At 43.0% G+C, this 63,550-nt stretch overlaps 1 protein-coding gene across 1 annotated transcript; it reads left to right on the top strand.

Moving 5' to 3' along the window:
- The first annotated feature begins 4,161 nt into the window (after positions 1–4,161).
- On the top strand, positions 4,162–60,638 carry MFSD2A (major facilitator superfamily domain containing 2A). Its single transcript, XM_033956057.1, has 14 exons — positions 4,162–4,391; positions 8,395–8,517; positions 15,427–15,551; positions 25,299–25,422; positions 28,607–28,685; positions 47,174–47,340; positions 47,424–47,514; positions 47,637–47,758; positions 48,766–48,849; positions 50,073–50,156; positions 50,259–50,371; positions 52,220–52,363; positions 55,213–55,389; positions 60,151–60,638. Exons 1-14 carry the CDS (start codon positions 4,314–4,316, stop codon positions 60,203–60,205), a joined length of 1,566 nt encoding a protein of 521 aa, XP_033811948.1. The 5' UTR covers positions 4,162–4,313; the 3' UTR covers positions 60,206–60,638.
- The last annotated feature ends 2,912 nt before the right edge of the window (positions 60,639–63,550 follow it).

Below are 63,550 nucleotides of genomic sequence, written 5' to 3' on the forward strand. Positions count from 1 at the left end.
GCCCGCTTCAGGCCTTCCTCTCTGTCGGGTCCTGTCTTCATGAAAACTGGAAGTAGGCAGGACCAGGCAGAGAACAAGGCCTGAAGCCGGCAACAGCAGCGAATTGTAAACGCTGCTGCTGCCCGAAGAAGGTAATGGAGCACCGATGCAGTCCGCTTCTCCCCCCTCCCAGCCGAACCCCCGCTGACCCTCCTATCTCGCCCCCCCCCCCGTGAACCTTTCCGACCTTCCCAGCGAGAGCAGCAAACCTCCTTCGCGGCTTTCTCCTCCCTCTGCCGCGTTACTGATGACGTCATCAGTGATGCGGCAGAGGGAGGATAAAGCCGACGCTACTGGAGGGAGGTTTGCTGCTTTCGCTGGGAGGGTCGGAAAGGTTCACTTGGGGGAGGAGAGATAGGATGGTCAGCGGGGTTTCGGCTGGGAGGGGGGAGAAGCGGTCTGCCTTGGTGCTCCAAGGCCTGGCGCCATTACCTTTTTCGATAATGGCGCCGATGCTGCTTTCGCTGGGAGGGTAGGAGCGCGATAGGGACCGGGCCAGCTGTGCACCCCCCCTCCTAAGGCGGCACCCGGGATGGACCTCCCCCTCGCCCCCCTTGGTACGCTACTGCCCTGGGGAAACAGCCTGCAACAAGATCGCGCGATGCCAGAGATCTTTGCCTGCTTCGGCTGTTTCCTCCGCCGCGGTCCCGCCCCTCCTCTGACATCAGAGGAGGGGCAGGACCGTGGCGGAGGAAACAGTCGAAGCAGGCAAAGATCTCTGGCATCGCGATCTTGCTGCAGGCTGTTTCCAGACGCGACACCCGGCGCAGGGGGGGGGGAACTGGACCGGACCGGGAGCACCCCCTCAGGGCTTGGTACCCGGGGCGGACCGCCCCTCCCGCCCCCCCCTTGGTACGCCACTGGTTAAACTTCATCTGCCACTTTTCCGCCCATTCCTCCAGCTGGTTTAGATCCTTCTGGAGATCTTCTCTGTCCTTTTGTGACCCAACTGCCCGACATATTTTTGTGTCATCTGCAAACTTGATTATGTTGCTTGTTGTTTTCTCCTCCAGGTCATTTATGAAGATATTGAATAAGATGGGCCCAAGAACCGAGCCCTGGGGCATGCCGCTAGTCACCTTCTCCCAGTCGAGAATTTCCCATTTATGCTTACCCTCTGCAATCTGTGCTCTAGCCATTTGTCTATCCATCTGAGCACATCCCCTTCTATTCTATGACTTTGTAGTTTCCTCATAAGCCTTGAGTGCGGGACCTTGTCGAACGCTTTCTGAAAATCCAAATAAATTATATCCACCTGGTCTCCTCTGTCGATTAGTTTGTTCACCTTCTCAAAAAATTGAAGTAAATTCGTCAAACATGACTTCCCCTTCCTGAAGCCGTGTTGACTAGCTCCTTTAATTTATCCCCTCCTTCCATTATGTGCCCCTTCCATCTAGTACCTTCTCCTCTCTCTGTCCACTTCCATCCAGCATCTGCTTCCCTTTTTCTCTCCTCCCATTTCCTTCCTGCATTTGCTCCCTTATCTCTCCCATCCGCAACTTCCATCTAGCATAAGCTTTCCCTCTACCCTCCCCACTACCAATCAATGTCTGCCCTTTCTCTCTCCATCCACCCCTCTTCAATTAGCATCTACTCCCTTTCTTTCCCTCCAATCCAATTCCATACAGTATCCGTTCCCCTTATGCCTCTCTCCCCTTTCCCTGTACACCATTTCCATCAGTACCACCCTTCCATACCACCCTACCCCCTTTCTCTCCCTCCACCACTCTTCCATATCAGAAGTCCTGCTCCCTTCATGCAGCAAAGTCCCGCGATGAGTACATCTGCTGGCTCTGCTCTGGAAGAAGTAAGTTACATCGGAGGGGGTAGACTCAGCAGTCTTGCTGCAACTTCCTGCGTCTGCCGAGTCCACCCCCTCCAACGTAACTTACTTCTCCCGGAGCAGAGCCGTCAGACGTACTCATTGCGGGACCTTCCTGCACCTCAGCGCGGCTGCTGACTCTGCTCCAGAGCAAGTACATTGGAGGGGGTGCACTGGCAACTGCGCTGAGGTGCAGGTCTTTCTCAACAGTAGGGCAGGACGTTCTGGACCTGGACCGCTATGCATCCCCCTAGGGCGTGCACCCGGGGCTGATCGTCCCCCCCCCCCGCCTCCCCCTTGGTATGCCACTGATGACGTGGATATGGTTCAATTAGTTATCTGAAACAATGTCAAAACATAGAATTTAATTTCTGCAAATTGGCACTTAATTATATAAAATAAGATCTTTTTGAAATAAACAAAAAGATCACTTAGCAAAATAAAATAAGATCCACTCTTTTCAGTTACAGTGGTAAAAGAACACTCAGCATTTAGGAAGTTGGTTGGTTGGGTTAAGAACTTTTCAGCATAGTATGTGATGATCTTAAGGTGGTCAAATAGGTTATAAAGGTGACTGCAAAAGCTAGAAGGATGTTTGAGTGCATAGGGAGAGGAATGGTCAGTAGGAAAAAGGAGGTATTGATACTCTTGTATAAGACTCTGATGAGACCTCATTTAGAATATTGTGTACAATTCTGAAGACCGTACCTTCAAAAAGATATAAACAGGATGGTGTTGGTCCAGAAAAAGGCTACTAAAATGGTTGGTGGTCTTCATCATAAAGTGATAAAGCATATGGAAACCAACTAAAAGATCTCGAGATGTATACTTTAGGGGAAAGACAGATGTTTAAATATCTACATGGCATAAATGCTCATGAGGCAAGTCTAATTCAATTGAAAGGAAACTCGAATGAGGGGCATAGGTTGAAGGTGAAAGAGAATAGATTTAGAAGTAACCTCAGAAAATACTTTTTCATGAAAAGGGTGGTGAATGTGTGGAACAGTCTTCCGGTGGAGGTGATGGAGACAAAAAGGTTGGATCACTAAGGGAGAGGAGGGAATAGATGGCACAGTTAGGCAGACGGTTGGAAAAAGACCTTCAGTCTGTCCCAGTACTGCAATTCTTATGTTCTCATGAGAGCCAATTAGGACAGTCAAGCTGTTGTGACATCACTGCTGAGTTTGGCTCTTAGGCATTGGTGGAATGAGGCATTATGACATCACAATCTCAGCTCTGGAATGCTGCTACTCTTTGGGTTTCTGCCTGGTACTTGGGACCTGGGTTGGCCACTGTTGAAAACAGGATAATGGGCTTGATGATGGCAACTCTTATGTTCTTATTAACTTCAGTTTCATATCTTAAAATGTATTTGTTTAAGAAATGTTTGGGAATTACATATGTATTTTGTTTTGTATAAATATGTTTATTTTTAGATGATTTGTAATTCACTATATATAAACAGTTTTTCTTGATTTGTTACCTGCTTACAACCGAGAGGTTATAGTGGGACAGAAATAAAGTCTATGTTATGAAGGTAATGATAGTGGGTGCTCTATGCCAGTGTTCTTCAACCACAGAAATTTCCTGCCGATCCACAGGGCCAGCACGTGCATCAGGCCCAAAACAGTGTTCTTCAACCGCCGGTCCACGGTGTGATCGATGCAGCGTTATCTTCGAGCCAGCACCCTCTTCCTAACTGATTCCGTGCACAAAGCCACGGGCAGTGGCTCCTACGGGCATCCTGCGCCTGAACCGGAAGCCTTCTCTCTGATGTTGCAACATCAGAGGGAAGGAAGGCTTCCAGATGAGGCACGGGATGTGCAAGGTGCAATTAGTACTATTATGGGGCAGGGTCTGGGGTGGAGATTGGGTAGAGATGGGTGGGGTCTGGCCCACGACTTAGCCCATGTTCTTCAACCACTGGTCCACAGAATAATTATTTTTATTTCTGCCGGACCATAGGTGTAAAAAGATTGAAAAACACTGCTCTATGCAGTGGGCCAGCATGTCCCTCATCTACTCTTTATCTCCTCTAGAAATTACCAGATTTCTTCCTGTAAAACGTTTTTTGTCATTCTTGTGTAATAGAAATCTCGAATGTAACGACTTAAACCTGCACCATTTTCTTTCTGTCTGCTAAGGTTGAGGGGAACCATAGCAGACTTGGGAGTTGAGCACAGAAGCGCCTAAAGGACTCTTGTTTGCTCCTCCCCCTCCCCAATCCTAGGCAACCACCAAGTTTGCCTAGTGAATAAGCGTGGACAGGCAGCGTCAGCTTGGCTCCAGTCTAGCATGAATCAGAGTTTAGCAAGCGGAACTAGCGGGTGGGGTGGAGAGGGAGGAAAGCAGGACAGGGGTGTGTTCTGCTCGCGGGCAAGGGGGCGCGGCGCGTGCTCAGTGCCGGGTGCCGCTGCCGCGCGCTGTCCTTCTCACTCGCGCCGCCGCGGTCATGGCCAAGGGGACGGAGTCAGAGAGCGCTTCATCGACGGGGCTGCTGCAGGCCGACGACGCCGCCGGCTCGGCCAAGGTAAGGGGACTCCTTCATTCATTCAGCCGGAAGGTCCCCTCGTGGCTTGTTCCGCATTGCTGCCCCGTGACTCACACTTGGGGCTTCGCTTCCTTGACATTTGCAAGCCCGGTTGTTTCCCCCAAGTGAAGCTGAATGAAGTGGCAGGAGGCGATTTGCTCTGCTCTACATCCCACCTGCCACTTAGCAGCAAACGGTCTTGAGAGAGTCCTGGGATTCCCGAATCTTGTTACTCTTGGAGATTCTGGAATGTTGTTTCTCTCTGGGATTTCCGAATCTTGTTACTCTTGGAGATTCTGGAATGATGCTACTCTCTGGGATTCCCGAATCTTGTTACTCTTGGAGATTCTGGAATGATGCTACTCTCTGGGATTCCCGAATCTTGTTACTCTTTGAGATTCTGGAATGATGCTACTCTCTGGGATTCCCGAATCTTGTTACTCTTTGAGATTCTGGAATGATGCTACTCTCTGGGATTCCCGAATCTTGTTACTCTTTGAGATTCTGGAATGATGCTACTCTCTGGGATTTCCTAATCTTGTTACTCTTTGAGATTCTGAAATGTTGCTACTCTCTGCGATTCCCTAATCTTGTTACTCTTGGAGATTCTGGAATGTTGTTTCTCTCTGGGATTCCCGAATCTTGTTACTCTTTGAGATTCTGGAATGATGCTACTCTCTGGGATTTCCTAATCTTGTTACTCTTTGAGATTCTGAAATGTTGCTACTCTCTGTGATTCCCTAATCTTGTTACTCTTGGAGATTCTGGAATGTTGTTTCTCTCTGAGATTCCCGAATCTTGATACTCTTGGAGATTCTGGAATGATGCTACTCTCTGGGATTTCCTAATCTTGTTACTCTTTGAGATTCTGAAATGTTGCTACTCTCTACGATTCCCTAATCTTGTTACTCTTGGAGATTCTGGAATGTTGTTTCTCTCTGGGATTCCCTAATCTTGTTACTCTTGGAGATTCTGGAATGTTGTTGCTCCTCTCTGTGATTCCTGAATCTTGTTACTCTTTGAGATTCTGGAATGTTGCTACTCTCTGCGATTCCCTAATCTTGTTACTCTTGGAGATTCGGGAATGTTGTTTCTCTCTGAGATTCCCGAATCTTGATACTCTTGGAGATTCTGGAATGATGCTACTCTCTGGGATTTCCTAATCTTGTTACTCTTTGAGATTCTGAAATGTTGCTACTCTCTGCGATTCCCTAATCTTGTTACTCTTGGAGATTCTGGAATGTTGTTTCTCTCTGGGATTCCCTAATCTTGTTACTCTTGGAGATTCTGGAATGTTGTTTCTCTCTGGGATTCCCGAATCTTGTTACTCTTTGAGATTCTGGAATGATGCTACTCTCTGGGATTTCCTAATCTTGTTACTCTTTGAGATTCTGAAATGTTGCTACTCTCTGTGATTCCCTAATCTTGTTACTCTTGGAGATTCTGGAATGTTGTTTCTCTCTGAGATTCCCGAATCTTGATACTCTTGGAGATTCTGGAATGATGCTACTCTCTGGGATTTCCTAATCTTGTTACTCTTTGAGATTCTGAAATGTTGCTACTCTCTACGATTCCCTAATCTTGTTACTCTTGGAGATTCTGGAATGTTGTTTCTCTCTGGGATTCCCTAATCTTGTTACTCTTGGAGATTTTGGAATGTTGTTGCTCCTCTCTGTGATTCCTGAATCTTGTTACTCTTTGAGATTCTGGAATGTTGCTACTCTCTGCGATTCCCTAATCTTGTTACTCTTGGAGATTCGGGAATGTTGTTTCTCTCTGAGATTCCCGAATCTTGATACTCTTGGAGATTCTGGAATGATGCTACTCTCTGGGATTTCCTAATCTTGTTACTCTTTGAGATTCTGAAATGTTGCTACTCTCTGTGATTCCCTAATCTTGTTACTCTTGGAGATTCTGGAATGTTGTTTCTCTCTGAGATTCCCGAATCTTGATACTCTTGGAGATTCTGGAATGATGCTACTCTCTGGGATTTCCTAATCTTGTTACTCTTTGAGATTCTGAAATGTTGCTACTCTCTACGATTCCCTAATCTTGTTACTCTTGGAGATTCTGGAATGTTGTTTCTCTCTGGGATTCCCTAATCTTGTTACTCTTGGAGATTCTGGAATGTTGTTGCTCCTCTCTGTGATTCCTGAATCTTGTTACTCTTTGAGATTCTGGAATGTTGCTACTCTCTGCGATTCCCTAATCTTGTTACTCTTGGAGATTCGGGAATGTTGTTTCTCTCTGAGATTCCCGAATCTTGATACTCTTGGAGATTCTGGAATGATGCTACTCTCTGGGATTTCCTAATCTTGTTACTCTTTGAGATTCTGAAATGTTGCTACTCTCTGCGATTCCCTAATCTTGTTACTCTTGGAGATTCTGGAATGTTGTTTCTCTCTGGGATTCCCTAATCTTGTTACTCTTGGAGATTCTGGAATGTTGTTTCTCTCTGGGATTCCCGAATCTTGTTACTCTTTGAGATTCTGGAATGATGCTACTCTCTGGGATTTCCTAATCTTGTTACTCTTTGAGATTCTGAAATGTTGCTACTCTCTGTGATTCCCTAATCTTGTTACTCTTGGAGATTCTGGAATGTTGTTTCTCTCTGAGATTCCCGAATCTTGATACTCTTGGAGATTCTGGAATGATGCTACTCTCTGGGATTTCCTAATCTTGTTACTCTTTGAGATTCTGAAATGTTGCTACTCTCTACGATTCCCTAATCTTGTTACTCTTGGAGATTCTGGAATGTTGTTTCTCTCTGGGATTCCCTAATCTTGTTACTCTTGGAGATTTTGGAATGTTGTTGCTCCTCTCTGTGATTCCTGAATCTTGTTACTCTTTGAGATTCTGGAATGTTGCTACTCTCTGCGATTCCCTAATCTTGTTACTCTTGGAGATTCGGGAATGTTGTTTCTCTCTGAGATTCCCGAATCTTGATACTCTTGGAGATTCTGGAATGATGCTACTCTCTGGGATTTCCTAATCTTGTTACTCTTTGAGATTCTGAAATTTGCTACTCTCTGTGATTCCCTAATCTTGTTACTCTTGGAGATTCTGGAATGTTGTTTCTCTCTGAGATTCCCGAATCTTGATACTCTTGGAGATTCTGGAATGATGCTACTCTCTGGGTTTTCCTAATCTTGTTACTCTTTGAGATTCTGAAATGTTGCTACTCTCTACAATTCCCTAATCTTGTTACTCTTGGAGATTCGGGAATGTTGTTTCTCTCTGGGATTCCCGAATCTTGTTACTCTTGGAGATTCTGGAATGTTGTTGCTACTCTCTGCGATTCCCGAATCTTGTTACTCTTTGAGATTCTGGAATGTTGCTACTCTCTGGGATTCACAAATCTTGCTACTCTTGGAGATTCCGGAATGTTGTTTCTCTCTGGGATTCACAAATCTTGCTACTCTTGGAGATTCTGGAATGTTGTTTCTCTCTGGGATTCCCGAATCTTGCTACTCTTTGAGATTCTGGAATGATGCTACTCTCTGGGATTCCCGAATCTTGTTACTCTTGGAGATTCTGGAATGTTGTTGCTACTCTGTGCGATTCCCGAATCTTGTTACTTTTTGAGATTCTGGAATGTTGCTACTCTCTGGGATTCCCAAATCTTGTTACTCTTTGAGGTTCTGGAATGTTGCTACTCTCTTGGATTCACAAATCTTGTTACTCTTTGAGGTTCTGGAATGATGCTACTCTCTGCGATTCCCGAATCTTGTTACTCTTTGAGATTCTGGAATGTTGCTACTCTCTGCGATTCTCGAATCTTGTTACTCTGAGATTCTGGAATGTTGCTACTCCTTTAGTTTTGGCCAGGGACTGCTAGGGACTTGGACTGGCCACCGTGAGAACGGGCTACTGGGCTCCATGGACCATTGGTCTGACCCAGTAAGTCGAGTCTTAGGTTCCTTTGGGACTGTGCTGGACTGTAGGAGCAGGAACAGGTCAAATCCCAGGAATGATTGATAACTTGATTCTGTTTCTGCTGCAGGTACCGAAAGGGAAGTTATCTGTGCTAAACAAGGCCTGCTATGCCGTTGGAGGCGCACCTTATCAAATCACTGGATGTGCCATTGGTTTCTTTCTGCAAATTTACCTTCTGGATGTAGCACAGGTGGGTTTGCCTTGGCAGAGTGTTTGAATACATATGTTGGGTTGCTTTGGCACATATTAGGGGTATTTTGATACAGCTGGTGTTAAGATCTATGCACTGACCTTGTGTGTAAATATTTAGAACTAGTCTTATAGCCCATTACATTAACGGGTGCTAGAATATATGTGTGTGTGTCTGTCTTTATTTTTTTCTCTCTCTCCTTAGCCACTTTCTGTATTTCTGTCTTTCTTTCTTTTTTTTTCCTTGGCTGTCCACCACCACCCCTTGTCTGATCCCCCTGTCCATTTTCCCTTCCTTTTACCTCCCCTGTGTCCTCCACCACCCCATCACTGCTCACCTTATCCAGCAGCAGCCCTTCTCCCTTTGTTTTACCTCCCCCCCTGTCCATCATCACCTCCTTCCTACTCCCCCTGTCCAGCAGTAGGCCTGCCTTCATTTTTCTGCCCCCCCCTGTCCATCAGCACCTGTTCCCCTGTCCATCAACCCCTTTTTCCTGCTCCCACTGCCCAGCAGTACGCCTCCCTTCCTTTTTCTGCCCCTCCATTTCCCTGTGCTGCAGCATTTCCCTCCCACCCCACTTCCCTGTGCAGCATTTTCCTGCCCCCCCATACCTTCCTCCTTACCTCCATGCCCTACCATTCTCTCCCCCTCTGCTCCCTTTCCTTCTTCAACTTCATCGGGCAGCAGCAGCAGCAGCATTTATAATTAATTGCTGTTGCCAGCTTCAGGTCTTCCTCTCTGGCGGGTCCTGTCTTCATGAAAACATGAAGTAGGCAGGACCCGCCAGAGAGGAAGGCCTGAAGCCGGCAACAGCAGCGAATTTTAAACACTGCTGCTGCCCGAAGAAGCCAGGCCTTAACCACAAAGCTAGGGGGGGGGGGTGGAGCGTTTTAAAAGGTACAGCTGCGGCGGTGGTGGTGGGGGTTTGAAAAGCCATCGGCCGTGAAGTATGCCGCCTGCATACTTCACGGCCGACGGCTTTTCAGGACTTTAAAAACTTGCCTGTTTTATTTTTAAATGCCGTCCGGGCTCGGCCGCCGCGGCCTGCACCCGCTGACAGCTGCGGCGGTCAAAATCTGCCTCGGGCCACCAACAGCCGCCGCGGCCGACATCTGCCTCGGGGGGAGAGAGAGAGAGAGAGAGCTTCGCATGCATGCGCACTCCTACCTGCGGTGCCCTACAGCGCACGGAAAACAGAACATGCAGATGGAGTGCGCATGCGCGGCTAGCGTTTTATTATATTAAGATACAAGCATATATGCACAGGTGCATTTAATTCAAGTCACTGTATTTTAAAAAAAGAAAGAAAGAATAGTGAAATTTAGAAAAGGTTCAAAAAGAGCGACCAAGATGATAAAGGGGATGGAACTTCTCTTGTATGAGGAAAGACTAAAACGGTTAGGGCTCTTCAGCTTGGAAAAGAGATGGCTGAGGGGAGTCTACAAAATCCTGAGTGGAGTAGACGGGTACAAGTGGCTCGATTTTTCACTCTGTCAAAAATTACAAAGACTAGGGAAATAGTTTTAAAACCAATAGGAGGAAATATTTTTTCACTCAGTGAATAGTTAAGCTCTAGAATTCATTGTTAGAGAATGTGGGAGCAGTATTTCTGGGTTGAAAAAAGGCATAGACAAGTTCCGGGAGGAAAAGTCCATAACCTGCTATTGAGATAGACATGGAGGAAGCCACTGCTTTCCCTGGATAGGTAGCATGGCATGTTCCTACTGTTTGGGTTTTTGCCAAGTATTTGTGACCTGGATTGGCACAATTGGTCTGATGTTTAGTTATGATTGAAATTGCTGTGCCTGGGTCATGTTAAGCTCCTCAAAATATGACACAAAAAGGTTTGCTATAGATGGTGCCATTGTCCACTCCAGAAACTTATTAAAACAATCTACTGTTATACTGAAAAAATGCAAAACAAATTCTGTGGGAACTCTAGTCCTATGGGTCGGATCCAGGAATCCTCTTAAAACTTGTAATGATGCATCTTGAGGGATCACTTTATAAAGTGACACTATGTCCAAGGTGACCAACCAACAACCCACAGTGTCACAATTAATGTTTGCTAAAGACTTCATAAAATTTATCAAGTCTTTTATATAAGATCTACTTGCCTCAACTAATGAATGCAAAAATCAATCAGCATACATAGAAAGGGGCTCCAACAACAATTGACTAGAAACAGTTGGACGGCCTGGTGGATTCACATGAGTTTTATGGATTTTTGGTAATGTGTACAATATAATAAATAATAATAACTTTATTTTTGTATACCGCAATACCACAAGCAGTTCAGAGCGGTTTACTGTATATAAACAGTTTTTCTTGATTTGTTACCTGCTTACAACCGAGAGGCTATAGTGGGACAGAAATAAAGTTTATGTTATGTTAGTAATGATAGTGGGTGCTCTATGCAGTGGGCCAGCATGTCCCTCATCTACTCTTTATCTCCTCTAGAAATTACCAGATATCTTCCTGTAAAACGTTTTTTGTCATTCTTTTGTAATAGAAATCTCAAATGTAATGACTTAAACCTGCACCATGTTAAACAGCGAAGTTAAAAAAAAAAAAAGTAGTCAAGATTTATCCGGAAGATACAGGTATCTTTGGACTTGCAATATGCAAAATCTGAAGCTCCTTTTGCATTACATATCCGTGGGCATACCCTGCTGCTATGATTCAATAAACAGGATACTGGGCTAGATGGACCATTGGCCTCACCTGGTATGGCTGTTATCTCCCATAGGCGTACACATGGGGGGGGGGGGGTTGGGCAGAGCACGAGTAGGACTCTCATTTAAATGTCTAATGTATACATTCATATAAGTTATGTGCCTGTCCCCAGTGCTTAGTACTCATGCCTAAGCACACATGCACAGACATAGACAGTTTTGCTAGTAATAATAATAATAGTTTATTTTTATATACCGCCAAACCATAAGTTCATGGCGGTTTACACAATGATATTACACTAGGGAATAAAACTACAAAGTCATAAAACAATAGTTAAAATAGAAGAAAACACAATTCAGAATAAAAGCACTAGGCAAAAGAAGATAATGATTACAGAGTACTATTAATTACAATATAGTAAATAGAAATTACACAATATAGTTGATTGTACAAATAATTATAAATTGATTGGAAGCTTAATACCTTAATACATTTTTAAAAACTAAAATCAGTTTTGTATTTCATATTTTTTGAATAGATATTGTACAATGTCATGTTCCTTTGTAGACTAGCTCCTATCACAAATGAGGCAGGAGATGCTGGAGGGTGTCTCATTCTCTTGCTTCTGCATTTGCTTTGTCCATCCAGAGCCTTATTCTGTAACTCCTAAGGTCTAATATACATAGAAAACATACCAGTGAGGCCAGTGGAAAATAGGACAATTTCTGCATTTAAGAACATAAGAATAGCCTTATTAGGTCAGATCAGTGGTCCATCTAACCTAGTGTCATGTCTTCACAGTGGCCAATCCAGGCCATAAGTACCTGGCAGAAACCCAAAGAGTAGCAACATTCCATGCGGAATCCCCAAAGACTAGCAAGATTCCAGAACCCCCAAAGAGTAGCAACATTCCATGCGGAATCCCCAAAGACTAGCAAGATTCCAGAACCCCCAAAGAGTAGCAACATTCCATGCGGAATCCCCAAAGTCTAGCAAGATTCCAGAACCCCCAAAGAGTAGCAACATTCCATGCGGAATCCCCAAAGTCTAGCAACATTCTATGCAGCAACTTTCCATGCTACCAATCCAGTGCCAGATCTTCTCTTTCTCTGCATGTAGCACAGACACTTGTATTAACAGTGCTGGTTTCCTTTTGCTTCAGGTTTCTTTGCACTTTTCAGGAGAGAGACTTGGTCCTTTGTTCAGTTCCACAGCTGGTAACTTTGTCCCTGCTACTTTTAGGTAAATTGGGTCATGGATGGACAATAGGGACCTTGACATTTCTGGAAAAGCCAGCTGCTACTTTTGGCATGTGTGGGATCCCATAAAACATAACATAACATAAAAATTTATTTATATACTGCAGTACCTTAAGAGTTCTATGCAGTTTACAAAAGAAAATTGAAACAGTGACAATAAAACAAATGACCTAGAAATTACAAACATTTCTTAAATAAGTAGATTTTCAATAATTTCCTGAACTGCTGGTAAGAGACAGAGCTAACTAACCTCCTCCTTTACAGTTCCTATGAGCATCTGAGTTGTTACAGCAGCAGCTGGCGCTAAAAATGCTTTGTAAAGGAGTGGGTAACAGATTTACAAACTCTTTATCACTAGAAGCTGCCTGAAAGCATGTCATTGAAAATAGCTCTTGTACAAATGACCCTTTACTGATGGAAAAGCAAAGAAATTACAATTATGTCTTGGGTGTTGTGAATTAATGATAATCAAGTGCTAAACCATGGAAGACTTTATAGCATATACAACCAAACTTAAATCTGATTCTGGCCTCGACTGGCAACCAATATAGTGTTTGGTAATAAGGTGTGACATGATCTGATTTTTTTCAGATTGAAAATTAATCGGACTACTGTGTTTTGTATGATGTGGAGTCTATGAAGGTTTTAATGACTATACCAACGGTCTCAAAGAAGAAACATCAAAATATGATCTAATATGTAGAAATTTTTCCTTACTAAAGCATCTGTATTTGACTTCATTGTGAGATTTTGATCTAAAATAACCCATAGAATTCTTATAGCAGGATTCATTGAGTACAAAATTCCATTCAAATTTCTTTCTTCTTGGAAGGAGTAGCATAGAAGAATTTTGCTTTTTCTGTATTGAGTTTTAACTTAAATTTGGTCAACCATAATTCTACAGTTGTGATTGTGGTGGAAATTAACTGCATAGATTGAGAGAATGATGAATATATTGGAATTGCAATAGTAAGATCATCAGCATAACTGTCAAATGTCATGCCTAACTTACATAACTTAAGTCTCGGAGATGACAAGTAGCCATTGAAGAGTAAAGGAAGAGAGGAACTCCACAAGAATTAGTCCATTTGTTAGAAAATAAATTCCTAATTTGGACCTGGTAGGTAAGAAAATGGAAAAAGCCCTGAAATCATTTAAGGACATTACTGGAAATGCCCAAAGCATCCAAACATCTAAGTAGTTGGCAGTGATCAACAAGATCAAATTGTAATACCAATGCCCCAACACATTGACTAAACAGATTGTACAAATAGTTTAAAAGGGAGGCTAAAACAGGCGAAAGCCTGATTGAGATGAATTTAGAAGAGAGTATCGAGCAACTGTGAATACACCAATCCCTTCATTATCTTAATGAAAAAAAGGAATACTTGTTATTGGCCTGCAGTTAGAAATAAGCGATGGTGATTCCTTTGAATTTTTAATTATAGGTGTAATAACAATATGCCTACATACCGTTTTTCCTCAAAATTAAGACCTGGCATGATTTTTGGGGTAGGTCCTAATATAAGCCCTACCCCCAAAATAAGTTCTAGTTAAGATACCTCCCTCCCTTCCCTTTGTGCACCGGAACACCACCATTGACCCTCCTACCGTGTTATACCTATAACATAACATAACATTGTGTTTGTTGACCGCGTAACCATCAGTTCAATGCGGTTTACAAAAGGTTACTAGTGAAAATCATAATAAGCGGGATGAAGTTAGTTGATCAAATATTTAGCAAATAGATAAGTTTTCAGTTGAGATCTAAAGTCTTTATGAGAGTGAGCTGCAAGCAGCAAAGCTTGAAACTCCTTATCATGAAGGACCGCCTGGGATGCCAAAGTATGATTGAGAAATTTTATACTTATCACACTTCTTCAAACCATAAATCATTCTGACCGCTGTGTTCTGTACTAATACAAGTCTTGCCAGTTCTTTCTTATTAATTGTAAAATATATGATATTACAATAATCAAGAAGACTTAGTAAAAGAGATTGAACCAATAGTTAAAAGCAGAGAATTCAAAATATGATCTAATAGTTCGTAGTTTCCAAAGAGTAAAATAGCTTTTACGTACTACAGCATCTATCTGGGTTTTTATAGTGAGGTGCTGGTCTAAAATAACTCCTAGTATTTTAATTGTTGAATTTATTGTATACGAGATTGAATTTATGTTAATGGCTGGTTCAAAAGGAACTTTGCTGGAGGACGCCACAAAAAAGTTTTGTGTACCGGAACACCACCACTGACCCTCCCACTGTGTTATACCTATCCCTCCCTCCCATCCCTTTGTGCACCGGAACACCACCACTGACCCTCCCACCGTATTATACCTATCCCTCCCTTCCTTCCCTTTGTGTACCAGAACACCACCACTGACCCTCCCACTGTGTTATACCTATCCCTCCCATCCCTTTGTGCACCAGGACACCACCGACCATCTTAATACCTCCGAAGCCTCAAAACCGGTAGCAGCACTCTAAATGGGCTACTTTGCGGTCTTCCCTCTGCCGCAGCACTGATGATGTCATCCCTGGGAGGGAGGGATACGTATAACACGGTGGGAAGGTCAGTGGTATTCTGGTGCACAAAGAGATGGGAGGCAGGGATAAGTATAACATGGCAAGTGTCAAGGGTAGATACCGTGTTTCCCCGAAAATAAGCCCTAGTGTGTTTTTTTGAGCACAAATTAATATTAAGACCCTCTTTTATTTTCGGGGAAATATGGTAGTTCTCAGACCTGTAAGATGAGGCAGTAAAAGAGAAAACCATAACCAAAACTGATGGGGTTCAAAGCATCAGCTAGCCTAGTCTTTTTTTCCTTTGGAATCTTGCCAGGCACTTGTGACCTGGGATGACCACGGTTTGAAACAGGATACTGGGCTTGATGGATCTTCAGTCTGTCCCAGTATGACAGCTCTTATACTACCATAAGGACACAGAGTTTGACTTTGGTTTTGTTCTCTTTAGCTGGACCCCTTCTATGCCTCCATCATCCTATTTGTGGGCAGAGCCTGGGATGCCATCACGGACCCTCTGGTGGGTTTCTTTATCAGTAAAAGTTCCTGGACCTCCTTTGGACGACTGATGCCTTGGTAAGGATCATATGTGACTTTCCCCACATTCGCTCTTACCCAGCACATTCCTGAGCTGTGACAGTCGCAGCCCTAGCTCTGTGCTAAACCTGTCTGGCATGCTCAGTCTTCTCATGGCAATGAGGGGGAGTGCTTCACTCTTTTTGAACTTGATGTGATTTCTGCTTGTTGAAAGCTTTAAGACTCATAGGAGTACTGTACTATGAAAATATTATTCCCTCCACTTATACACTAGACCTTTCTCTGGAAGCCAAAGAATTAGTTTCTTAGTGAAATGGTTCTAGGATCCTCCATTAAGAAATATTCTCCATTCAGTGAAACAGTTGATAGATAGCTGTTAAATGAGGACCCCATGGATGTTGCACTTCCAGGCTTTTCTTCCCATTGGTCAATATGACTAATCTGGAATCTGGATTGAGTTATAATCGGATGACACTATTCCTACTGATCACAAATTTCCCATTCGTAAAACTTGCAGACAGTACCTAGCCTGCATTCTTGGAATAAAATGAATCATGTAACAGATAACTTGAGCTCATTTTAGTAAAAGACCCCCTAATTTGCATGCAGTTGAAAATCAAAATGTGCAAACTGATCTCTTCCACATTCACTGTGGATATGCTGAAAACCCATTTGACTGTGCGAAGTCCTGCAGCTTGCATTAAAACGTGTGTGATGTTGTCAGCTTTAATGCCAGTGCATGTGATTGTAGGTGTGTGCAAACACACAGATGCCTCAATACTTGTGAACCCATTGGGGCTTTTGCCTGTGTGCATAAGAATAGCACATCTCTTTACCTTTGTGTTAAAGTTTGGATGAGACTTTGTGAGCATTCCTTAGTCAAGTGTTTGGCTTTTGCCTGTAAATCCTCTCACTGTGCTATGCATAAACTGAAATTCATATTAAGGGCTGGGCAGTTTGCATCAGTCATGGTTTGTGTGCAAGTTAGCTTCTTGTGACCTTTGTTGGGTTAGTTTATTTCATCCTGAGGGAGGCTAATAAGGGACTGGGAACATTTGTTTCCTTTTTACCTCTATCCAGAGAATTAACAGGGTTATATGGTTCCATTCCCAAAGAGCTGATGTTATTACATATGAGGAACAGAAATAGTGAGGAGAAAATAATAATAATTAATAATGTGACAAAGGACCAGTCCAATGTAACAAATACCAACACAAGAATAAAATACATAGAAATATTAACTTTAAGAAGAAGGATGGAAATGACTATATGTAATTTATATCTAGTTTTGTTGGCTTTTGCTTGTTTAATGATTTTTTAATATTAATATTAGTGGTAGAGCTGCTGCTCCTTGTGACCCTGGGCAAGTCACTTAATCCTCTATTGCCCTGGATACAAAATAAGTACCTGTATATATGTAAACCACTTTGAATGTATAACTGCAAAAAAGCGGTATACATACTCCTTTCGCTTTGTGTGAAGAGGTTGTCTTTCTTTTCTCTGTGTTCATGAAGAATGAATACAGAGGGGTTAAGTGATTTCATCAGGGTCAGGCGTTACTTTGGAAGGGAGGGAACAGGAAGATGCTCAGCGTTATTTGATTCTATGCAGTTTGAGGTTTTTCAGAGAATGGTTCAAGGGGGTTTTTTTTATTTGTGCTTGCTTGTTTTTGAATAATCAAACACTCAGAAGAACTGGTTGTAATTGAACCTTAGAGAGTGATTTACATTTCTGTGCCCTGAACTGAAGAAACTGACTGTGGTTAGTGGGAGGGGTAGTGAACAAAGCAGGATAGAAGGGTGTGTGTGTTGCAGTCGAACACGCCATATGGAAACAGCCAGTCAGCGAAGGGTGAAGTGAGACTGCTTCAGACGTCAGTTAATCCGGCTACTGACATGTGAGGTTACTAGGAGTCAAAGTGAACTCGAAGAGAAGGAGGGAGTGTTGGAAGCCACCATCTGCAGCTATTAATCTCTCTCTAGAGTAGCCCTGCTACGTCTCTGAGCCCCTGAGGGCCTCCCCCTCTCTTTCTGTGCACTGTGGGAACTTTGAGGCATTTCTGTTAGGAGGTGGAGGTGTTCCTGTTATACTGAAATAGGCTGTGTGATCAGGGTTTCACATCTTAGCTTGACGTGTAGATTTGGCATTTATAAATATTCATAAGAATGGAACAGGACTCCTGCAGATCCTTGTTGAATACCCAATATCAGTCACACTTGCAAAATACAGGCAGATTCCCATCCATTGGTTCCCAAACCTGTCCTAGGGCAACCCCAGCCAGTCAGGTTTTCAGGATATCTGCAATGAATTATCATCACTACTACCACTATTATTGATTATTTCTATAGCGCTTCCAGACGCATGCTGTGCTGTACATTAAACACACAAGAGATTGTCCCTGCTTGAAAGAGCTTACAATCTAATTATGACAGGACAAATGATGAATCTATGTATGGAATTACAGAGTGAATGATGAGGCAGAGAGGGTTGGGGACTACAGAAGGAATGACAAACAGTTGGTAAGGTTAGGACTTAAATGCAGCTTTGAAGAAGTGGACTTTAAGCCTAGCTTTGAATCCCACCACCAGAGACAGAGCCTGATGCATCAAGTTAGGCAGGTTATTCCAGGCATGCGGGACAGCAAGGTAGAAACATAGATACATGATGGCATATAAAGGCCCATCCGCAGCAACCATTATCTCTTTCTCTGAGAGATCCCATGTGCCTATCCCACGCTTTCTTGAATTCAGACACAGGGCTCCTTTTAATAAGCCACACTAGCAGTTTAATGCACGTAATAGTGCGCGCTAAACCGCCGGATGCGCTAGCTGCTACCGCCTCCTCTTGAGCAGGCGGGAGTTTTTGGCCAGCGCCAGGGTTAGCGCATGATGAAAAGACGGCGCGTTAACCCCGCTAGCGCGGCTTAGTAAAAGGAGCCAACAGTCTCTGTCTCCACCAACTCTTCCGGGAGACTGTTCTACACATCTACCACCCTTTCTGTAGAAAAGTATTTCCTTAGATTACTCCAGAGTCTATTGCCTCTTTTCATCCTATGCCCTCTCATTCCATAAGAACATAAGAATCGCCTTACTGGGTCAGACCAATGGTCCATCAAGCCAAGTAGCCCGTTCTCACGGTGGCCAATTGAGGTCACTAGTACCTGGCCAAAACCCAAGGAATAGCAATATTCCATGCTACCGATACAGAGCAAGCAGAGGCTTCCCCAGTGTCTTTCTCAATAACAGACTATGGACTTTTCCTTCAGGAACTATTCCAAGCCTTTTTTAAAACCAGCTACACTATCTGCTCTTACCACATTCTTTGGTAATGCGTTCCAGAATTAACTATTCTCTGAGTGAAAAAAAAATTTCCTCCTATTGGTTTTAAAAGTATTTCCCTATAACTTCATCGAGTGTCGCTTAATCTTTGTAACTTCTGATGGAGTGAAAAATCGATCCACTTGTACCTGTTCTACTTCACTCAGGATTTTGTAGACTTCAATCATATCTCCCCTCAGCCTTCTCTTTTCCAAGCTGAAGAGCCCTAACCTCTTTAGTCTTTTCTCATACGAGAAGAGTTCCATCCCCTTTACCCTCTTGGTCGCTCTTCTTTGAACCTTTTCTAGCACCACTATATCTTTCTTGAGATAAGGAGACTAGATTTGAATGAGACTTGATTCATGCGCTTATACGCCTCATAAGTATTTAAATGTCTCTATCATATCTCCCCTCTCCCACCTTTCCTCCAAAGTATACAGATTGAGATTTTTAAGTCTATCCCCATATGCCTTATTACGAAGGTTAATCTTGTGAACCTTGTTGTGAAAGTACTTGACCATAGTCTGGGGAGCAAGCGAAGGAGGAGTTGGAAGTGAGGGCACTTTGAGTAGAGAGTTGAGCATGGCACAAAGATGGCGAGGTTTGGAGCCAAGAGGATCGGTCAAACAGGTGTAGTAGTTTTGTTTTGCAATGAAATGGGCAGTTTGGAAATAGCAGAAATTTTAAGTGCACAAAGTCAGCGTGAACCCAGGATTTCAGCCAGATCAGGCACAAGAAACTTAAGTGTCAGAGGTCAGCCAGGTTTGGGGTTTGGTGCACCTTATATGGCAGGAGCGAGAAGCAGAGGAGAGAATAGTATTATAGGAATAGACTGCTTCATTGACAGATCTACGGAGTGTAGTGTTTGAGAGGAAGGGGATGACAGTGGCAGAGTGCACACAGGTCAATAGCTTATAAGTTAGATAAGAACATAAAACTAGCCATACTGGGTCAGACCAATGGTCCACCTGTTTGGCCTATCCAGGTCACAAGTACCTGGCAGAAACCCAAAGAGTAGCCACGTTCCATGCTACCGATCCAGGGCAAGCAGTGGCTTCCCCCATGTCCTTCTCAATAACAGACTATGGACTTTTCCTTCAGGAACTTGTCCAAACCTTTCTTAAAACCAGCTACACTATCCTCTGGTAATGCGTTCCAGAGTTAACTATTTTCTGAGTGAAAAAAAAATTTCTTCCTATTGGTTTTCAAAGTACTCTAGCCTTTGTAATTTTTGATGAAGTAAAGATTTGGCGGTATATCAGATTTTAATAAACATATGTCTTGATGTAGATCATCAACCATTTTAGTTACCTTCCTCAGGACTGACTCCATCCCATTTATTATCTTTTTGCAGGTGGTCTCCTGAATTGTACATAATATTCTAAATGAGGTCTCATGAGTGTCTTATAGAGGGGCATGAATACCTCCTTTTTCCTACTGGCCATTCCTTTCCCTAAGCACCCTAGCATCCTTCTAGCTTTCGCCGTCATCTTTTCAACCTGTTTGGCCACCTTAAGATCATCAAGTACTATCGCACCCAAGTCCCACTCCTCTTTTGTGCACAAAAGTTCTTGACTCCCTAAACTGTACCGTTTCCTCAGGTTTTTGCAGCCCAAATGCATGACTTTGCATTTCTTAGCATTAAATCTTAGCTGCCACATTCCAGACCATTCTTCAAGCTTTGCTAGGTCATAAGAACATAAGCAATGCCTCCACTGGGTCAGACCTGAGGTCCATCGTGCCCAGCAGTCCGCTCACGCGGAGGCCCCAACAGGTCCTGGACCTGTGCAGTAGCCCTCTATCTATACCTCTCTATCCCTTTTTCCAGCAGGAAATTGTCCAATCCTTTCTTGAACTCCAGTACCGTACTCTGTCCTATTATGCCCTCTGGAAGCACATTCCAGGTGTCCACCACACACTGGGTAAAGAAGAACTTCCTAGCATTTGTTTTGAATCTTTCCCCTTTCAGCTTTTCCGAATGCCCTCTTGTTCTTTTATGTTCTGAAAGTTTGAAGAATCTGTCCCTCTCTACTCTCTCTATGCCCTTCATGATCTTGTAGGTCTCTATCATGTCTCCTCTGAGTCTCCGCTTTTCCAGGGTGAAGAGCCCCAGTCTCTCCAATCTTTCAGTGTATGACAGGTTTTCCATGCCCTTAATCATTCGTGTTGCTCTCCTCTGGACCCTCTCAAGTATTGCCATATCCTTCTTAAGGTATGGTGACCAATACTGAACACAGTACTCCAGGTGCGGGCGCACCATTGCCTGATACAACGGCAGGATGACTTCTTTCGTTCTGGTCGTAATACCCTTCTTAATAATACCCAACATTCTGTTTGCCTTCTTCGCAGCTGCTGCGCATTGTGCCGTTGACTTCATTGTTGTGTCCACCAGTACCCCAAGTCTCTTTCAAGGTTACTTCCCTCTAATACTAATCTCCCCATTTGGTAGCTGAACATCGGGTTCTTTCTCCCTATATGTATGACCTTGCATTTCCCTACATTGAAGTTCATCTGCCATTTAATCGCCCACTCTTCCAGTTTGTTCAGGTCCCTTTGTAGGTCCTCACACTCTTCCGCAGTTCTAACCCTTCTACAGAGTTTAGTGTCATCCGCAAATTTTATAACTTCACACTTCATCCCTGTTTCCAGGTCATTAATAAATACATTGAACAGCAGCGGTCCGAGTACCGACCCCTGCAGAACTCCGCTTGTGACCCTCCTCCAGCCCGAGTAGTGACCTTTCACTCCAACCCTCTGCCTTCTGCCTGCCGACGCGTGTTTGACCCATCTGTGTACGTCCCCTTCCACCCCGTGGTTCCACAGCTTCCTAAGTAGCCGCTCATGGGGTACCTTGTCAAAGGCCTTTTGGAAGTCGAGGTAAATGATGTCCACGGGTTCCCCTTTGTCCAACTGGCTGTTTACCCCCTCAAAGAAGTGCAGTAAGTTTGTTTGGCATGATCTTCCCTTGCAGAATCCATGTTGGCTTGCTTTCATCAGCCCATTTTTTTCGATGTGCTCACAGATGCTGTCCTTTATCAGTGCTTCTACCATCTTGCCCGGAACCAATGTCAAACTTACCGGCCTGTAGTTTCCCCGGTCTCCTCTTGACCCCTTTTTAAAGGTAGGTGTAACATTTGCTATTTTCCAGTCCTCCGGGATCTCGCCAGTTTTCAAGGATAGGTTGCAAACTCGTTGGAGTATTCCCACTATCTCATTTCTTAGTTCTTTTAGTACCCTAGGGTGGATACCGTCCGGACCTGGTGATTTGTCGCTTTTCAATCTATCTATCTGTTGGAGGTCATCTTCATGGCTCACTTCTATTGTTGACAGTTTTTCTTCCTCATTTTATCCATCTCACTAGGAGATCATCTACAAAAAGATAAATCTTCCCAGACAGCTCTATAGCAATATTGCTTATAAAATTGTTTTAAAAAACAGGCCCAAAAACCAAACTTTGGGGCACATCACTGGTAACACCCTTTCCTCACAGCGACCTCCATTGACCACTGCCGCCTGCCACTTGACCAGTTCCTGACCCAGCCCGTCACTTTGAGGCCCATACCGAGGGCACTCAGTGGAACACTATCAAAGTGTTAACATCTAAATACACCACAACTAGCGCACTTCCTCTATCCAATTCTCTGGTCACCCAGTCAAAGAAATTGATCAGATTTACCAAGTTTATTTAAAATTTGATATATACTTAATAGAGACTTTGGCCCAAAAGCTGCATCAGGAGAAAGAAAAGGTCTATTATACTTCACAGCGCTTCTCTTATTGAGAATTAGAGAAATGAAGTAACTGGATTGTGACTTTGAATAAGACCTGCTTGGATTACCATTAATATTCCAACCGAAGTGAGACGCGCTGAAGAGAAAAGTGCAGCTAAGTACTTTTGCATTTCTCCTTTGAGGATTTCGAGCTCTCTTTGCTGTTTCACACGGATGATGACTTTTTTGCTTTTTGATTGTAAGCTATTTGCATGTGTACTGAGGAGTTTTTTCCCGCTAGGGGGTTTTTCTTCTCTGGACATTTTTTTTCTTCATTGGGCCTAATTTGTACCATTCCTCCTTCCAAAAAACAAAAGGAATTGACTCTGAAATATCCACAAAGAAGAAAATCCAGAGAAAATAAAAAAAAACTCTATGGAGTGACGATGTTCCTAAATGGTCTTTATTTGAAAGTGTCAAGTTTATGTGAAATCATCCACATAAAATAATTCCATCCACATAAAAATAAATCATCCACATAAGAGTCTTAAAGGATCTAGTCCGCTAGGGATACAGGACCCAACACGGTCCGCGTTTCGACAATAAGTCTTCTTCAGGGGTCCCTGGGGGTCCTATAAAGCCGGAAGTGAGACACTGCTTGCATTTGCAAATGCAAGCAGTGTTTCACTTCCAGCTCACCACACAATTGTTTCCCACATACTCACCTTTATAGGACCCCTGAAGAAGACTTTTTGTCGAAACGCGGACTGTGTTGGGTCCAGTATCCCTAGCGGACTAGGTCCTTTAAGGTTCTTATGTGGATGATTTATTTTTATGTGGATGGAATTATTTTATGTGGATGATTTCAGTGTACCTTTGGAACTTTGACACTTTCAAATAAAGTCCATTTAGGAACATCGTCACTCCACAGATTTTTTTTGGTTGCCATTCCTCCTTCCACCAGGTCTCTGAGATGCCTATTCACTTAGTACTATAGACCCTAACTCTGACATCTTACTGTTTAGTCTTCCAGGATTTTCATACAGACAGTTCAAAGTGTGTTTTGGGTTTATATCTGCACCTGTGTAGCATTTAATGAGGAAAATATGCAATCTTTAAGCTGTCTGCTCTTCTCTTAAAGGAGCCACTCTATTCTGATGAACCAATTTTGATTGTATCATTCAAAAGATAGTTTACTCTGAAATATGCACTCATTTTACTCTGAAATAACAACTCATTTTTCTTAGAGCAAACAATTGTTGTTGATGACAAAGGAATAGCACACAGCATAATAAACAAACAATACAAAGTAATAAGAGATAAAGAACATTCCAGTCACCAAAATTTTTATGCAGAACCAAATCCCCCACCACCCTCCCTGGGAACCACCTCAAAGGCAACCAAACATATCATAACCAACAAAACTGTTATTTTTTTACTAGGTTCTAGTTTAAAAGGTGCACTTGATTGCTCTTCAGTGAAGGTTCTCGACAAAGTATTCAGAGGCAAGGAAATAACACTCCAAATAAAGATCAGACGTCCACGCACTCATTTTCTCAGTGGTCAATTACGGATTCGAAAGCTGGGCACTATGGAAACAAGAGAGAAAGAAGACGGACTCTTTTGAGCTTTGGTGCTGGAGAAGGATTTTATGCGTGCCATGGACCACCAGAAGAACTAACAAATTGATTATGGAAGAAATCAAACTGGCTATGGCGAAGCCCAAATGATGAAGTTACAACTGTCAGAAGAAAAAGATCATGTTATGTTATGTTATGTTTGGGAAGATCGAAGGAACCAATCAGATGGCTGGACACCTTGAAAACAACCATGGGGATGATGCTGGGAGGACCTTACTAGCTCTCTTTTAGAGCTGTAATTTTTTGAGTTGCTGGGGCTTTACACGAGTTGATGGCACCTGACTACGACTACTTGTTCATCAAATTCCTAGTAGAGCGCTAAGCTCTGTGCCCTCTTTGCATGTCTCACACCCCTCAAGAGGAAGGAAAAAGCTCTAGGAACAGACTTATCACCAGATCCCCTCACTCTGTGCCTATATCTGTACCGAGATTCTATCTCTGTTCATTTCTTGAGTTCTCCTATTGCATTTGAATCTGACCTTGCCAAGATGCTTTATTTGTATCTTCACCTCTCATGTACAATCACCCACAGCTTTGGGACGTTTGCTTCTTTTGTGTTTAAATTGGTTGGTACGCAAAAAGATATGCTGCCGGGACTCTTGAAATAGCCTAAGCAAAACAGGGCCGCTGTTGAGTCCAGCTCTTTGAACTGTTGGAAGCATTTTTGCTGTGTGCCAATTTCAGGTGTGTTGGATTTTTTTTGTTGAAGCTGGGTGTCCTACAATATCCTTTTGTTCAAGGGGACTGTGAGATATCCCACTTTGCACGACGGAGTTGTGCTGCTATGTGAATGTATAATCTGAGGTCTCTATTGCTCCACTTTTGTTGATGGTGCAAGAGCCTTGTCGAAGGGATTTTTTTGTGGTTTGCTCCTTTTTCTGGTTTTCAGGATACCTGCAGATGAATGTACCTGAGATACACAGATTGTAGTAGTAATTGGTGATACCTGACAATCCAGCTAGTTGTGTGAGGATTTCCAGTCCCCCCCCCCCCCAAAGTCTGGGAATTCGTCTTACCCACTGGGCTGGTTTATCCTTCCCCATGGTAGGCCAGTTTCTGTCCTTTCTTGTCACAGTGATTTTAAATCATTCCTGACTTTTCCCATCTTTTTCTCCCTAGGATTATCTGCTCTACTCCTTTTGCAGTGACCTCTTACTTCCTGCTGTGGCTGGTGCCGGGTGTTTCCAATGGGCATGTGATATGGTACCTCTTTTTCTACTGCCTCTTCCAGTCTCTGGTGACGGTGAGTTCTCCATATCAGGGACCCTGAACATGGGGAGAGATGATATCTTTGTGATGGGGAGTCCACCAGCTGTCTCCATTATCCCTCAGCTTATTCAGACCCAAGGACTGTCACAAGTTTTCTTGAAAGATGGGCACTACATTATAGTAAAAATGTAAGACAACGTACATTCAAAATCACACCTAAAATAAGCAAAAGCCAATAATTTTTTTTTTTTTTGTAAATCTTTATTCTTTTCCATTTCTTACATCAAGTGAAAAAATACATATTAAATACAATTATTTCATAACACTTGAATTACATTCAAATATTCTTATATTATAAAGTAAATATCCCCTTTTTTATCAGTATTCCTACAACCAAATATAATAAATTGAATTACCCTCCCTACCCCCCTATATATTCTATCCATGTGCTAAGATATCTGATCATTAGAGAAACTAGCCAATGATCCCCATATCTTTTTAAAGTTATGAATATTCCCCTGTTGTAACATAATCGTTTTTTCCATTTTATATATATGGCAAACTGAAATCCACCAAAATGTGTAATTTAATTTAGTATAGTCTTTCCAATTTTGAGTAATTTGTTGCATGGCGACCCCTGTCAGTATTAATAATAATTTATTATTATTTGCAGAAATCGGACTCTGAGTTCTCTTTGCCGCAAAATGGTATAAGTTTTTATATGGATTTTTAAATTAAAAAAAAAAAAGCCAATAACAAATTAATTTAAATGAATATCACAGAGTCAAGAACCAAGACAGAACATCAGCTTCCCTTAAAAGTAGTTCTTAGTTCCATATCTTCATATCAACTTATAAATAAAGCACAATAAATGCAGGGACTGAACTGCTCATGAAGCCCCAGAATTTTACTATCCAAGTTCACATTAGTACGGGGCAGATGGTATGATGATTTGATTCAGAGGTTTTCTGGATTCCCCCAGCCCAACGTGGGATATAAATACCTGAAGCCCCACCCCTTCTTGATGAAGCCATGCCCTTTAAATAAAAAATATGAGAGCTGCCCCCTACCAATATCTTACCCCCCAGACTCAACTCACAGGGATTTAAAAAAAATTTTTTTTTTTGGGGGGGGGATAGAGGCGAGCAGGAATCCTGGCATCTGCTTCTTTTTAAATGGCACTGTCTGACCCTTAGCAGTAATCTGGTGACATCAACAGGTCAGATCAAATGGCCAGTATTGTAAAATGTACCTTTTCTTTCTTAGAGATGGCAAACATTACTTATCATTTTGTCAGCAGCTGAAAACCTGACCCCTCCCCTCTAGGGTTACCATATAGCTCCAGAAAAAGGAGGACAGGTTGAGACATCCGGGGATGTCTCAGTCCATCCTCTTTTATCTGGAGCTATACAGTAACCTTACTCTCCCAGCCCCTGCCTCTCCGAAGCTAAATATAGTAAAACTTCAACCACTGACTCTTCAGTGATTAGCAAGTCATCATAAAAATTTTGTAAATTAACTCCCCTCTTCCCCCTCCCCACTCCCACTCCCACTCCCACCCTTATTTCCTCTTCTTCCTCTCCTCTCCCCAACCCTTTCCCTTCTAGAAAAACTTTAATTTTAAATATTTACCGTCACTGGCTGAATTAGCCACCAGTAATCACTGCCGGACCATGTCCAGGCACCAGCATTGAGCACTGGGGGATAGATGTGAGTGGGTGGGCTGCCGGAGGTTATGTTGGCCCAGTTGATATTCAGCCAGGGTCCGCAAAACTCTCACAGCACTGCTATACATAGAGTCAGGGGTGACATTCTCAGTCTCTCCTAGGGACACCACAGCAATGGTGATTACCGTAGTAATTGGGGGATACTGTTGCTTTTGCCTTGTGCTATGAGTTAATACTATATTGTTTATTGTGATAAGGGATATTACAGTGTTGCTCAGTTGTTATCCATATGTCTACATCTGGATATTGCATTATTACCTACTGTATTAGGCTGGTCCTTTATTCATCCTATGAAAATGGATTCCCTATTATGATAATGGAATTATTTAATATATTTTGTACAGAACATATATCTGCAATAAATAATAAATAACATATACATTTTATATAAAATAATATTAACATTACAGGGAACAATTACTTATCTGGTATTTTATATAAAATAATCTGTAAAAAGGCAACTTGGTAGGTGACCCACAGGGAGCAGAATATACATAAGAAGTGAAGCAGTTGCATTTGGGGTGCAGAAATCCAAAGGAGCTGCATGCAATAGGAAGTGAGAGGCTGACGTGCACAGAGCAGGGAAGAGAGCTCGGGTGATGGTGACTAAGGATCTCAAGATGGTGAAACATTGTGACAAGGCTGTGGGCCAAGGTCAGAAGGCTGCATAGAGAAAGGAGAAAGTGGTAATGCCCCTATAGAAGTAATTGGTAAGACTGTGTTCAGTTTTGGAAGCTGTATCTTGCCGAGGACGTAAAAAGACTCAAAGCTCTTCAAAGAAAAGCATCCAAAATAGTAAGAGAATATGTATGAGAACAGACTTGAAAACTTGAATAGGGAAATCCTGGAGGAGAGGGCTGACAAGGGACATATAATACAGACAGTAAGGAACAAAACAACCTTTGCCAAAAGCAGAGGGCATGAAATGAAGTTAGAGGGAGGGGAACTTAAAAGCTACCTCAGGAAGCGCTTTTGCATGGAGAGTCTGGCGTGCTCTTCCCGGGGAAGTGCTGGAATCAAAAAGGTGTGGGAGAAACACACGAGTTTCCCCATATGTCATGAAGATGGAATAAAAGTGTGGAGCATTTCCACTCACAGTAAAAAACAAAAGAGATAGAGAGAGACATGGTGGGGGATAGTCCACATTGGGGAGGGGGTGGGTATAATCCTGGTTGCCTGTCTGGGTAGACTGGATGGGCCATGCTAGTTTTATCTGCTGTCATTCACCATTCAGCTGTTGGAGATATGTAAGTACATAAAAATATTCATGTAATTATTTTCTACATTGTAGTATTTTAATGTTTGATTTATATTATGTTTGTTTTACATTTTTATCATTTTGTTGCCATGGAATGTTAAAGTAAGTGCACGTTCTGCAAAATACATCAGTTTGGTTGTCTTGTAGATGGAAGCTAAAGTCGTTTTCACATTTAATTCTCTTAAGAAAAGGAAGCAATCCTCTGAAACTGAGTGTATCCCTTTCTCTTTCAGTGTTTCCATGTTCCTTACTCAGCATTAACCATGTTCATCAGCACAGAACAGAGTGAGCGAGATTCTGCCACAGCATACCGTAAGGGTTTTATCTTTCTTTACTATACAAATTGTAGTTCTCCCTTTTCCCTATCGTTCCAGTCTATATTGAGAGTCTTTGTCTCTCATCATGTTTTATATGATTGCCTGTATTCCCCTATTTTAATTGTAAATCGCTTAGAATTTTATGTAAAGTAATCGATCAAATTTTAATAAACTTGGAAACTTTCCAGCAATACAGGAAACATAGGACATGAGAGCAGATACAGGCCATAACCACTTGGTCTTCAGCCTTCTACATTATGACTGAAATAGAACAATGGACAATCAATTTTAAATTGAAATTAAATACAGAAAAGACAAAAGTTTTCTTGGCAAGCCCAAAGGATAAAATTACTAGAACATCGTTACACCTAAATGGTCATGATCATCCGATATCTAAAACTATAAAAATGTTAGGAGTTACATTGACCATGGTTGAACACACGAATTTAGTGGCAAAGAAGTGCTTTTTTGCACTATGGAAATTAAAGACCATTAAAAAATATTTTGACCCTTTATCTTTTAGATTGCTGGTTCAGTCATTGGTTGTATCCATATTGGACTACTGTAACATCATTTACTTGGGTATACCTAAAAAAACTGAGAAAATTAAGAATAGTGCAGAATACGGCCATCCGTTTAATATTTGGATTGAAGAAAAGCGATCATGTTAGTCCCTACTACAGATTGCTGCACTGGTTACCAATGGAGGCACGAATAATGTTCAAGTTCTCTTGTACTTGTTTTAAGTCGGTTTGGGGAATAGCCCCTACCTATCTCTTACCTCATTTTGTGCTATACAACCCCACTAGGGTAATCAAAAATTGTAATCTTTTTGCCTATCCAAGGATCACTGGTTGTAAATACAGGTCCTTTCTGGATAGAACTTTTATGTTTCAAGCAAGCAAACAGCAGTCTTGGTTAGGCAATTACATCAATGGTGCCAGGTTGACTTATGGCGCATTTTGGAAAGAAATTAAGACTGCATTGTTTGACAGATTTATCTCCTAAACAGAAATCATTTTAAAATTAATAATTCTATACTGACTATTCTTGAGAAACATGTTATACTTTTACTAATTGACCTGTATAGTAACCCTCTATCTATACGCTTCTATCCCCTTTTTTCTTCAGGAAATTGTCTAATCCCTTCTTGAACCCCAAAACCATACTCTGTCCTATCACACCCTCTGGAAGCGCATTCCAGGCGTCCACCACCCTCTGGGTGAAGAAGAACTTCCTAGCATTGCTTCTGAATCTGTCCCCTCTTAACTTTTCCAAATGCCCTCTCATTTTTGTAGTTTTTGAAAATTTGAAGAATCTGTCCCTCTCCACTTTCTCTATGCCCTTCATGATCTTGTAAGTTTCAAGTTTGAAGTTTAATGTTCATTTGATGAATCGCTTATAACAATATCTAAGCAATGTACAATTTAAAAACCATCAGAATGTGGTAATACAATTAGATTAACAGAAATTTTAAACAAAAGACAAATAACATTGGACAGACATGAGAGGATGGGGAGGAGGGGGAAATTTTCAATTTTTATATTTAGAATTTAACATCAATGGGAAAATACATTGGGTAGTAGCGGGTTTTAATAAAATGAGAAGAATATGGAAACCTGAAGTATTACTTTTCATGCATCAAATGCATCTTGAAATAAGTATGTCTTTAAAATTTTCTTAAAAGAGACAAGGTCTGTTTCGTTTTTAATAAAATTTGGAAGAGAGTTCCACAATGTAGGGGCTTTCACGGAGAACATATCATTGCGTCTTGTGCCTATTATTATCCCAGGACAAGCAGGCAGCATATTCTTTACGCATGGGTGACGTCACCGACGGAGCCCACGGTACGGACCTTTTTACTAGAAAGTTCTAGTTGGCCGCACCGCGCGTGCGCGAGTGCCTTCCCGCCCGACGGAGGAGAGCGTGGTCCCCAGTTTCTTCGTTTCCGCGGAGCGAAGAAGACGTGCGTTTTTCAACTCCGATTGAAAACCTCTTTTTGCCTTCCCGCTCGCGTTCTTTTTTCGTTTATTTACCTTCGGGTTGCTTTTTTATTTCATTTCCAAAAAAAAAAAAAAAAATATTTTCTTTTTGTTTCGTTTTTTGTCTTTGCCCCGGCGGGGCCTGTTGTCACGATCCAGGCCTCGGGGTTTGATTTTGCGGAGGCCGTGTTTCCATTCATGCCCCCGCAGCCCGGTTTTAAGAAGTGCCAGCGGTGTGCACGCCCGATCTCCCTCACTGACCCACACAATTGGTGTTTACAGTGTTTGGGACCGGAGCATCGGGCGGACTCGTGCACCCGCTGTGCCACTCTTAAAAAACGCACTTTGAAGAATCGCCAAATCCAGCAAAGTCTGCTGTTCGGCACCGGCCCGACTATGGACTCGACTTCTTCAACTGCGGCACCATCGAAGTCGGCACCGACCACCTCGACACCGCCTGACATCACATCGGCGCCACCGGCGCCAGGTAAGCCGGCTAAGAAGCCTTCCACCCTTGAGCGCCCTCCCACCTCGGTGGCGACACCGGCTCTTTCGGCTCCACGCCGAACTAAAAAGCGCTCCGCTCCGATATCGGTGAGTGCCTCGTCATCGGCCTCCTCATCGCCGGAGCGTAGAGCGGCACCCATGGAACCAAAGCAGAAAAAAGTGGTTCCGGTGCCACCCCTGGATGACCGCATTGCGGCCATCCTCCAGGATAAGTTGCAGGAACAACTCCAAACGCAACTTAAACAGCTCTTGCCCTCTATCCTGGCACCGCTGCTTTCGGTACCAGACCGGCCCGAGCCCCACACCGTCCAACCGGTATCCACGCCATCGGTACCTATGGACCCATCCATGCCCATTCTCTCGGCACCGCATATCCATGCCCATGCCGAGGCCGTCGCTCTGACGACATCCGATCCTCCTCGGGACCGAGCGGAACACCGGTCTTCCCGCGAACCTGACCGGCACCGTTCTTCCCGGGACCGAGACAGACACAGGTCTTCATCCCCCGGTACCGTCTCGGTACGCTCAGGCAAGTCTCGGTCTAAAACTCATCATACCGAGCCTTCCACTCCAGTCTCTCGGCACGCACACACCGATGTCAGAGACCCGGACCTCTGGGAGGAATCTCCCCTCGGTACCGAGGAGGATGCATCGTCGTCGGACGAAGAGCCCTCGGCCCCCGATACCACATCTAAACCTGAGCAATCTTCTTTTTCGAAATTCCTCAGGGAGTTATCGGGGGCCTTATCTTTGCCTCTGGAATCTGATTCCAAGAAATCACAAGCTTTCCTGGAGGCATTTGATTTCGATCAACCCCCTAAGGAGTTCCTGAAGTTACCCGTGCATGACATCCTACGGGAAACTTTTTATAAAAATTGGGAAAATCCATTAACTGTCCCTGGGGCACCCCGTAAACTGGATAGCCTTTACAGGGTTATTCCAATCCCGGGATTTGATAAACCCCAGCTGCCCCATGAATCTCTCCTGGTTGAGTCCACTTTAAAAAAGACTCAAGGCTCCAGTGTCTATGCCTCTACCCCTCCTGGCAGGGAGGGCAAAACTATGGACAAGTTTGGCAAGCGGCTCTACCAGAATGCCATGCTTGCCAACAGGGCAAACAATTACTCTTTCCACTTTTCATTCTACCTGAAACATCTGGTAATGCAACTCTCCGCCATGCAAAAGTACATGCCGGAGCACAAGGTCCCACTATTCCAGCAGCACATCTCCAGCCTGCTTCAACTTAGAAAATTTATGGTACGCTCCATCTATGACTCCTTTGAGCTCACCTCTCGTGCATCTGCCATCGCTGTGGCCATGCGCCGCCTGGCCTGGCTCAGGGTCTCTGATCTGGATGTCAACCATCAGGACCGACTAGCCAACGCCCCATGTATGGGAGACGAATTGTTCGGAGAGTCTCTGGATACCACCACACAAAAACTCTCCGCCCATGAGACCAGATGGGATACTCTCATTAAACCAAAGAAGAAGGCCCCTCCTGCTCGGCCTTACAAACCACAGTCTTCTTACCAGCGCAGGTTCTCCGCTAGGCCGCTTAACCCGCCTTCACAGCAACCTAGGCGGGCTCGCCAACAACACCACAACCAGGCTCGTGCACAGTCTAATCAACCTGCCAAGCCTATTCCTCCTGCCAAACCTTCTCAGCCCTTTTGACTCCTCTCTCCAGGGCTTAGCCAGTCTTCCACCCTCATTGCCTCTCCCTCAACCAATCGGGGGCAGGCTCCACATTTTTCTCAGCCGTTGGGAGGTCATCACATCGGACCAGTGGGTCCTCAACATCATCCGCCACGGCTACTCTCTCAACTTCCAGACTCTTCCACCAGACAATCCTCCCGTAGAGTCTGCTTCTCTTTCAACTCACACCCCCCTCCTCCTGAGGGAGGTCCAATCCCTCCTTCTCCTCAATGCCATCGAAGAAGTACCTCTGGAACAAAGGGGCCGGGGATTCTACTCCCGTTACTTTCTGGTTCCAAAAAAGACAGGAGACCTACGTCCCATTCTCGATCTCAGGGACCTCAACAAATGTCTTGTCAAGGAGAAGTTCAGAATGCTCTCCCTTGCCACGCTTTACCCTCATCTCTCTCAGAACGACTGGCTATGTTCCCTGGACCTCAAAGAGGCCTACACTCACATACCAATCAATCCAGCTTCACGTCGCTACCTAAGATTCCAGGTGCACCATCGCCATTATCAGTACAAAGTGCTACCTTTTGGCCTCGCTTCATCACCCAGGGTGTTCACCAAATGCCTCATTGTGGCGGCGGCCTTCCTCAGGTCTCACAACCTCCAGGTGTTTCCCTACTTGGACGATTGGTTGGTGAAGGCACCTACTTCTCCGCTTGTGCTACAAGCCACTCATCAGACCATCTCTCTCCTCCACCTCCTGGGGTTCGAGATCAACTACCCCAAGTCGCATCTGCTTCCCACGCAGCGCCTTCAGTTCATTGGAGCAGTTCTCGACACCACACTCATGAGGGCGTTTCTCCCCTCCGACCGTCAGCGGAACCTGCTCCGCCTGTGTCGTCAGGTGCTCCTTCATCACTCCATTTCTGCCAGACAGATGATGGTCCTCCTGGGCCACATGGCCTCGACGGTGCATGTGCTTCCCCTGGCACGACTCCACCTCAGGACACCTCAATGGACTCTGGCCAACCAATGGTCGCAGACCTCGAATCTTCTTTCTCATCCCATCTCTGTGACATCGTCTCTTCAGCAATCTCTACAATGGTGGTTGAACTCCTCAAATCTTTCCAGGGGCCTTCTTTTTCATCTGCCCCCGCATTCCATGACCATCACCACGGATGCCTCCCCTTATGCATGGGGAGCTCACCTGGGAGACCTACGCACCCAAGGTCTTTGGACCCCGCAGGAGCGTCTTCATCACATCAATTTCCTGGAACTACGAGCCATGTTCTATGCTCTCAAGGCCTTCCAGCACCTTCTTTGCCCTCAGGTTCTGCTCCTGTGCACGGACAACCAAGTTGCCATGTACTACATCAACAAACAGGGCGGCACCGGATCTCGCCTCCTTTGTCAGGAGGCTCTTCGCATTTGGACCTGGGCCACGGCCCGCAGTCTCTTCCTCAAGGCTGTCTACATCCAGGGCGAACAGAACTCCCTGGCCGACAATCTCAGCCGCATCCTTCAACCTCACGAGTGGACTTTGGATCCTCCCACGCTCCACTCCATCTTTGCTCGCTGGGGCACTCCGCAGGTGGACCTATTCGCAGCTCCTCACAACCATCAGCTGCCCCAGTTCTGCTCCAGACTCTTCTCTCCTCATCGTCTGGCCCCGGATGCATTCCTTCTCGACTGGACGGATCGGTTCCTCTATGCCTTTCCTCCTCTACCTCTGATGTTGCGGACTTTATCCAAACTCCGCAGGGATGGCGCCACCATGATCCTCATAGCTCCCCGGTGGCCTCGTCAACACTGGTTCTCCCTCCTGCTTCAGCTCAGCTCCAGGGATCCCATTCCTCTACCTGTGTTTCCTACTCTTCTTACACAGCAACATCAGTCTCTACTACATCCCAATCTGTCTTCGCTCCACCTGACAGCTTGGTTTCTCTCGGGCTGACCTCTTCAGGAAATCTGTCTCAGCCTGTCCGTCTCATTTTGGACGCCTCCAGGAAACCGGCCACCCTCCAATGTTACCATCAGAAGTGGACCAGGTTCTCCTCTTGGTGCCTCCGTCATCATCACAATCCCACCTCTTTAGCGGTGGAAACTGTTCTGGACTACTTGCTCTCCCTGTCCAACGCAGGCCTCAAGTCTACCTCTATCAGAGTCCATCTCAGTGCCATCACGGCATTTCATGAACCTGTCTTAGGAAAACCTCTCACGGCTCACCCTCTGGTTTCCCGATTCATGAGGGGCCTCTTCAACATCAAACCACCTCTGAAGCCTCCTCCGGTCGTCTGGGACCTGAATGTGGTTTTATCTGCCCTCATGAAACCTCCCTTTGAGCCGCTTGCCACAACTTCGCTCAAATTTCTGACATGGAAGGTTCTTTTCCTCATTGCCATCACCTCTGCCAGGAGGGTTAGTGAGCTTCATGCACTGGTTGCCGATCCACCGTTCACTATTTTTCACCATGACAAGGTGGTTCTGCGCACCCATCCAAAGTTCCTTCCAAAGGTGGTCTCAGCTTTTCACCTCAACCAGTCCATTGTGTTGCCTGTTTTCTTCCCGAAACCTCATTCACATCCCGGAGAACAGGCATTGCACAGCCTTGACTGCAAGCGTGCCCTGGCTTACTATCTTGATCGTACAAGGGCTCACCGCTTGTCCCCTCAGCTCTTCCTGACCTTCGACCCAAATCGTTTGGGTCGACCGGTCTCTAAACGGACGCTATCCAACTGGCTTGCAGCTTGCATCGCGTTCTGTTACGCTCGGGCCGGTCTGTCACTAGACGGCGCTGTCACGGCCCACAGGGTAAGAGCTATGGCCGCTTCTGTTGCTTTCCTCCGTTCCACACCCATTGAGGAAATCTGCAAGGCGGCCACCTGGTCCTCAGTTCACACATTCACTACTCACTACTGTCTGGATGCTTTCTCCAGACGGGATGGGCACTTCGGCCAATCTGTACTTCAGAATTTATTTTCCTAATGGCCAACCATCCCTCCTCCCTCTTTGTTAGCTTGGAGGTCACCCATGCGTAAAGAATATGCTGCCTGCTTGTCCTGGGATAAAGCACAGTTACTTACCGTAACAGGTGTTATCCAGGGACAGCAGGCAGATATTCTTACGTCCCACCCTCCTCCCCGGGTTGGCTTCTTAGCTGGCTTATACTAACTGGGGACCACGCTCTCCTCCGTCGGGCGGGAAGGCACTCGCGCACGCGCGGTGCGGCCAACTAGAACTTTCTAGTAAAAAGGTCCGTACCGTGGGCTCCGTCGGTGACGTCACCCATGCGTAAAGAATATCTGCCTGCTGTCCCTGGATAACACCTGTTACGGTAAGTAACTGTGCTTTCTCAGCGATGGGATTGAGAGCAGTTGTGATGAAGAGGATCTTAGGGAACGAGATGGTCTGTATGGGATAATCATTTTTGCTATAAATTGGGGTTTGTTGAAGCTCAATGTTTTATATACCAAAAATAAAATTTTGAAAGTTATTCTATGAGTTATGGGAAGCCAGTGTGATTTAATAAGTAAAGGAGTGACATGGTCGAATTTTTTTGCATTGTGAATTAACTTGACTGATGTATTTTGGATGATTTGGAGACGTCTATTTTCTTTTTGTGTTATGTTAATTAGAAGAGAATTACAGTAATCCAATTTAGAAATGATAAGAGAATGAACTAAGATATTGAGTGATTTAGAATCTAAAAAAGTAGAAATGGAACATAAGAGCCGTAATCTGTAAAAGCATGTTTTAACTATTTCGCTAATATGGTTATGAAATGAAAGATCTACATCAATTGTTACACCGAGAATTTTAAGCTTAGAGACCGTTTCTATAGGAGTGTTGTCAAGAATGAATGGTATTTTTTGAAGTATGTCTCCTTTCCAAGTGAAAAGCATTGTTTTTGTTTTTTGGGTGTTTAAAACCAATTTGTTATTGTTTAACCAGTTTTTTATTAGTTCTAATTTATCATTAATTATTTTTATTTCTTCTGTATTTTCTGGGTTGAGAGGATGCATAAGTTGGATGTCATCAGCGTATGAAAATGTTGTAAAACCTAATGACTGTGAAATCGTGATAAGCGAGGATAGGAAGATGTTAAATAGAAGAGGAGATAATATAGAACCTTGTGGAACGCCAAACGCTGTTGAGAAGTTTTCAGAATAGGTTTCGTTGAATTTTACTCTCGAGGTACGGTCCGATAAATAAGATGTTAACCATTTTAGGACTTGGCCTTCTATCCCTAATGATTGCAGTCGATTAAGAAGAAGTTCGTGATCTACAGTATCGAAAGCTGCAGATAGGTCTAGAGAAAAGAGTGCAACAGATTTATGATGGTCGAGAAAGTAATGTATGTTAGTAACGAGACCTATCATAGAGTATTCAGTGCTGTGATATTTTCGAAAGCCGGTTTGGTTGGGATGTAACGCATTAGATGATTCGATGAATTCTGAAAGCTGTTCAAAGACAAGTTTTTCAGTCAGTTTCATTAAGAATGGTAAATTTGAAATAGGGCGATAATTGGATGAATCATCTTGACTGGATTTGATGTTTTTTATTATTGGTGTGACTATAGAAGTTTTCCAAGCGGTAGGGACGGTAGCTGAGGAGAAACTATGATGTATGAGTGATAGAATAAAAGGACCAAAGTAAGGAAGAAATTTTTTTAGATAGAACGGCGGAATAATTTCTGTAGGAGAGCCTTTTAGATTTATTGATTTCAAATGTCTTTCGATGTCGTTTAAGGTTGGAATTCTGAAGTTTGTACATTTGGCTGTTGGAATAAAGTTGTTTGTGGTTGAGTTTTCTAATGTTGATGAAATTGAATTATTATTTAAAAGTTTTTGTCTTATTATGGTTATCTTTTGGCAGAAATAATCTGCAAGTTCTTGTGCTTTTAATATTGATTTTTAACTAGATATATTTTTTTTTTTTTCCGGGTTTACTGATTTTAGAATATTGAAGAGAACGGCAGTATTTTTGGCTTTTTGAATTTTGTTGTTATAATAAGATTTTTTTGCCTGGATAATTTCGCGTTTATAATAGAGAGAAGTATCTTTGAATTTTTGAAGGTTAGTGGGGGTTTTGGAAGAACGCCATTTTCTTTCTATTGCACGAAGTTGAGTTTTTATTTGGGATAATTTTTTAGAGTACCATGGGTTTTTTAGTTTTCCGTTGATTATTGTTTTAGTGATTAATGGAATTTTAGTATTTAATATGGATTCTAAGTTTGTGTTCCAGTAATGAAGCTGATCGTCAATGGTTTCGAATGGTGGAATAGTAATGAGAGAGCTGAAGATGGGCGAGATATCAGAACTTTCTAATTGAGGAAAATCCCTATATGAGAGTGTTTTGGTTTTAGAGGAGTGGTTTGATTTCCATTGCTGGGTGAAATAAAGATTTAGAGAGATCAGTTTATGGTCGGACCAAGGAACTGGGAAAATATTCGGGGTAGAGTGAGAGATTGATTGGGAAGAAGGAATCAAAATCATATCAAGTATATGTTGGGCTAGATGAGTAGGTTCATGTATCAAAGTTTGCAGATCTAAATCTTTAAGAAGTTTGATAGTATCTAAGGTGTGTGAGTTATTAAGATTATCAAAATGAATATTAAAATCACCCAAAATGATTGGATAATTGGCAGTTGAACAAAATTCAAAGAGTAAGTTATGAAATAATGATAGTTTTGAGATGTCTATCGGAGGAGGAATATATAATAAGAGAAGATCGGTTTTATTAGAAGAATTAATTTTGAGATGGAGATATTCAATAATAGAATTATTGACGGATTGATCCTGAAGTTTAATTAGATCTTTGAGAAAAATTATGGCTAGTCCACCGCCTTTGCGGTTAGGGCGGTGGTTCCATATAAAATCATAATTAGGGGGACAGCAAAAGGAAAGGTAGGCTTCCTATCCATCAGATAGCCAAGTTTCAGTGATACAAAGAATGTGTAGGTTTTGTTGAAGAATGGCGTCTTTTATGAGATGATATTTTGTTTTGAGTGATCTTGAATTGATTAGACCTAATTTTAATTTTAAGGAGTTAGAGTAGTTGTATGATTGAGGAGATAGTATAATTTGTGGATGAGGAGATAGTGTAGTTTGTAGTGATAAATCAGATGATTGAGGTTGAAAGGTTGGAATAGATAAAAGTGTATGTGGGGTTAATCTTGGAGGTTTGTGAAGAATCGGTCTATTATTTAGTTGAACTTGGATTTGTTGATGTTCCATATTTATGAGTTCAATTGTTTGGACGAGAGGCTTTAAAGCGTGTGAGGAGAGAAAAAGAAAAATCAGAGCTGAATAAATAATACGTGTGGGATGAAAAGTTAGTCGCAGTGAAGAGGTATTGGAATGATGATTTTTGGAGGCGCCCTCGGGAGGCGACCGAAGGAGCGAACAAAGGAGCAGGCCCTGGTCCTTTTGCGTACTCCTTCGGCGCGCGCCGCAAAGGGTCTTGTTATATAGCACATGCGCTGACCTGATTGGGGGGAGGAGTCCGGCGGGCCGCCGCTTCGCGGCAGCAGAGGTGAAAAGAGCAAACAGACTAAAAAACAAATTAAAAGCAATGAATAAAACTTAAATCAAGTAAAACAGATAAAACAAAGTCAATAGCTTAGTTAAATAATCCTTTGTGCAGCCTGGAGGTGAAGTGAGTAGCAGTGTGAAAATCAGGGCGTGCGCCGCAAAGGGTCTTGTTATATAGCACATGCGCTGACCTGATTGGGGGGAGGAGTCCGGCGGGCCGCCGCTTCGCGGCAGCAGAGGTGAGAAGAGCAAACAGACTAAAAAACAAATTAAAAGCAATGAATAAAACTTAAATCAAGTAAAACAGATAAAACAAAGTCAATAGCTTAGTTAAATAATCCTTTGTGCAGCCTGGAGGTGAAGTGAGTAGCAGTGTGAAAATCAGGGCGTGCGCCGCAAAGGGTCTTGTTATATAGCACATGCGCTGACCTGATTGGGGGGAGGAGTCCGGCGGGCCGCCGCTTCGCGGCAGCAGAGGTGAGAAGAGCAAACAGACTAAAACTTAAATCAAGTAAAACAGATAAAATAAAGTCAATAGCTTAGTTAAATAATCCTTTGTGCAGCCTGGAGGTGAAGTGAGTAGCAGTCTCTATCATGTCCCCTCTAAGTCTCCGCTTTTCTAGGGAAAAGAGCCCCAGTTTCTCTAATCTTTCAGCATATGAAAGGTTTTCCATACCCTTTATCAATCGTGTCGCTCTTTTCTGAACCCTCTCGAGTATCGCCATATTCTTCTTAAGGTACGGCGACCAATATTGGACGCAGTACTCCAGATGCGGGCGCACCATCGCCCGATACAACGGCAGGATAACTTCTTTCGTTCTGGTTGTAATACCTTTCTTGATAGTATCTAGCATTCTATTCGCCTTCTTAGAGTCCGCTGCGCACTGTGCTGACGGCTTCATTGTCTTGTCCACTATTACCCCCAAATCCTTTTCTTGGGTACTTTCACCTATTACCAGCCCTCCCATCGTATAGCTGTACCTCGGGTTTCTGTATCCTACATGCAAGACTTTACATTTATCTACATTTATCTGCCATCTCGTCACCCACTCTCCTAGTTTTTTCAGGTCCCTTTGTAAATCTTCGCGGTCCTCTTTAGTCCTAACTCCACTAAATAGTTCGGTGTCGTCTGCGAATTTTATTACTTCGCACTTTGCCCCTGTTTCTAGATCATTTATAAATACATTGAACAGCAGTGGTCCGAGTACCGACCCCTGCGGAACACCACTCGTGGCCCTTCACTCCTACCTGCCAACCAATTTTTGATCCATCTATGTACGTCTCCTTCCACCCCATGGTTCTTCAGTTTCTATATTAGGCGTTCATGGGGTACCTTGTCAAAGGCTTTTTGGAAATCTAAATATACGATGTCTATGGGGTCCCCTTTGTCCTTTGAAGAAGTGCAATAAGTTCGTTAGGTACGATCTTCCCTTGCAGAAGCCATGTTGGCTTGTTTTCATCAGTTTATTCCTTTCTAGATGTTCATCGATGCTATCTTTTATCAGCGCTTCCGCCATCTTCCCCGGAACCAAAGTCAAACTTACCGGTCTGTAGTTCCCCTTGTCCCCTCTCGAACCTTTTTAAAAGATGGGCGTAACATTTGCTATCTTCCAATCCTCCGGGATCACACCTGTTTTCAGGGATAGATTTCAAACCTGCTGTAGTAGTTCCGCTATTTCCTCCTTTAGTTCTTTCAATACCCTAGGATGGATTCCGTCCGGGCCCGGAGATTTGTCAGTTTTTAATCTATCTATCTGCTTGTGTACATCCTCAAGGCTTACCTCCATGGATGTTCATTTTTCTGCTTGATCTCCTTTGAAAATTTTTTTCAGGTTCCGGCACTTTGGATGTGTCCTCTTTTGTAAATATTGACGAAAAGAACATGTTTAGTCTATCTGCCACTTCTTTTTCCTCCTTCACCACTCCTTTCCTATCTCCGTCGTCCAGCGGTCCCACCTCCTCCCTTGTCGTCTGCTTCCCTTTAACATATCTGAAGAACGGTTTGAAATTTTGTGCTTTCCTGGCTAGCCTCTCTTCATATTCTCTTTTTGCTCTTCTCACCACGAGGTGACATTCTTTTTGATGCTTCTTTCCAGTTCTCCCCGGTTTTGTCCTTTTTCCTCCCATTTTCCAGGCAACTCCCTATCCATCCCATTCCCTAGGCCCCGCTCTAGGTACCCATTCCTTTACCTCTCCCCTCTTCTACCTCTCACCTCCTGCACACTCCTCCTCCTCCTTCTGATACTGACCCTTTCCAATCTTTTGTCTTCACCCCAAACCAGTTAACTCCTCAACACTTTGGCCTAGATTCACTAACCTTCCCGATCCTGTCTTTCTAGATTACAATTGATCCAGAACACTTCTGCCAGATTGATTTTCAAGAAATATAAGTTTGATCATATAACACCATTACTTTATAATCTACACTAGCTTCCTGTGTATTTAAGAGTCCAGTTTAAATGTGCCTGTGTTATTTTCAAAATTCTCTTTGGAATTTTCTCTCCGCTAGTCCCTCTATCTTGGAATTTTTATAGATTCTCTTTCGCAAGGGGCGATCAACAATTTAAGCTATCTTGTCCATCCAGTAAAGGTATCAAAAGAATCAAAGCTTTTGGTCAATCTCTGCCCTTCAAGTTCACCCAACTTTGGAATGATCGTCCACTTTCTCTACGAAGTTCTCTTTCATTCTTTCACAAGTCTTTGAAAACCATTCTGTTTACCAAACACTTTGCTAATTAATTTATTTTCCATCTCTGCTATACTGTTATTTGTATAATTTAATCACTGTTTTATATTTTTACTATCTTATCTAACCACTGTAAACCGAGTTGAGCTTTCCCAAATTGAGGACCCAGTATACAAAACTAAGCATTAGATTAGATCCTATCCGATCCATGGGCGATCTGTGGCAGGCCGACTGATCCACAACACGTCCTCATTCAAATGGGAGCGATCGGTGGCACACCCCCCCACCGACCGCACAGATCGCTGGAGAGCAATCATGATAGATGTGCAGACCATCTTCTTTGCCTGTAGATGGTCTGCGCATGCTCTGTGCGCAAGGAAGAGCTGGAAACTTTTTTTAACAGAGCTGGAAACTTTACTTTTTTGTGAGCCCGTGGTTTTAACCTGCAGGTGTAAAGCGGGGCTGCACTGCGGCATGTTCTGGAACTTAACAGAACACGCCATAGTACAGCCCTGCTTTAAACCCACAGGTTAAAACCACGGAGTCGGGACGGCAGAGAGCAGGGGTTTTGCACAAGCAACTGGTCCTCGGCAGTCGCTTGTTTTTGGATTGGCCAGCCCAGTCGGTGTGCCTGCATTTGTTTAGTGAATCAAGCCACTTCCTACGTTGCATGCTGTTTCCCTTCATTTGCATGCACGGATCAGATTGGATCAGAGGATGATCAGACCCGAGGTTAGTGAATCGGGTCACCTGATCACAGTTACACCGCTCCCCCGATCCAGCAGGGGAGAATAATTTAAATATATATTTTTTATTTCTCTTGATACTTATTTTTTATCTCTATTTTTTATTTATTTTACTTATTTATTTTTAATTCTATCTTTAAATTTATTTATTCATTACTTGGTGGAATATTCATTTCTATCTCTATCTCTGTCTTTATATTTTATCTTTTTTTTTCTTAAATTGTCTCTTCAGGTACTTTAGTTAGATTGTGAGCCTTTGGGACAGTTAGGGAATTTCCAAGTACCTATCTTATTTATTTTTATTTATTGTATCTTTTAATGCATTCATTTTTGTAAACCGCTTAGAAACCTCACGGTTATTAGCGGTATATAAGAATTAAATTAAATTAAATACATGATTGCAAACACGATTGGTGGGCTTAGTGAATCTAGCCCTTTGTCACTCTCTCTGAATTCATTACCTCCCCTTCCCTTTTGTCTTTTACTTTCTTCAACATTTTCAGATCAAAGGTGTCATACTACAGCCCCCCCCCAGGGGGCTGCAAAAACCAGTCTTGTTTTCAGGATATCCTTATGATTAGTGGAGGAAGTACAAAGAGATATAGCTCATGCATATTTATTAATGCTGGCTGCTTTGCATCTCTCCAGGATTTGATAGTCCTTTTTTAAGTGGTTGATGCTTCTTGCCTCTGGAACTTGTTTGGGGGAAATGGCTGCAAATGGGTTAGTACAGGGGTCTCAAAGTCCGTCCTTGAGGGCCGCAATCCAGTCGGGTTTTCAGGATTTCCCCAATGAATATGCATGAGATCTATGTGCATGCACTGCTTTCAATGCATATTCAGTGGGGAAATCCTGAAAACCCGACTGGATTGCGGCCCTCAAGGAGGGACTTTGAGATCCCTGGGTTCATATAACCTGTGTGTATGTATATGTGTGTGCACATACCTGTGATGTAGCCAAATTACGGTAATAATTTAGGGTGGGCCTGTCCAAAGGAGATAGCTTTAAAATTTAATCTCTGCCCCCTTCCCCAAACTAAAACTAGAAATGCCTGAGCTGACGGGTATCCCTAAGCCCCACCAGCTAAAGATGCCCTCCTGTTTTGAAGCATGCAGTTTATTCTGCCAATTTTCATCCTATCAGTTGTCTGTCTTCCATCCTTATCCAGTGGTGGGTGTTTGTGTGTGAATACTTATGATTGTACTTAAAGCGCTTGAGCATTTGGTTGTTATAGCTGCCACTTAAGACTGAATTTATTTTCTCCATATTTTTTGAGATAAAATGGATGTGGGTACCACATTTTTTCATAAGTCAAGACAGTGTGAGCCGTCATTTCTTGACTGTTGAAGCAATAACTGTTAGGATGTATAGCAGTGATCTCAAACTCGTTGCATAGGCTGTTATAGGGGAAAACACCCTCCAGGGATTCAAGACAAAGTTAGACAAGTTCCTGCTGAACCGGAATGTACGCAGGTAGGGCTGGTCTCAGTTAGAGCACTGGTCTTTGACCTAGGGGCTGCCGCGAGAGCAGACTGCTGGGCATGATGAACCACTGGTCTGACCCAGCAGCGGCAGTTCTTATGTTCTTATGTTCATAGTGTGACTTCACCTGGAGTATTGCGTTCAGTTCTGGTCTCCTTATCTCAAAAAAACATATGCCATCACTAAAAAAGGTTCAAAGAAGAGCAACCAAGATGATAAAGGGGATGGAACTCTTTTCGTATGAGGAAAGACTAAAAAGGTTAAGGCTCTTCAGCTTGGAAAAGAGACGGCTGAGGGGTTATATGACTGAAGTCTACAAAATCCAGAGCGTTATAGAATGGATACAAGTGAATTGATTTTTTTACTTCATGAAAAAATACATAGACGAGTTACAGGGAAATACTTTTTAAAACCAATAAGAGGGAATATTTTTTCACTCAAAGAATAGTTAAGCTCTGGAACTTATTGCCAGAGGATGTGGTAGCAGTGGTTAACGTAGGTCGGTTTAAAAAAATTTGGACAAGTTCCTGGAGGAAAAGGCCATTGAGACCGACATGGGGGATGCCGATGTTTGCCCTGGGATCAGTAGCATTGAATGTTAATACTCTTTGGGTATCTGTAAGGTATTTGTGACCCGGATTGGCCACTGTGGAAATAGCTAGATGGACCATTGGTCTCATCCAGTATGGCTATCCTTATGTTCCTTTTGGAGTTCATAAAGATGTTAGATATATAGGCAACTTAACTATGACTTAAGGATTTCTCTCTCTATGCAATTCAAAGATTAATTACTTGGGACTGAAGATCAAAGCCATTCTGATGCTTTTTTCTTTTACCTCTATGTCCTGTTTCCTTGCATCTACTTATAAATCAGAATGGGGAATATCCCATGTGATCAAAACGTCTTCATTATCCACCATTCTCTTAGGGTCATAATCCCAAGGTTTTCCGTCCAGTGATGTTTACAGTGGATGAGACATGCCACCTTATTGTGCCTTTCTGTATAGAAACTTTGTGCCATTAGAATTTTGTACTTAAACCAGCCGAAAAGGTTTTAAGATTTGTTATAGTACAATTTTCCACAATAATATGCAAATCACTCCAGTTCTTAAATAAATGTTTTCATGTCCACAGCTTTGCATTGAAGTGTTCTCAATAACAGAGATTTATCAAATAGTGTTTAAAGAGCCATCAGAAGCGGCACTCCAATGCAATATCAAATTCATGGAGCTCTTTGCCGCTAACGCTTCCTCAAAGGCTCATACACTACTGAATTATAAATAACAATCTTATTATTAGCTTATATGTTTTCCAATTTTCACATCCATCTCATAAGCTTGAATGAATAATTTAGTCGAGACTTATCTTTGAAGTCGTGGGTCAGGCATTAGCTGATACCAGGAACAGAAGAACACCAACACCGACATGTATATTTCGTGCAACGGTACTGCTTTTACTGAAATTATATTTTCACGCCCTGAAGCAGTACCGTTGCACGAAAAATGCATGTCGGTGTTGGCGTTCTTCTGTTCCTAGTATCAGCTAATGCCTGACCCAGGACTTCAAAGATAAGTCTCGACTAAATTATTCATTCAAGCTTATGAGCTGGATGTGAGAATTGGAAAACATATAAGCTAATAATAAGATTATTAGCTTATATATTGTTTGTACAACAGCACGAAAGTCAACTGGTGACAGCATTGGTTTTAAACGATGCAATAAATGTATCTGTGCAAAGCATACTTGCACTGTCTTTACCACTTGGCAACTCATTGTAAGTCCTGGGTCCAATTTTACTCCCTCACCAGCAATACCTTTTAATGTTTTTGGCCAATTGACCCGGTCAGATTTACCCACAAACATTACCTCTGTCTTTTCTACGTTCAATCTCAAGCCTTGCCTTTCCATCCATCCAGTAATTTCACAATTACTTATCGGTTTCTCTAACCCATCCCCCCATACACACACTGGGAAGAAGAAGATAATATCATCCACATATATGCGGTATTCAACCCCTAAAGATTGGAATAACTGACCAATTGTGGCTATATAAATATTGAATAGTACCGCTGAAAGCACCGATCCCTGGGGGACTCAGCTCCTCACCTGAAATTTACTTGAGATCTTTAAACACTATCTGATAAATCTCTAATTTTATTGAGAACAGTTCATTGCAAAGTTGTGGACATGAAAACATTTATTTAAGAACTGGAGTGATTTGCATATTATTGTGGAAAATCAGAATTTTGTAGCCAGTTACAATTACAAGATGAGTAATTGTTTCCAGTTTTCTTACAGAAACTACAAATGCCTGTTGCACCAGTTTTTTGTGTGCTTGCTGTGAACTACCTTGTCCATATTCCACTGTCCTGGGCTACAATTAGCAATCACTCATCCTTAGGTTTCAGTTCACCTATTCTTAGCCATTCATGTGATTTATTTTGATCAATGAATGGCTCCTGGAGGAACATTTCAAATTTCCTGCTGCATTTATGCATTTTCTCATTTGCTGATTTATTTCTCTTCCCATGCAAATTCTGTTGCTTTCTTCCCCTTTGGTACTGGTTGATTCTCTAATTCCTTCCACTCATCCCAACACTTGTCCAGGTTTAATGATGGAGATGGACCTGTTTCCATGTTAGAATTCCCTGCCCATGAATGTGCCCCATGCTATAATCAGAGCCACTTTTTCCAAGTATCATCTCAGCAATGTCCCAATATTAACTGAAGCTTTCGCTCTTCCATTGTTTATCGGAAGGTTTCATTCCATATGTAACTGATGGAAGCTTTTGTCTTTTGTTTGTGCTTGATTATCTCAAGATTTTATTTGATCTATTGCCTTTTTGTATATAAATCAGAATGAAGAAATGAACTGAGGACAGCTCATTTTCTCTTCCACCCAGGGATGACAGTGGAAGTGCTTGGCTCTTTGCTGGGGACGGCCATTCAAGGACAGATAGTGGGGCAGGCAGACACTCCATGTATCCCGGATACAGTACTAGTGGGAGTGGAGAACTGCTCAGTGCAAGGAATGAATAGCACCCATGACGATGGCTCCCTGACTGACACGGTAGGTAGGATTACAGCCCCACATGTCATATTTTGGGCTTTAAGATCTGCCTTTCTCATTAATGTTTGTGTATTTGTGTGCAGAGAAAAGCTTACTTGATTGCTGCAGGCGTGATTTCTAGCATTTATGTTCTCTGCGCAGTTATCTTGTTCCTGGGAGTACGAGAGAAACCAGGTAAGGGCAAATGAAAGCTGGATGTGTTTACAAATGCTCTTGGAAGGGTCTTGATGTGACTGCATTTTGCATGCTCTTTGAGAAGCTGCCTCTGTTTTTCATGCTGTGTTTCTCCTCTCCAGATTGCACCAAACTTCTATCGGATCAGCCAGTGTCCTATTTCGAGGGTCTCAAACTAGTGATGAACCATGGTCCATACATCAAACTGATCACTGGCTTCTTGTTCACATCATTGGCTTTCATGGTAAGGACTGAACCGAACCCATGTATCAAAGTGGAGATACCAGCTGCCCCAAGCCAGAACAAGGGCTATTCCCCATCTCAGGCACACTTTCACATGACTTTTCCTTGTACTGTGCCTCTAGGCCCTCTCTTCTACCCACTCCCTTCTTCATCAACCAAGTTCAGCTAAATTGTGTTATTAATCTAATAAATTGTTGTAAATCGGCATGTCAATGCGGATCCTAATGTAATTGTTGTGAACCGCCTAGAACTCGAAAAGTATGGCGGTATATAAGAATAAAATTATTATTATTATTATGATATAACACCACAGGTCTTCCAGTTTTAGTCTGAGGGTCCTAGACTGAAGTGAGAATTTCACAGTGTAGATATTGAGCTGACAGGGAAGGAGGTGAGAAATTCTGGGAGTCCTTTTCAGTACGAGAGTGGCTTCCCTGGGAAGGTGAGGGCCTCATGACATTTGTCACACATGCTCTGTTTCTGAGGAATGTTTCTTCTGCTGGGAGTATAAGAAGTGACATAGCAAGGGTGGAGTGGGGGGGGTGGGAAGCCCCAGGTGCCATCTTGGCAGGTTTGCCAGCACCTCTCCTCCTCACTGCCCACCTACCTCTTCAAAAATCTTTGCCAGCACCAAGCAGCTCCTCCTACTTACTGCTTGCGCTAGCCTCAGCAATCTTTGTGATGTCACTTTTTAGTCACAGGAGCAGGAAGTGACATCAAAGGGCGAGCTGAGGCCAGCACATGCAGCAGCTATGAGATGCTGCTCAGTGCCAGCAAAGATTTTTGAAGAGGTATGTAGGTGGGGGGTAGGGACTGGGTGGGACAGGCAAGGGGTGGGAGTGGGGACTGGGCTTAGTGGGTGAGGGGGTGGAGGTGAATGGTATGGTATTACCGGGCACCACCACCAGTGGCACCTCCTTCCCTCACTTCGCCACTGAGTTAGAACTAGAGTTTCTGGAGATTAAAAGATCTTCTTCAAATGTGTCATTTTTTCTGTCCTTTGTGTAGCTACTGGAAGGGAATTTTGCTTTGTTTCTCACATACACCCTGGGATTCCGCAGCAACTTTCACCACATTCTGCTTGTCATTATGGTAAGTGGCTCCCGCTGACTTTCTGTGGGCTAGAATCACACAGGCTGGCAAGGCAGTGAAGGAGGATTGGGTGGTGGATGATGGTGGGCCAGTGCAGGTGGGAGTGGAGGGGTGTTCAGACGTGGTCAGTGTGGACAATGAAGAAGGAATTGTAGTCCAAAAATTCCCTGCCCCCATCCCTGGCTGGCTGCTGATGAAACAGGGCTTCCTTTGCTTATTTCCTAAATGCAGACTGGAGACAGACCTTTTGTCCAAATTAGCATTCTCTCAAGAACCAGATTCTGCCCTAATACATGTTCAAGAAGCTGTGTTCTTCTCCACTCACTGCTGCTTTCAAACGATTCAGAGAAGAAAGCAGGACATTTGAGAAACCACTGTAGACTCATCGTGGGGTACTAGGACTTTGAGATGCTCTAAAGATGTCACTGAGAACAGGGCAGACATGATTTTTCAGGCTCAAAGAGAACAGACTCAGGAATAATATCATATACTATTTATTCATATGGATAATCCTCCCAGAGGAGGTAGTAAAAAGACAGACAGTAATAGAATTACAAAAGTGTGTGAGAAGCACAGAGGATCTGTCGTTGCAAAAATATAGTGGAGAGGAAGGAAGAGATGACTTGAGGACTGTGGTGTTGCAACATGAAGGAAATTGGGCAAACTAAATGGGACTTACAAAACTTATTTGCCATCAGCCTTTCTTTCGAGAACTTTACACTCCAGACGAGGAAAGTAATGAAGCCCTGAAAAATTAGAATCAGGTCCAACCCCTCTCCTCATATTAAAGGCCAATCTCCTGTGACTAGCAATTCACACTTTTGGTTCTCAGTCCCTAGCGCTGCTTCCTCAGAATTGTTTTGGAGTCATCAGTTTCAATAACTACAGTAGACTCTCAGTTAACTGGCACCCATGTGGATTGATAGATGCCGGATAAATGCAGTTTCTGGTTGCTTGAGAGTTACATTTAAAAATAGGCCTAACTGATACTATGCCATACTATAAACTGTTCCAGACAAACTACCAGACATGTGAGAGGTAAAGCGTGGGCGTACTCAGGTGTGGCGTGCCAAGTTTACACTTAAATTTCTGTCAGAAACTGATTTTATTTTCATTTTTATTTAAATTATTACAGTATTTCTTTGATTTTTTTTTTTCCTCTGGTTGCTTCAGTTCTGGTTAACAGAAAGTCTACTGTAACTACCACAATCTCCTGCTTTCAGCTTTCAGCCACCCTGATGATTCCTTTCTGGCAATGGTTCCTGACTCGCTTTGGAAAGAAAACGGCAGTTTATGTTGGAATTTCGGTAAGTGAATAGTTTCCGGAGGTGTTCTGCCCTGGATATGGATTTGGGATTATTACTCAATGTATTAGGCAGCTCCTGACAACTCCCATTGTCTGTCCACAGTCATCAATCCCCTTCATCATCTTGGTGGTTGTGCTGGAGAGTAATCTAATCGTCACATATGCGAGTGCAGTGGCAGCTGGGGTCAGTGTAGCAGCCGCCTTTCTCCTACCATGGTGAGTAAGAAAACTCTTTACATGGTGGTGGCAGAATATTCTTTGAAACCATAGTAAGTATGCTTGAGATAGATAGAGTGGTGATGAGAGGAGGAGGTGACTTAGTTATTGGATTCTTATCAGAGCCCAGCGAAACAAGTATTGATTGATTGGATATGGATGTATTGTATTGTATTGTATTGTTTTGTCTTGTATTGTATGTTGACTTATTGTATTGTATTGTGACCTTGTTATTCGCTGAATGTCCAGCCTTCTTACAGTGTGAACCCCCTAGAAGTCACCTGACTATGGCGGTATAGAAAAATAAAGTTATTATTATTATTATTATTAGTAAATATCTTGCATGTGGTCAGATATATAGTTGACAGCTTGGCAATACCCTTCCCTTCAAGAAGCAGGCATGCTGGGTGGGCAGCCCAGTTCTCATTTGCTGATGTGTGCTGTTATTAGGGTTATAAGCTACTGAATGATCAAACCAGGGCATCACTCCCCCCCTCCAGCTTTTTTCATACATTTTTATTTCATTTTTCTTCTTGCAGTCTCTGACAAAGTCCCATTTTCCTCCAAAGAGGGTCTGACAGCTTTAAACTAGTCTGGAACTTGGGTGCAGCAGTTCCCAAGATAAGAGTTTCCTCATTGCCCTCATTTGTATTTATTTAAGGATACATATTCAGCTGCTGGTGTTATGCCCAGAAATTCAGTGCCAAATAATGTCTAGGCTCTGGGTATACGCAGGTAGCTATTGTGAACCGTATGAAGACAGTACCCTGTAAAGCACAGTTCTATCTTTGGGGTTATGCCAGCCGCTTGAGTCTGGCACCACCCCAGGAACACCCACAAAGTAGCCAGTTCTGGCTGTGGTGCTAACTGACCAGTTACATGCTACTGAATATTCCTGGTTAGCCCTGGACAAGCAATTAAATGGCCAAAAGCCATTTCTGGCCATTTAAATCACTTTCAATATTTAGCCTTTAATATCATTAATGATCACTTTTCACAGTCCCTATCTAGACCCAAGGCTTTCGTTCAGTTTGTTCAAAAGATCTTGGAAGTTATATGTGATCTTACATCCCAGCTAATCCTCCAAAGCAGAGTATGAGGCGGGTTACAACATTATTACCATTGCACAGAAATAAAGCATTCGAGACCATTTAGAATCAGAAGTAACCTGTAGCCCCTCCTGCTTTCATGAGATTTCCTCCCTGCCCCTCCTCTTATTTATACTTGGAACATGTTGCCAGAGGATGTGGTACCAGTGTTTAATGTAGCTGATTTTAAAAAAGGTTTGGACAAAGTTCCTGGAGGAAAAAGGCCATAGTCTGCTATTGAGGCAGACATGGGGCAAGCCACAGTTTGCCCTGGATCATAAGAACATAAGAATTGCCGCTGCTGGGTCAGACCAGTGGTCCATCATGCCCAGCAATCCGCTCACACGGCGGCTCTTAGATCAAAGACCAGTGCCCTAACTGAGACTAGCCTTACCTGCGTACGTTCTAGTTCAGCAGGAACTTGTCTAACTTTGTCTTGAATCCCTGCTACTATTTAGATTGGTGGGTACTCTGAAGATGGGATACTGTGGTAGATGGACAACGGGTCTGACCCAGTAAGGCTGTTCTCTCCCTCACACGTTTTACCTCCATCTTAGAGCTCTAGAAAAGGGAGGACCGACTGAGACATCTGGATTTTACTTCCCTAAGTACTGAGCCCCCCAAACACAGATGCAGCTCTGCCATTGCACCTCCCGGTATTCCAGTTCTGAGACACCTCCACCACTGTTCATAACCACAGCTCAGCAGCACCCCCTGCTGTCTCAGTGTTGCACTCTCACGGCACTGCTTTCTCTCACAGGTCAATGTTGCCAGATGTTATTGATGACTTTTTGCTGAAACACCCAGAAAGTCGAGGACATGAAGCAATTTTCTTCTCCTTTTATGTTTTCTTCACCAAATTTGCCACTGGAGTATCTCTGGGAATTTCAACTCTCAGCTTAGAGTAAGTACAGATGGATGGGGAAAGAGGGAAGCTGAGATCTTGGCAATACGTTTTTGAGGATAATTTTCAAAGCCATGCATTGGTATACAGGCTGGGGGAAAAATCTCCCCCCTCAGCTGGCTTGCAGTACATGGCAAAATTGTAACCAGTAAATATACAATTAACAGGTTACAATTTACCAAAGTTAAAGTGCAAGTTTTTTTTCCTAACTCGACACATATTAGGGATCTAATATCAATATCTATAATAATAGAACCCTAAGTGCGCATGCGCACTCCTACTTGCGTGTTCCGTGATCAGTAGGTCCCTGGCAGGTAGGAGTGCGCATGCGAGCTTAGGGTTCTGTTTTCGTGTAAGGCAGTTTGTCGTCATCCCCCCCAATTCCCCCGGGAGAGAGATTTAGGGAAGGGAAAGAAGGGGGAGAGAGATATGGACATGAGGTTCTTGCGGGTGGGCCAGAAAGGGTGCTGCTGGACAGGGGGGAGCAGGGAAGAGGTGATGCTAGATTGGGGGATGTTAAAGCAAGGAAGAAAGCCTACTGCTGGACAGGGGGAGCAGTGAAGGGGTGCTGCTGGACAAGGGAGACATAAAACGAAGGGAGAAGGCCTGCTGCTGGACAGGGGGAGCAGGCACGGGGTGGTGGTGGACAGCCGATGAAAGAGAGAGAGAGAAAGAAAGAAAGACACACACATCTATTCTAGCACCCGTTAATGTAACGGGCTTAAAGACTAGTATGTAATATACAGTTAACAGGTTACAATTTGCCACAGTTAAAGTGCAAGTTTTTTTCCCTAACTCGACACATATTAGGGATCTAATTTCAATATATATAACTAGTCTATTAGCCCGTTACATTAAAGGGTCACTTTCTTTCTTTCTTTCTGTCTCCTCGGCTGTCCACCAGCACCCCTTGCCTGCTCCCCCTTTCCAGCAGTAGCCCTTCTCCCTTCCTTTTACCTCCCCCATGTCCAGCAGCATCCCTTCCCTACTCCCCCTGTCCAGCAGCAGCCCTTCTTCCTTCCTTTTACCTCCCCACTGTCCATCAGAACCTCTTCCTTGCTCACCCTATCCAGCAGTAGGCCTTTTCCCTTCCTTTTACCTCCCTCCCTGTCTAGCACACCTTTTCCCTGCTCCCCCTGTCTAGCAGTAGGCGTTCTCCCTTCCTTTTACCTCCCAGCTGTCCAGCAGCACCTCTTCCCTGCTCCCCCTGTCCAGCAGCAGCCCTTCTCCTTTCCTTTTACATCCCTCCCTGTCCAGAAGCACCTCTTCCCTGCTCCCCCTGTCCAGCAGTAGGTCTTCTCCCTTCCTTTTACCTCCCCCCCTGTCTAGCAGCACCTCTTCCCTGCTCCCCCTGTCCAGCAGTAGGCCTCCCTTCCTTTTACCTCCCCACTATCTAGCAACACCTCTTCCCTGCTCCCCTTGTCCAGCAGTAGGCCTTCTTCCTTCCTTTTACCTCCCCCCCTATCCAGCAGCATCTCTTCCCTGCTCCCCCTCTCCAGCAGCAGACCTTCTCGCTTCCTCTTACCCTCCCCCCCCGTCTAGCAGCACCTCTTCCCTGCTCCCCCTGTCCAGCAGTAGGCCTTCTCCCTTCCTTTTATCTCCCCCCCTATCCAGCAGCACCCCTTCCCTGCTCCCCCTGTCCAGCAGCAGCCCTTCTCCCTTCCTTTTACCTCCCTCTTGTCCAGCAGCACCTCTTCCCTGCTCCAGCTGTCCAGCAGTAGGCCTTCTCCTTTCCCTGCTCCCCCTGTAACAGGACAGTTTAGAAGCAAAGTGCATTTCTCAAGACCTCAGAGCTAGAAGAAATTGCAGAAAGAATGAACCTCTCTCTCTCTGGAAAAGAGAAGGAACTTTGTTGCATTGATCCGCAGAGTGGAAAATGGTTTGCAAGGTCAAACGCAAATAGAACGGCTTGCAAATACAATGGCTCTCCAAATACAATGGCTCTCCATTGGCAGAGTTATTTGTAAGTTTAAAGTTGCCGCGGCGGCTCCTCTCATGATCCCCGCCTACGTCGGACTTCTGACGCAGGCGGAGATCGTGAGAGGAACTGCCGCGCTTTTGGGAAGGTTGGGCAGACTGGATGGACCATTCAGGTCTTTATCTGCCGTCATCTATTATGTTACTATGTTAAAAATACAGTACAGCAAGGCAGTAAGGGAGCAGGCCAGACCGCACAACGACACCTTGAGGTCCGCGAGTGTGGGGGCCTTTGTAAGCATGCATGTGCACTCATGCCGGCCAGGGACCTATGGATCATGGATCACGGATCACGCAGGTATGAGTGTGCATGCACGCTTAGCATTTTATTATGTTAGATATACAGTTAACAGGTTACAATTTGCCACAGTTAAAGTGCAAGATTTTTTTCCTAACTCGGCACATATTAGGGATCTAATATCAATATACATAATATAAAGTTAGGTATGTTAGCCTGTAACCCGTTCTGAGTTCTTTGGGGAGGATGGGATAGAAAATGAACGAAACAAATAAATGCATGTGTATATTTTGCTGGGTTTTAGAGGCAACCATGTGGGTATGTTGAAGTCCTGGGCCTAACCTTATGTGTTATAAACTATACACACAGCGCAGATGAGAGTATGTAGCAGCCTTAGATCAGATGTAAATATAATGCACCAGCTTTCCAAGGGATGAGATTGACTTTATGAAAACATTTATGTGCCCTGCAGGAGCTGAAGGGACAGGAAATTACTTTTTAAAATAACACTTCAGCCAAAAATAAACATGAAAATGTGTTAAGAATACATTTACTGAATATTTGATGTATATGTAGGGTGATTTTTTGCCTATCCTTTTGCATTAGAACTTGAGGTGTTCTTGTACATTTTCAGTTTTGCAGGCTACAAAACTCGAGGCTGCTCCCAGCCACCAGCTGTTGATTTCACATTGAAGATGTTAGTTTGTGCAGCCCCTGTGACTCTCATCCTTTTGGGACTCGTCCTCTTTAAACTCTACCCCATCAATGAGACTGTTCGTAAGAAAAACAAGAAAGCGCTTCAGGTTTTAAGGTGAGAACAAGGGTGTGTGTTGGGGTGCTTCTTAATTTTTCCCCGTCCCCTCAACGAGTTCTTTACTCTGCAAGCTCCATATTCATCAGCAGAAGCCTCAAACATTTGAAAATCCTAAGTAGCAACATTCTAGAGCTCAGACTGTGATGTCATAATGCCTCATTCCACCAATGCCTAAGCTCTGTCCTCATCCGCACAAGCCTCAAACGCTTTAAAATCCTAAGTAGCAACATTCTAGAGCTCAGACTGTGATGTCATAATGCCTCATTCCACCAAAACCTAAGCTCCGTCCTCATCCGCACAAGCCTCAAACTCTTTAAAATCCTAAGTAGCAACATTCTAGAGCTCAGACTGTGATGTTATAATGCCTCATTCCACCAATGCCTAAACTCCGTCCTCATCCGCACAAGCCTCAAATGCTTTAAAATCCTAAGTAGCAACATTCTAGAGCTCAGACTGTGATGTCATAATGCCTCATTCCACCAATGCCTAAGCTCCGTCCTCATCCGCACAAGCCTCAAACGCTTTAAAATCCTAAGTAGCAACATTCTAGAGCTCAGACTGTGATGTCATAATGCCTCATTCCACCAATGCCTAAACTCCGTCCTCATCCGCACAAGCCTCAAACGCTTTAAAATCCTAAGTAGCAACATTCTAGAGCTCAGACTGTGATGTTATAATGCCTCATTCCACCAATGCCTAAACTCCGTCCTCATCCGCACAAGCCTCAAATGCTTTAAAATCCTAAGTAGCAACATTCTAGAGCTCAGACTGTGATGTCATAATGCCTCATTCCACCAATGCCTAAGCTCCGTCCTCATCCGCACAAGCCTCAAACACTTTAAAATCATAAGTAGCAACATTCTAGAGCTCAGACTGTGTTGTCATAATGCCTCATTCCACCAATGCCTGAGCTCCGTCTTCATCTGCACAAACCTCAAACACTTTAAAATCATATTTCCAAGGCTTGTGCAATTAAGACAGAGCTTACAGGAATGGGGCAGGGACAGAGACAGTGGCAAAACTCACGGGGATGGGACAGGGAAACTGAGTTCCTGCGGGGATGGGGAAACATTTGCCCCATGTCATTTTCTATTACAAATCTCTTCTCTCTATAACATGCTATTCTAGTTCACCCTCTTTTTTTTTCCCTTTCATATTCTGCTTAGCCCAGGGGTGTCCAATGTCGGTCCTCGAGGGCCGCAATCCAGTCGGGTTTTCAGGATTTCCCCAATGAATATGCATGAGATCTATTAGCATACAATGAAAGCAGTGCATGCAAATAGACCTCATGTATATTCATTGGGGAAATCCTGAAAATCCGACTGGACTGCGGCCCTCGAGGACCGACATTGGACACCCCTGGCTTAGCCTCTTTGTCCAAAGGGCTTTTTGTTTCTTATTGCATCACGCCTATTCTCTGCCCCTAACCATGCCTACTTTTCAGCTAGGCATCGGAGGGTGCCTTGACTTAGGTGTTGCTAAGCATCGTACCGAATGGCGCATAACCTTAATTGGTAATAAAGATAATCGTTTTTTAATGGCATGGTCAATTAAAAAACAATTGAGTCGTTAGGCATCACTGGGCCAATCTGCATTTTCAGTGTGGGCTGCGTCTATGGAATGTAGTACCGGGTAGATTGCTTAAGACGCGTTTTTCTGCTGATTATTTGCTACAGGAAGATTGAAACCAGATGTTAGTGTTGTTTTTATGTGAACCTTGTGTGGTGATGGATTTTATGTATGTTTGGTTTGTAACCATCTAAGTTATAGGCAGGACATTTTTAAAAATAAATAAATAAATGAAGACCTTTTTGCCTTAGTAGGACAGATATTGAGATCATCTCAGTTCGGTTATTGCAACAGTTCTTGCAAAATAAAGCAGTCAGATTGATTTGTAGATTAAACCATTGCCCAAAGGTTTTCATTCGTTTGATTGCTGCTCCTTAAAATATCCTTCCATTAAAATAGTCGCTGAAGTGTGGTTTTGGTAGTTCTTTTTCTTATCAAGCCACAAGTGTTTGATAACCAAGCAGCAATTTCCATATTCCTCCTTTCAGAGATGGCTGTGATTAGATATTCAGTGTCATTACCAGCTAACCATGTTTTATGTGGTCCAGCATACCAAGCACTGGAGCCTACATAATTCCCAGCTCTGCCTCCAGCCCATTTTGGCATTAACCAGAAAGTCAGGTGGTTGTGGGACCGTGGTAGTGCTATGATGGGCCCGATGGCAACCTCGGCTTCATTCATTGCATTAAAGCACTCGCTTGTGGGTCTGAGCACTTCACATTTCACTATTGCAATATTGTGTTGAGTTGTATCTTTTTTTGCAATATTTTGGATCCTGTGTTTTAGAGTTGTATTAACCAGAAAGTGCCATGGTGGTTAGAGTGGATATTCAGGGCAACGTCCACTTAAGTGTCTGGTTAAGGTGGTCTGTTCCTAAAGTTCACTGAATTCTTGCATTGAGTATGCCTTGACAACAACAATTAAAAACAGCTCAGAATAAAGGTTATGTGGTGATTGCTAGCAGTATGGCCAGCTTGTCCTCCCCAAAAATTCCACTGGTTGAGGCATGTGTGGATGCAGCCAGTACCTACTGCTGAGGATGTGCCAAATGAGCCTGCGCTAACTGGAATGTGCAGTCATGCCCACTTCCTGCCCCTAACACAACATGCATTTAATGCAAGAAATAGCGTGCACTTATGTGGGAGCAGCACACTTCAACATCGTTTCAAAAGAACCCCTCGTTTACCCTTTGAAGACTGCACCAGAACAAAAAATTCCTAAAACTGGGTATCAGAACCTTTACACTAAATCTTATATCTGTCACGATTTTTTTTATATCATCCTACCACTACTAATCTCAGCGATTTCCATACAATAAACATACAATCTAAGAATTCCTGCTAACAAATGATTCAAAAGCTAATTACTTAGAGCTCCACAATGTTATACAAAAAATAATAAAAAAATAAAGCGGTTTTCCTAATGGAACAAGATTAACTTTGGCTGAAGTGGTTCTACAAATAACCTTCCAGAAACAGCTTAGTTTTTTTAACAGTTTCCTAAAAGCAGATTACCAGACATCTTGTTCCAAAGAGGCATTCCAGCAATAGAAAACATATCTCATGTTCTCAGCTGCTTTTGCTCTGTTTGGTCTACAAACCTCCCATAGGAACTGGAACCAGTGGGGTGCAGATTGGTACCAAAGATAACACTTTGTAGTGAATGCTTTGTTCAATGGGTAGCCAGTGAAGGCGTTTCAAAGTAGGGGTGATATGTGCCATTCTTGTAATGCCACTGATCAATCTGGCTGCTGAATTCCTCAGAACCTGTAGGGCTTTCAACTTTGTTTTGGCCAGTCCCAAGAATAACGAATTACAATATTCCAGCCTAGATTGAAACAAACATTGGACTACAGTTCTGAAATCGTAAGGTGCCAATAATGGTTTTAGCCTATACAACATTTGGAGCTGGGCATAACCCCCTTCTGAATGACGTTCGTAATCTGTTTACCTATATTCAAAACTGAATCTAAACAGACTCCCATGATCGTAATCTCCTTTTTCACTTCAATCTGCACCCCCAAAACATCCATACATTTAATCACATCAGTCTCATCCTCCTCCACTATCATAGTAAGCATAGTAACATAGTAAATGATGGCAGATAAAGACCTGAACGGTCCATCCAGTCTGCCTGTTAGTTATACCCATTAAAAATACATGATTAGATTAACTTGTCTTTATTGATATTTCTGGGTCATAGACTATAAAGTCCACCTGGTATTGTCCTAGGTTCCAAATGCTGAAGGTTTTGTCCTAGGTTCCAAATGCCGTCCAAGCTCACTCCAGCCTATCCAACCATTCTGTTTGCAGGATATCTACCAGTCTGGCCAGTAACATCCTCATGTTCCAAGTTAGTGGAGTTCCCATTGGTGCCCTCCCCAGCCCATCCTACACCAAATCACCCAGACCGTGCAAGTCTGTTCTTTAATTTAAATTTTTGTTTTTAAATTAGAGGTCCTCTGTTTATCCTATGCTTTTTTGAATTCCATCACTGTTTTCCTCTCCACTTCTTCCCTCGGGAGGGCATTCCAGGCATCTACCACCCTCTCCACGAAAAAGAACTTCCTAACATTTGCTTCTGAGTCTTCATTCCTGCAATCTCAAATTATGCCCTCTAGTGTTACCATTTTCTCTTCTCCGGAAAAGATTAGGTTCTCGTCCCGTCCCAGAGAGTTCTTTTCCTGTCCCATACCTGCAAGGTCTGACCTAATCTGCACAAGCCTCAAACACTTTAAAATCATAAATGTTCAAGGCTTGTGCAGTTAAGGCAGAGCTTACAGGAACGGGGCAAGGACAAAACTCACAGAGATGGGGAAATTTAGTTCCTGTGGGGACAGGGAAAAATTTGTCATTCTCTAGTTGAGTGCTCCTTCTGCAGCATGCACCTTGGAGATTGAACTGGGGACATTCCATATGGCAGTGCACAATTGCTCTCTCCATCTGCCTAGCTAGCAAGGATTTTAATATTTAGATTTTAAGACTTGTGAAAAATCCACATTGAATTTTCAAGTAATTTAGTTATAGTCCTCAAATAGTCACAGATGGAGATGCACGGGAGTCACTGTTTAGACAGTTGAAATCTGCTGCTTTCTTTGCTTATTACATTGGACCCTTCTGTGAATAGTAAGATTAGGTGCAAAACATGTAATTAAAATTCTTGACTTCTTTTTAATGGTTCTTTGCACAGAAACAGTGGCTCTGATTCAGAGACAGATTCTACAGAAGGTGCAAGTAATGTATGAGACCCATTTTTGGTTGACTTTCCTTTGGAAATGTGAAAGATTGAACTGGTGTCATGCAAAGTGGAATCGGGACATGTTTACTACTGCCATTTCTCTCTCGAGAGTTGCCTTTCATAACACACTGACCTCTGCATTAAGGAGAACTTCTACTCCAGGCTAGACCTGCGTTGGACTGTCGGCATAAATAACACTATGCAGACTCACAAGGTGCTGTAATCTCTATTTTTCTGATAATATTTGCAAACACTGGTGATATCTGTATATATTGTACTAATGTAGAAAGAACTTTTTTATAACAGAAACTTAATAAGATAATTTAATTTGTATTGTAAATTCACAGATCTTTTTTTGTGTGTGCAATTTATACTTGAAGCCAACTATTTTGGATGTATTATTATTGTTAATGTCTATAAAGTTTTATGGTCTAAACTGAGTTCATGCGTGTTCTATACCCTTTGTTTTATTTATTTTGCCAAGATATTGAATTGATTTTCAAAAGGTTACCTAACATACAGCAAACATGGATTGATAAGGGCATTCTTACATTCATAGATCTTCTCAACTCACATTGTGGAAATTAAGAACCATAAAAAAATGTTTTGATCCTTTATCGTTCAGACTATTGGTGCAGGCATTAGTTTTATCTATTTTAGACTATTGTAACATCATCTATTTAGGAGCACCCAAAAAAATTCTAAGGAAATTAAGGATAATTCAGAATACAGCTGTTCGATTGATTTTTGGTTTAAAAAAGAATGACCATATTAGTCCATATTATTGTTTACTTCAGAGACAAGAGTACTATTCAGATTTTCCTGTATCTGCTTTAAGCTGATATCGGGATTGTCTCCAGCTTACCTTTTTCCTCATTTTGTGTTGCATAGATCATCAAGAGAAACTAGAAACTTCTACTTATTTGCTTATCCAAAAATTAATGGTCTTAGATAGGACCCTAGCATTTCAAGCTGGAAGGCAACAATCTTGGTTAGGTAAATGTATTCAGCAAGCTATGTTATCCTATTGGTGTTTTCGGAAATTAATTAAGACCACTTTGTTCGATAAGTTTATTACTTAGTGAGTTTTATTATTGAAATTCTATTTGATAAATATTTGTATTTTTTACTGTATTATTGTATTTCACTGTTTGTTCAGCTCTTTTTAGTGTAAACCGCCTAGAACTTTTGGTTATGGCGGTATAAAAGAATAAAGTTATTATTATTATTAAATATTTACTGTCATTTTCAGAACTTCAATCCAAATACTCTCTTTCCAACAAGAATTTTTATAAATGGTTACAACTACAACATTGTTTTCATAACAATTTTTTGCTTATCAATCTTCATGATTGGGGTTTAAGAAAGGATTGGACAATTTCCTGTTGGAAAAGGGGATAGAGGGGTATAGATAGAGGATTATTACGCAGGTTCTGGACCTGTTGGGCCGCCGCGTGAGCGGACTGCTGGGCACGATGGACCTCAGGTCTGACCCGGCAGAGGCATTGCTTATGTGCTTATGATTGCATCCCCACTATACAGTATATGCCTTGGTGATGACTTTATTACTCATTGGTCATACAGCATCAGCTTTATATAAAATGTTCATCTCCAACAACTTGACTTCTTCCAAAGATCTGCAAAAATATGGCAATGTGATCGTGGTTACTCCAGGGGTGTCAAACTCAATCACATAAGGGGCCGAAATCTAAAACATGGGCTAAGTCGCAGACTTAAATAAAAATTACTTAGTATTAATAAAAGATACTTAATATTAGTAGAAGTATAGATCCTTCCTCATCCTCAGATACCTGTGGCATGGTCAGGCACTTGTGTGGAGTGCCCTGCTCCAACCTAGCTGTCACATTGGGACTGGGGCCTGCAAATGGATCCTGAGACAGCATAGTGAGGAGCTTGGAGTACTGCTGGGAGTGGGGGAGCACGTTCAAACACTTGGAGCACCACCGGGACTGGGGCTGCACAGTCAGGCACTTATATGCAGCACAGTCACCGCAAGCCACATAAAATGGCCAGGCGGGCTGGATTCAGCCCCCGGGCCTTGTATTTGACATGTGTGCCTTAGAAAACCATGAGACCTCTTTCCTCAGCCAATACATTACAATCAATGTTATGGACCCCTCATAAACTATCACTTCCTGGACTACTCCCAACAAATCTACGTAATATAAATGCTGGAGTACTTTTATTACATATATGAATGTTCCTATACTCTACAGCAGTGTTTCTCAACTCGATCCTGGAGTGCCCCTCTTGCCAGTCAGGTTTTCAGGATATCTTTTGTCCAAGCTCCACTGGCTTCCGATAATCTCCAGAGTCCACTTCAAATGTGCCTGCCTCACTTTCAAGATCCTACATGGTATCCTCCCTCCCTTCATTCCTCTTTCTTGGAACTCCTCTAACCCCAATTCCGCCAGATCCACCCAAAAACTGAAACTTTCCTTTCCCTCTCTAAAAGGCGTTTCCCTTGTAGGAAAACTAGGTTCTTCCCTCCCTTTCAGAATCACTCAGCTCTGGAACAACCTTACCTCCCCTCTTAGGAATCTGAGTTCCCTCCAACTCTTCCGTAAACATCTGAAAACCTGGTTATTCTCAAAAATGTAACTCCTCCTCCCTCTCTGGTTAATCTAGTCCTAAATTTTCTCCTCATTTTTCCTCTTCCCTATACTGGAGGTCCTTTCTACCCTAACTCTTGTTAACCGTGTCAAGCTTTACGAATGTAGAGATGATGCGGTATACAAACCTAAGGTTTAGATTAGATTAGATTAGAATGTTCATGAAAGAAATTTGCATATAATGGAGGCACTGTATGCAAATCAAGTTGATGCATATTCATTGTGGATATCCTGAAAACCTGACTGGCAAGGGGGCACTTCAGGACCGAGTTGAGAAACACTGCTCTACAGTTCTGTAAAGAAATCTGGAGAATTGTACAAAAGATTTTTCATGTAACGTCTAATATATCATTGTCAGTTGTTATATTCAAGTCTCATTCTCCATACGTTATATTAGAAGATCTCCATAAAAAGCTTTTTGATATTTTACTGATTGTTGCACAAAAGATTATATTATCTCATTGGAAATCTTCTCAATCTCTTAATATACAAGCGTGGTGGAATTCAGTATTATATCACCAAAAATGTGAACTGGCCAAAGCAGAAAAATATGGTATGCTGAGGAAGGTGTCCTTACAATGGTCTCCTCTAAAGTCCTATATACAATCTGTGATTCCTAATGATTGACTCCTTATACATTGATATGTATGCCAACTCAGATTATCTTATGAGAGCTACCCTATGGAATGTGCCTGATTGTTTGATAATTCTGTTGTTCA

The sequence above is a fragment of the Geotrypetes seraphini genome, chromosome 8 (assembly GCF_902459505.1).
Source record: "Geotrypetes seraphini chromosome 8, aGeoSer1.1, whole genome shotgun sequence".
NCBI lineage: Eukaryota > Metazoa > Chordata > Amphibia > Gymnophiona > Dermophiidae > Geotrypetes > Geotrypetes seraphini.

Excerpts from the sequence above, each read along its gene's own strand:
- MFSD2A (XM_033956057.1), top strand. The coding sequence starts at position 4,314 with ATGGCCAAGGGGACGGAGTCAGAGAGCGCTTCATCGACGGGGCTGCTG. Across the intron at positions 47,515-47,636 it reads GGGAGTACGAGAGAAACCAG|ATTGCACCAAACTTCTATCG; the intron begins GTAAGGGCAAAT and ends TCTCCTCTCCAG. Across the intron at positions 47,759-48,765 it reads TCACATCATTGGCTTTCATG|CTACTGGAAGGGAATTTTGC; the intron begins GTAAGGACTGAA and ends TCCTTTGTGTAG.